Source organism: Liolophura sinensis, chromosome 1 (assembly GCF_032854445.1).
Source record: "Liolophura sinensis isolate JHLJ2023 chromosome 1, CUHK_Ljap_v2, whole genome shotgun sequence".
NCBI lineage: Eukaryota > Metazoa > Mollusca > Polyplacophora > Chitonida > Chitonidae > Liolophura > Liolophura sinensis.
In genome coordinates this window covers 86,052,134-86,124,222 of record NC_088295.1, presented here as the reverse complement: position 1 = coordinate 86,124,222, position 72,089 = coordinate 86,052,134, and the positions used below count along the sequence as shown (strand labels likewise).

The window sequence follows — 72,089 nt, the reverse complement described above, 5'->3', positions numbered from 1 at the left end:
CAACTAACAGATAGTGGACAGGGGCCAGCCAACAGATAGGGGACGGGAGCCAGTTAACAGACAAGGGACAGGGGCAAGCTAACAGATTAGGGACAGGGATAGCTATCTGATGAGGTACAGGCACCAGCTAACAGATGGGGTGGCAGGGGCAGCTAACAGATGAGAGACATGGGTCTGCTAACAGACGAGGGACAGGCCAGCTAACAGATCAAGGACAGGCCAGCAGATGAGGGACAGGCCAGCTAACAGATGAGGGACAGGGGCCAACTTACAGATGTGGGACAGGCCAGCTCACAGATGAGGGACAGGGGCCAGCTTACAGATGGTGGATAGGGGTTAGCTAACAGATAAGAGACAGGGCCATCTAATAGATAACAAATAGGACCAGCTAAAAGACTAGGCGCAGGAGCAAGCTAATAGCTGAGGGACAGTTAACAGTTAAGGACAGGGGGTCAGTTAACAGACGCCTGCCTTTAAACCTGATATTCCCAAGAAAACTGCCTATTTCTTCTTCTAGAGGCTAATTTATTCGGCTGGGAAAACTGAATCAATGTGATCTGACATCCATTCTGTCATACTGTCTTTATTTTTTGATGCCTAAATACAGAGAGATCGAAGCACGGCTGTGTGCTAAGTCCTGTTTCACCCCACATGTGTGCGGACCTAACACAAGCCAGAGAGCATTACCGCCTAGTTAAAACAAAGCTTGAGTCCTGCTATGTCAGTATAACCTTCACTGAACACTCTGAAAAGCTCAAGTTGTGCCTTCTTCCATTCTACTGGTATTCCATGGTGTTAATTACTTCAACACCTTACCACATCATAGCGTACACTGGAGGAGGTAAGACCAGAATAAAACCAACTGTCTAAGATTCTGGGCCCTGTTCTACAAGGTAACTGGAGGCTTAGTGGACAATACCATGACAACTACCATGACAACACATGTTCTTGTACATGTATGTGTTGCCAAGGTGGTTACCTGGTGGCAATAATTAGGTTTTATCCCAGTTTTCTTGATGCTTATACTAAACATAGGCGAGTTCAAAAAGTCCAAAACTTGTCTGGCTGCAGAAACTGTGCTTATACCATCCTTCACACATTAAACTGGCAGATGTTATAATGGTAAAATAACCTTAAGTTTGACAGAAATAGTTCATCTAGAAATATAGAATGCTTTCTAGAATGGAGCAGAAAGAAATAAATGTGAAAATAAAAGTTCAGAGGAGAAAAATATAAGAGACATCCTTCAAAAAATAGGATTCATTTTCTGAGTGTTTTCCTCAGGGAAATCAACAAGCATGTTTTATCATATAGATTCCATCCCTGAACATTATGCCAAGTTCACAATAATAAATGCATAATATGTTTGATTAAAATTATGAAAATTTAATACCCCATGAAATAAATTTAATCTCACAGGGTATTTAAAGAGAGACTACATAGACCTTAACTCACAGCATGCATTAGAGACTGAGGCGTGGAATTAGGTACACTGCTCACTACGACTACTGGTATATTTAATGTATAAAACAGAAAATAGTACACAAATCACCTGAATAATTTAAACCATATACTCAGGTAAATAATAAGGTATTTAATAATCTGAATATTTGTTTTCTTGTGACTTTCCATACAAAAAAATAAATTTGTGATTAAAGCTGAAGAAAAGTGTAAAACATTCAAATGAGCACCCATGCTGGATAAAAAAATAATTTCTTTTCCATTCAGGCTTTTGCCTTGTTTTTGCATGATTAATAACAGGATGGAAATGTTGGCTTATCTACACTGATTACATAGATCTCACAACTCTATTTGTATGTACTGCTTCTATCAAGGCCTATGGGGAGAGAAAAACACATGTAGTTCAGTTTGATGGAAATGTTATCTTTAAATAAGGACTCAATTCAGTTCAACGAACATATAGCTTTGGACAATGTCCCAAGATAGTATGCAAACAACAGAACAATGTGCACTGTTCAGAACAGAAAATTTGTCGCAAAAAAAGGATTTTATGAGTATAAAATTTTCTGTTCTGAACAGTTGAGCAGATATTTCAGGAAATGCATGAGCAGGCTACCTAAAGAAATGGATTACTGCTCAACTGGAGGCAAAATCAATTAGTTACCAGGGAAGTGTGGCCTACCTAAGTTTTAATGGGAGTTTGGTTTAATAATGGTAATACCGCACAGAGCTCTAATCAGGGATAATGCAGTGAATCTTCACTACATAGAAAATTGCAGTAAAGCAGAAAAAAAAAAATCTTACAAAAGATCCAGAAAAAAATGCACCACTTTAATTATGTTTGAGATAAAATCAAAGAGGATTCCATCAGTTGCTGCTTATGCACATCTGCTACACACCATGTGCTCCTCACAGCATTCATATAAACTGGTGTGTTAGTTAGAAAGGTGCCATGAGGATTGCTAGGCAGGTGCTCTTGTTTGCTTGTTTATCTGACTGGTGTTTTACACCGTACTCAAGAATATTTCACTTATACGACAGCAGCCAGCATTATGGTGGGTGGAACCAGGCAGAGCCCAGGGGACAGGCATTCTTGTAGAGTGATCCTACAGTGTACTGGAAAAATGAAAGTTTCTGCACCAAAAGTTATATTTTTTCCTCTCTGTTTTAACTAGGCGTTAATGCTCTCTGACTTATGTTAGGTCCTCACGCATGTGGGGTGAAACAGTACTTGTGCTTCGATCTCTCTGTATTTAGGTATCAAAAAATAAAGACAGTATGACAGAATGGATGTTGGATCACAATGATTCAGTTTTCGCAGCAGAATAAATTAGCCTCTAGAAGAAGCCTCTAAACTTGCACTTTTGGGGTGAAACATGAGGTCATTTTACTGTAGTCATCACTTATACCAGACCTCACCTTCCAACAAACACTTCTGAAGCGACTGCTGCGCAGGTTCCCCTTCTGTCCATGCTCCTTCAGCATATTCAGGAAGTTTGGCTTTGTGAACAGCTTCTGCCATTCTGTGCTGAAATGTAGCAAACATGGAAACGTGTGAATAAAGCAGTTCATCTGTGGTCTAGGCTGTGCATTTGACTAATGTCAGTGAGCACATTATCAACAAAGCTTCGTCCATCTGTATAAAGGTACTGTTACACCACAGACAAAACACATGTCCGCAGTCTTTATAGCTTACATATACAAGTAGCTTATCCCACTACCACTTAACATTATTACAGCTTCTGAAAGTCTGACTGAGGATAAATACCAGGTATGGCCTTGTAGTGCCATATACACATATACTGTATATGTACATTGTATGTGCTGTTTGTCTGCAGATGCATGGACCAATCAATGCTGACCTTTGAGGAGAAATAAGCTGCAAGGCATAGAGATACTAAAACCAGAGTCAACATAGTGGGAGCAAAGATGGAAAAAAAGGAGAAAATGTTAGGACTGTGATTTTTGCTTAGTATAAATGATAATTTTTATTTAAAGGATACATGAAAAGGAACTATAAAACAATGATTATGCTTGTATGCCAAATGAAGAAAATTATACTCGGAACACACGCCCCGAGTCTGTCTATTCCCCATTCGGCCAGACCCGTTCGGCCCGTCCCCCTCAGAGTTCTTTTTAAATAAGGATCAGTGTTGATGTCACCGCTCCGAGCTCCCTAGAGCCTTAAGAAAACTGTCCTCTGAAGCCATCTTTACCCCCCAAAGTGAAAGTAAAATTTGTTTGTATTCATATTTGTTGTTACACATGATACACATGTACATTAAGAAAATAAAACCAAAACGTTCCATGTATCCTTTAATGTCTTGGGATTTAAATATTGTGATACACAGGAGCAGAAGCAGGGTGAGAACAGGAAAACAACTGAATCTTGCAGGTATAATGTACATATATTCAAAATTTGAACAAATCCATGTAAAGCACTGTCCAGGCCAGAGAGCTGAATTTCAACCTGGAATCCCACAACTTGTCCACTCCCTTCAATACCTGTTATCAGCATCACAAATTAGTTATTAATTCTGATCAATTACCACAAATGAAGAGTGCTACAAATACTTTCTTTACTTATATTGTTGGAGACTTGCTTTACACACATATTTTCACATCCTAGCAGCCCATACATAATATCTTAAGCAGGGCAAGTCCATATGGCTCTTTAAAATAAAAATCAATTCCTATAATTAATGTGGTGATTTGAATTGATTTAATTTAATTTCATTCAATACACGTTCAAGTTTATACTTTCCTGTGTTTACCCAACTAAAAGTTGCATATAGGAATAATACTGATCCCCCAATCAATATCTCATCCCCGTTATACATGTACTTAACATCCATAGCTTTTGTATTAGCCCAATATGTGACAGAGCAAGTCCCCTGGGGTTTTATATCTGGTTTTATAAAATGTATGACAAATACATTGTAAACATTTTAACTGAAATATTATCTATTAAACAGATATGATAAATACATGGTAAACATTTAACTTGCAAAACTGAGTAACTTTAATAAACGGAACAGAAATGTATTAATTTGAAAAGTGTTTACACCATAATCAGCAGTGAAGTTATGGTGCAAAAAGTGAGCAGGACATTGTAAGACAGCAGAGAAGTGAGTAGGGGCAGGGTTCCAGCATGACATCTCAAACCTGTAGTCTGGCAGAGAATCCACATGGTCAGCAAGTGTTCATAAAACTATTAAAATTGGTACATGTATGTTCAAAATAATCCAAAACAATTTGAGGTTCCTGCACCTCCAAAGAGTTAGGCAATGCAAAACACCTGTAAATATTTGATTCAATTTTTATGCCACAATTAAGAATATTTCACTTACATAATGGCAGCCGGCATTATGATGGGAGGAAACCAAGCTTGGGAAAACTTTAAATTTAGACTGATGTTACAAAATGTCCAAGTAGACTTGCTTAAGCCACATTTGATAATAACGTTACCTGTAAGAGTTACTACAGCTGACACTAGATGGCTGATAATCTTCACACCTGTCCCACTGGTCGTCAGCAGAGCTGTTCCTCCTCACACTCCCATTGTTCAGCTTCTGGTATTGGCCATTAGACACTGGAAATATCATACACATTCATATATCGGAGGGGATAAGAAAATGGGCCGTGCTTTGATGCTGCATTCCTCCATTATCCTTTGTCCAAACCCTTTCAAACTTTAGACATTTTAATGGCATGATTTTGTTAATACACTGACCACTTTTCAAGGTCATAGCTTGAGTAGTCTGTACACATGTTAAAATATAGCCTCAAAAACGCATGTTCCGGTGACCCACATTGCATTACCTGTCAGGTGTGATGAGTAGAGCATGCACTGCATCTGTGTGACACACATCAAGGACTGCTGGAAAAAAATTACTCTTAAAGAGACTCAATCAATTCATTGAAGAAACATTTGCGCGCCGACTACTGAGAAGATAGAGGACCAAATGATCACCTTTTCAAGTAAAAGAAGGTAGAAAATCATTCTGAAATGTCCGGAACATGCGTTTTTGACTCTATTTTGATTTTGGTCCCATGAACAGAAATCTTAAAGGATGAAATTGAAATTTGATCTGTATACTTAGGACATAATGGCTTTTGAGTGTGTATATTTTTAGAAACTGACGTCAGAGGGTTTCGGAGCCCATTTTTTTTATTCCCACCCGATATCATGTATAACACATCACACTGTTCAGTTTCTGGTACTGGCTATCAGAGACTGGAAACATAACACGCCTCCACAGTATATACATCACATTGTTCAGCTTCTGGTACTAACCACTGAACAATGGAAATATAATACACCTTCAAGAGACACAACACTTCACAATGTTCAGCTTACAAATATGACACACTTAAAACAAAAAGCAGCATTACAGGTGCAAGTCAACTTACAACCTTACTACATATGTATCTGACATTTAATTAAATAAATGGTACAAGATATTATACCACATCATTTCACACAACATTCAATAGTAAAATAAATACACATCCTTGAATTGTTTCCAAAGTCTAAACCAACCTACTTGAAGTTGACAGACAGAAAACACACATGTGGTAGGGCTGAGCAATGCGCATACATATACATGTACACCTAAAACTGACTTGGATATTAGTACACAGATAATGTATATCTCTACTAACATCTGAAATTCATAGATTCTCTCAGTCTCTGCGGACTATGAAAACTGGCATACTTAAATAAATGAAATTTGTGATCAAACAAATCACCAATACATGTACTCTTGCAAAGCTCACACACTGGGGAGTATTCATCTTATTGATTAAACAAGAGTGAAAATGTGGAAAGGCTTGGAATCATATGTTAACATGATCAAGGTCAAAGCAATGTAGAGCAGTCCACTCTGGTAGATTGACTGAGGGAAGATACATGTGAAACAATGTTTGGTTAGCAATGGTTCAGTTCTGCATGCTTAGATTACAGCAAGGAAACAGATATATTTATCTTACATTCATTTGTCTATATCCTTTTTGTCCTTCCATGCTCAGACAAGTTCTTTTTATTAACGGAGAAAACATACATGTATATGAACACATACTGGTCAGTAAAATTTATTATTTATTTGATTGGTGTTTTACGTACTGTAGTATGCAAGAATATTTCCCTTCAATAATGGCGGGCTTCATCGTGATGGGAGGAAGGTATGATTTACATCTAGTTACGATAATGACGATAATGGAGATTAATTTTGGAACAGATACTGACAGCTTGCAGCTAGTGGACATATGGTCTGACATCTACTCTGACGTATCCAGACACAGACATGTCAGTGATACATATATAATAACATAACGTGTAGAAAGAAGCTCTATTGAAAACAAATCCAGCACACACAAGACAACTCATAAAGTTACTGACTCCCAATGGAACCACCACAATTCCCTATCTAACCAATGTGATGCATGACAATCTTTCCAGGATACTTTTTCAGACCTTCTAAATACAAACTGATCTATAGGTACAATGTGATGTCTGGTGATCTCGTCACATGATCTTGGCAGAGGGTATATATCCAACCTGATCCACATGTATAATGTGACGCCTGGTGACCTTGTCACATGATCTTGGCATCCCACGACACTTTCTCAGAAGGTATAAATACAACCTGATCCACATGTATAATGTGATGCCTGGTGACCTTGTCACATGATCTTGGCATCCCACGACACTTTCTCAGAAGGTATAAATGCAACCTGATCACATGTACAATGTGATGCCTGGTGACCTTGTCACATGATCTTGGCATCCCACGACACTTTCTCAGAAGGTATAAATGCAACCTGATCACATGTACAATGTGATGCCTGGTGACCTTGTCACATGATCTTGGCATCCCACGACACTTTCTCAGAGGGTATAAATGCAACCTGATCACATATACAATGTGATGTCTGGTGACCTCACATGATCTTGGCATCCCAGGACACTTTCTCAGAAGGTATAAATGCAACCTGATCACATGTACAATGTGACGTCTGGTGACCTTGGAACATGATCTTGCCATCCCAGGACACTTTCTCACAGTCTATAAATACAACATGATCTACACATGTAATGTGACGTCTGGTAACCTTGTCACATGATCTTGGCATCCCAGGACACTTTCTCAGAGGGTTTAAATGCAAACTGATCCACATGTATAATGTGATGCCTGGTGACCTTGTCACTAGATCTTGGCATTCAAGGACACTTTCTCACAGTATATGTAGGGGTCTCCGTGGCTCAGTTGGTAAGCGCGCTAGTGCAGCGTAATGCCCCAGGAGTCTCTCACCAATGCAGTCGCTGTGAGTTCAAGTCCAGCTCATGCTGGCTTCCTCTCCGGCCGTATGTGGGAAGGTCTGCCAGCAACCTGCGGATGGTCGTGGGTTTCCCCTGGGCTCTGCCCGGTTTCCTCTCACCATAATGCTGGCCGCCGTCGTATAAGTGAAATATTCTTGAGTACGGCGTAAAACACCAATCAAATAATAATAGATCTCACAGTGTATAAATACAACATGATCTACACATGTAATGAGATGCCTGGTGGCCTTGTCACTAGATCTTGGCAATCAAGGACACTTTCTCGCAGTGTATAAATACAACATGGTGTAATACTTTGTAACTGGTTGTTTTGAGACGTTATTCCAGATGAGCAGCGAGCAAATTATTATTTTTTAAACAATACATTCTTAAAATTCTTCAATGTCTTTTCCTTTCCCCACCAAATATTCCACTGCCACCTCCTTAAGATCTTACAACCAAGCAATCACCGTCATTTCTTCAGCAGTCCATCATGGAAGACAGTTACAATCATAATAATGGCTTTATTTCAAGAGGGTAAAATACAATGCGTATACTTGTCATATGAGTCATTTATCATTTCATTTCATACCACATTACCATTTTTGTTCCTTCAATGAGTTAGTCCTGTATACTTTTATTCCCTGCCAGGTAATTACTTCAACATTGGCCTTTTCTGCTATCATCATCATACCATGAATTGTGAAACAAAGCATTTCATACTTTCCCTTAACAATATGTTTAAGGGAGCTGAAATATTCAACATGTAATCTTTATCACATGTGTGTGTCATGTAACCAGTTATAGGTATGTTTCTATGTAAGTTTTAAGTTGTGTCTCCCATGTATGTATTCTACAGCTATAAGTAACCGTGATACATTTGTTGCCAGGAGTGCCTGCGGCATAATCCGCTGCTCTCAATGAAGAAGAAAACGTTCTTCATTTTCTAACCATTCAAACTTTCAATACATAAAACTACATGTTCACTAGGCACACAGCCATTAACTGCCAATTTAAATTCTGATTTAAAACCTATATGTGTACCTGATACTGTTTAAGCCAGTTTCCTGTCAGCCTCAGGGCTGTGTCCCCAGGGTATACATATAACTAGGGATCAATCATTGGCTATTACATACTGTGTCTGGCGTAAACATATCTCTGCAGGCAATCAGATCATCCATTACCAGGCTAACATGAAACACATACCACGCACATCTTTGCTTCAACAGACCATTTCTAAAGAATGCTTACAATTCCCATCTAGCAGAACAATGGTCTATCAGAACTTAAGGAATAACAATGTGCACTGGATAGATTTTAGAACATAATTAAGATTTTTTTAGAAATTTGTTCTAACATCAAGCATATTTAATAGGAAACTACCCCCATTATTCACCAAAGAAGTATTCCTCTGAGAAACATAAAGAGGGTATGATGCAGAACTCAGTGAATCTGTCAATCTTGTTTGGAATTAATCAGGTGTCAGATCTGCCCTGGTACACCTGACAAAACTAAGAGAAACCATTTGTAATTGACCATCCTCCCTGACAAGGTCAAAGTCCAACCTTCTGGTTCAGCTACTGATCTGCTCAGACAAAGCATGGTGAGAGCATGGAAGGGGGGGGGGAGGATTACCCAAGTCTGAGAAGTCTGTTACAGACTACCCACTAGACAACAATAACCACAGCCTAATAGAATTTCACAAAACACCGAAAGCTGAATTACTCAAGGTAATCTGATCAATTTTAGCCTGTCACAATATGTGTACAGGTCAGTGACTGTTGTCTGGCTGAAAGTCCTTCACACACACGAAAGGTATGAATAGGACAATAACCATCAAAAGTTGTGTTTTGCCGTTTGAATTAAAAGTTAAATTTGTGGAAATGCAAGACCTTTATACTTGCATTTTTATTATATTTATAAATATAATAAAAATGCATAGTGCATACACCCTGAATATGCTGACACCTGTTCATTACAAAAGTATTATATACAGGTGTGATAATTAGCATTAATGAAGTAGTAGGACTTACATCTTCTATGTTTCCTACGTTCCATGATGCAGTTGCCATATGCTCACCATCGGTCTCTGGGTCAGTCTGCCAGACTGCCAACAACGCAGCCAATTGTGAATCAAATGTCCACAATGCACACTCCTAATGCTTAAAGTCCTCTTGATAAGACCTGGGCGGGTAGAGTTCCGCACAGCCCAAGCAGTTCAGGATGACTGAGGCCATCCAGCCAGCACCCACTAAGGCTGGCGCAATCTCCACACATGGCAACCAGTGACACATCTCCCATAAGCCAGGCCCCACAGCCTAAGAGTACACTTGTGCATTATGCAACCAAAAAATCACAATCCATACTTGCATCACTCCAGTGGTTCATGCGCAACAATTATGGCATAAATAGGTGCAGTTTGGTTTTGGGTACCTTATTTTCATATTAAGGAATGAAATGTCCTGTTGCTATGGGAACCCAGGCAGCCGGGAATGTGAGAATTCCATGAGTCATCGCTGACCACTAAGAAGCAGTTAACTCACCTCAAATCATCACCAATACCTATCAGATTCCACTTCATCCCAGCTCTCAGAGGACAACCCACAAGGGCTAACTGCTGTAATAGGCTGTCCTGAGCTATCATTATTTAATAGAGATGTCCTGTCAGGCCAGTCAGACAGGGATCTGCAATGCCATCAGCAATGGGCCAATATATCATGGTTTGGCAGTATTGATATCGCACGCAAAAAAGCTATTCTTGCATGTATGATCTATCTGACCATGATGAATTGGCTTCGTGATTAGCGTGGTATTCAATGAACTGTACGGTGGCTGACAAAAAAGTGCCTTCCAGATCACGTAATGAAAATGACATTTAAACTCACTAAAAACTCCAACTGAAGGGTCAATGAGGCAGTCCATTTTATAAATTATTTTCTGTACGAATGCATCTCTAGACAAGACTATTTATGCAGTCAATATTAATGAAAATCAATCAACTGAAATGATTAAAAATGTATTTGTGCATGCACTTGAAGCATTGAGGTATTTTCTTTAAAAGTCTTAACATTGTGACATTTGCTTCAAATGGCATATAATACTGACAAATGAAAGTGGCAGCAAAATTGAGCCTCTAAATCTGCAGCTGTGCCGAAGAATGACTCAAACATTTACTAGGTAACGCTCAATTCAGCTCACAGGTTCTTAGTCATTCGTGCTTGGATTGTGTGGGCATCAAGGGAGGCTGATTTATGATTCCTGTCCCACACAAGCTCGCACTGGAGCTGATATCACCTTGAAAGATTATGCATAAAGTCCTCTTGCTTCAAGTGCAAAATAAATCCTTGCTATATTTTGTCATAAATTAAAAGAATTCTATTTATTAAGACTGGGATAAAGTGCAGTCTGACCAAGAATGAGAAAAAATATGTGCCTTTTACAGAATATCACAAGTCATTCAACATTCAATGAAATGGAAATCCTATGCTGGCATGAAATCTTAGTCCTGTCCTGGCATAAAATGTTAGTGCTATGCTAGCATGAAATGTTAGTGCTATGCTGGCATGAAATCTTAGTCCTATGCTAGCATGAAATGTTAGTGCTATGCTGGCATGAAATATTAGTCCTATGCTAGCATGAAATGTTAGTGCTATGCTGGCATGAAATGTTAGGCCTATGCTAGCATGAAATGTTAGTGCTATGCTGGCATGAAATGTTAGTCCTATGCTAGCATGAAATGTTAGTCCTATGCTAGCATGAAATGTTAGTCCTATGCTAGCATGAAATGTTAGTCCTATGCTAGCATGAAATGTTAGTGCTATGCTGGCATGAAATGTTAGTGCTATGCTAGCATGAAATGTTAGTGCTATGCTGGCATGAAATGTTAGTCCTATGCTAGCATGAAATGTTAGTGCTATGCTGGCATGAAATGTTAGTCCTATGCTAGCATGAAATGTTAGTGCTATGCTGGCATGAAATGTTAGTCCTATGCTGGCATGAAATGTTAGTGCTAGTATGAAATGTTAGTCCTGTGCTGGCATGTTGCTGCTTGTTGAAATTGCTTGGATAATGAATTCACCAGCGATCAATAAAACTCCCTCAGGAGATTAAACAACAATGACAAAAATTAATTTGTACAATTAGTTGACAGACCAAAAGCTGTAAACTGAAATGATTCATTTATTTATTCACTTATTTTCTAGGTGTTTTGCGCCATAGTCAAGAATATTTCACTTATACCAAGGAGGCAAGCATTATGGTGGGAGGAAACTGAGCAGAGCACTGGGGAAACCCACGACCCAACAGACCTTCCCACGCACGGCCTGAGGAGAAGCATGAGCTGGAGTTGTGCTCACAGCAACAGTATTGGTGAGAGGCTCCTGGATCATCGTGCCGCGCTGGCATGCTAATTACCCTGGCCACAGAGGTCCCCCTAAACATGAAATGAATTACAACCAACAATATTAACATACATGCACATGTACGGAGGGGCAACAAACTTTTGGTTCTCTTTCGTTTCTCCACGTATAGGTCGACATTGCCATAAGACCTGAAGGTAGGAACAAGCATCAGTGCCACAACCATCTACATGTAACTCCCATGACAATGGCAGTGTCAGACACACGGTGAGGAGTCCATCTGTCTAACAGACGATTTCCCTTCCATAAATCAGCTTCTGAACCATTCTGTTGCCCTTTCATGAACTCTCAGTCAAATCACGGCACAGCTGACTTTGCAGCAGTGTGAAGGTACATGTAGACTGCCTAGAGAAAATCTGACAAGATGGCAGACAACATAGATGCATACAAGCAAAAACTCTAGCTACATTCACCAGTCACTGTTTTATGTATGTGAAATATTTAAAACACTTTGTCCTGAACCACACTCACACAACAGTACATTTCACATATCAGTGTTTCAATGATGTAACTGGCAATTACAAAAAACCTGAAATAACATATCAATCTTCATGCAACAGTTTTACATGTATTTCTGAATACTTTGAGTGTTTCAACTGCAGACAAACATCCTGAAATGTTCTTCAAATTACCAACAAAAACCCTGCAAATTTGTATCTGATCAATCAGTGTCACTTTTACACAGAGCGGCCAAGTGTGCTGTACCATCAGTTTCGCTATGTAACACACTCCAGCCTGTACTGACACTGAAGTCTATAATTTTTAGAAAAGTTCAATAAAGGTAGAGGCTGTGATGTCTATGGGCAAAGGGTTTTTTCGCTAAAGCTATGGCCATTTAACACTTTGCATTTACAAAGAGAGAGAGAGAGCTAGAGGGAGATTACTATATACAGACATGCATTCAACATTACCAACTTGCACTCCAGCACAGTATGTTAAAAATTGAGAAAAAACGCCAAAACCGCTGTGCAAACTGTATGAATCGGCACAGTCAACACTCAACTTTTCCTGTTAAGAAATTAATCAAACTCAACTAAAACCTCTTAAGTGGCCCTATAAAGTAGATGAACCATTCAGAATCAAGGAATGTGTGACCTGAAAAGTGCCAAACTTTAAGAAAAATGTGAGAAGTCCAAAAACCTACACCTATAATATACTGGAGGTCTTCATATCAGTGAAAAATTCCTGAGTAGGGCAGCAAGTGCCTGAATCAACAAGAAAGAGAAGTATGTATACACTTCTATTACCTAAATCAGACAGGACACAGAAAGAGGACAATGCAGGTATTTGTCTGATTATCGACTCATTCTTTTATTCCATCCACTGATGGAATAAAACTTCACTGGGATGAAGCCCAACCATCAACGACAAAACAAATCAAAAGATGTACATACTCTCATCTTTGTCAGAACCGAACTGCTCCAGAGTACTGAGAATTTCTTCCTTGGATGGCACAGCCTTGAGTCCATCTTGAGAAGCTCGAGTATCGTGTCGTTGTTGTAATCTGTGTATCACGTTCGACATGATGTTGTCAAACATAGCAGGTCACGGAAATGATCGCTAGAAATAAAGAAAGTGTTCGGAATTAATCAGTCTGATTCACCAAGTGGACATTTTTTTCTTCTTAAATTTAAAGGCAACCTAAAATTCACAGCATGTACATCTGAAAATACCACAGGAGAATTTGTTTGACAGAACAATGTGTGTATTCCCAATGTTTTTAACCCAGCTAAAACAACATGTGACTGACCAATAAGTTTATGTGGTGACATATACATGTAAAAACAAAGCAGGTTAAACAAAGCTATTACCGACAGATATAAAGGTGAGATTCTGTAGTAGACAATTATAAACACAACGACTTCACAGCGAGCCACATGAGGAAAAGGCAGACAGCCTGACCACAAAAACTGAGCCAAACCATTAGCAACATGTGCAACTTAATTCTTCAAATAGACTTTTTACAACAGTTAATATATGACAAGCCCATATTTAACCATGAGTCTCATAAACTATGGGAATAATAATTAAAGCCACTTTATGCATAAAGTGTTAAACTTTTATGACAGGCAATTTTTTGCTTCAAATATTTTTTTTATAAAATACATGAACATGGTAAAATTAGCACATTTAGTGGTTGTGATAGTTATACAATTCACAGTGAACAATTATGCCATTTTCCTTGAGAAAGAAAAAAACATTTGATACAAGCTGCATTAGCCACACTGGAACATAAATTAGACTTTATGTTTATTCAGCATAATAATGTTGTTTTTTTGTTTGTTGTTTTTTTTTTTTTTTTAGTTATCAGAAGAGAATCAGAAAAGAAGAAAAAGCGATGTCAAACTGAGAAAATGACTCACCTCATGACTGATGAAAACAGTCTATTCGTATCAGTGTACTGGCCTGTTGTTCTCTGATCACTGTCCTTTCAAATCTGGTCCATAAAACGTCTATGATTATCTATTGAACAAAGTAAATTTTTTCTTGAAAACAAAACCTATAATATTTTGCAGGGATTTTCACAGTTCTGTTAACTTATTTCTCTTGTCCGTTGTCCGAGAAGTATGGCACAGCAAAAGCATTTCTGTACGCTATATTCAATCGAATAATTAAGGAAAAAAATACAATACACATGAACATGACATAGTGGATTTATATTTTAAATTTAATCCATTCAATACTTTTAAGAACATGACACAGCTGATGTAGTGGGTACCATGTTGCTAGAGTAAAAAAATACTGTATGACACTACATGATTACCCAGAAAGACACATTAATATGTGAATGTTTTGGAGACGACACATATTATAAAGAGACACATTGCCGATGGTGAAAAAACTGAGCTGTTATTTTAGACGTCATCTACATAAGGTTGAGACTTCCAGATGTCTACTGGCATGCATCTGACGTTGAGTTAACAACTGAATGTTCAGTTTTATGCAGGGTTTCCCTTCGAACATCAACTCACTCAAATGACTATAATTAGAAACATGGCTGAGGACCGACTCTTTTGACTGGGTTACCTCCCCTTGTTGTCTAGATGACGGGAGATGTCTGGCGAACTTCAAATGTCAGACACAGTGCTGTGTTGTAATTATGCAGTCTACCATGTAACTTCAGTTTTGCCGTACAGATCATTGGTAATTACAAATACTTTATAATATATTAGCGATAGACAGGAAGATTGTATTTGGTTTACCAAGGTTATAATTCGCTTTCAATCTATTGCATTTTGTACACATACGATGCACGAGCCAATGTGGCATTGTGGGAATTTTTGCACTGCCTTATTTACATGTTATCTTGTCAGGCGAACAGCTTTGACCTGTGACAAATTTCCCCTTATTTATCTCTTAATTGACATATTGTTGAAAATATAGGCTCAAGAGATTTAGTTAAGAGTCAAATGCAACTAATTTTTGTATTTAGCTGAACAAACTCAAAAATTCTGAATTTCTTTCAGCAGTATGTCCCTAGAATATTCCTGCAGTATTTTATGAGAGAATATAAACCTCAGATACACAACAAACTTGCAGAGGAAATTTGAATCATTAAACTTTCACCTTTGATATATAATGCTTACAGAAGTTCACAGGTCATTATAGCCTAATGAATTAGATGTTTTATGTTACGTTGTATCTTTAGAACATGTCTAATTCATTAGGTTAAGAGGTTACCCGTACTCGCGCTATACAGTGTTGAAATCAGGGTTATTGTCACCTAGATCTGATGGTAATCTCACATTATCAGCAGGTCTATAAACTATGTCAGATACTGTAATTATTTCTCACACAATTCATAGCCTATTTACATGTTCCTGCAGAAGTACTTGGAGACAAATCAGTCAATATCCCCAACATAAACAGAATATGGCTATGTTCAGGTGATTTAAGAACAATAATACTATCACCTGTATATATGTATATCAGTATACACATGTAATACAAATGTATCAGCATGGAATCAAATGTAGTAGTTTATATATCACTAACTAACCAGCACCAGGGAGGCAATCACTTCTGTCAATAGTACATTTACGTGGGTCAACCTAGGATAACCACTTAAGCATATGATATGTAGCCATTTGCTATATAAAGCCAATGTGTCTTTTTGAAAGAAAATACCATAATGATCACTAGGAAATATAAACCGACTAGCACATATCTATATCTATGTCATATACAATGCAGCTGAAGTCTGTGGCAGCCATTGTAACACCAAATCTACAGCAAAAAAAGAAACTTATTCTTCCTTCGAACACGAGATAAACTATGACAAATTTCACCTCTGTTGAGTACATGTATGTTCTGCAGAATTCTGACACGAGCATGTATTCTACTACTGCTAGGTCATTTAGATACATTCTCAAATACATGTACGTTAAGTTGACCATCTATGTCAGACAGAGCATACAAGATATCTATATGCAGACAGGTATCTTTCTTCGGTTTATGTGTGTTTGTCTGGATATGGTCTACCACATGTAATACCGTTTATACTGGATCTGCTCTACAGGTAATTATGGATGCCCTACTTCAGAATCATCAAACAGAACTAGAGCATTTATGTATGAACACTCACCACAATACTATCAATTACCAAGAACACTATTCAGTATGCCAACCATCAGGCCAGTCTCAATCGGAATGGTATTTCTACACAGCCCAAATTCTAAAATTGTCGTAATTCTTCATGTTCTAATTTTGTACTAAATTACTTTATATAAACACATGTACATGTACCTCTGCTGATACTGATGCATCAGTAGAAAAACATAACTATGACTAACCTTGGCATCAGTTTGGCCTACATGCGACAGACAAGTACAGCTGCAAACAGTTTGACAGAGCAGGCTGTTGACTAACATTCCTGACTTAACACTAACTGACACACATAACCTATACTACAGTACAATATCCCCGTTCACAAGCTACCAACGGGACATAATGTCAGCCTCGTCCCTGCAAGAAATCAATAATCTGATGTTCATGGAATAGGCCGCATAGCTTCACATGAATACAAAATCTATATATCCTTGTGTAGCCATGCAGCAGGCTGCAGCAGGAATGGACACAGCCAGTTAGTGGGTTTTTTTTATAGGATGAATCTAATGATCATCAACACTCAATTTGACAGATAAATATCCTCCAATGTTTTCAGTCGTATCAAGTTGTACCAAGTAGAACAAATCATTTCTGTGTACCAGGGAAGAAATATTTAGCTGGCTGCCACATATTTAAGCCCCTGTATTACATCTCTGAAATATTCTTTGGCTCATTTGGCCGGTAAGCCTTGTCAGAGCAGATTGGTAGCAGAGCTATGAGGCCGCAGGCTCAAATCCAGCTCTTGCTAGTACAGTAAGCTGACAAGTTTTGTCAAACACATGTACATGTACTACCCGGCAAAAATCAGTGGTTTACTCCAGACACTCTGGTTCCTCCCCCTAGACGTACAAACCAGACCTCCACTGTATATATACGTATGTAAAACATTCTGAAGGACATCGTTACATAGCAAGCACATAGATGTGTACACTTGTCGTTCAACATATTAACAGGGAAAGGAGGTTGAACATACTCTTCACACACACATGTGGTTTAGATCATGTTTTCCATCATCTCTGGACAAGCACTAAGTAGATTCAGATTTATCCTCCTCATTCCTCAACTATTTCCCACAGGAAGAGCAAACTTTCAGTACAATTTATCCATCTTTTTACATGGAATTTAATTTTGTCGACAAAACTACATTGGTGGGATTATCCAAGTTTAGGGCTTCACAAAAAGCATAATTTTGTCAGTCTACACCCAATACTGCCTCCAGAATATGCTTGAATAAACATATTGCAAACATGTCACAGGTTGAAGAATTACAGTATACCAGTACTAACTCCTATCTGTTCTATCACATTGCTCCATTATAAAGTTCAAAAGTTCACTCTAATCATACCCTGTCTGAATACATATAGTGTATGTTTTGCAGTATAGAGTAAACAGACTGCTTAACATCCAGATCAATAATGGTCAACTATTACCAGTATGGATATGCTGCAGATGCACGTTTTCTGTGGTTAAGGGGAGACAACTTTCAATAACTCGAAAATTTTTTAACAATGTAACTGTATTACAGGTAATCCCATTAAAAGTTCAATCTCATTAAAATCAGATCTGTCAATGCAGTTGCAGATTGTATAAAGGGAATTCAGACGCTAAGCCATTTTTTTAGTGGGGTTTCTCACTGGCAACTTTCAGTTACATTTCACTGGCAAGAGCATAAAGAGATTGTTTTCACCCTGGCCTCACCCAACTCTTATAACAAGTTAAATGTCCCATCCAACATATGTTTGAGAGACACATGTTCATGATGAATTCTTGCACTATACAGTTCTATTCTGCTTAATGTGTAGGACACATGTGAGTGACTGAAAACACGTGTTTTAGATTTACTATGGATAACTATGGGGTGGTTGACAGCATTTATATCCCACACAAAGACCTTAGCATTAATCTTGGCATAATTCTGGCTTGATGTAAAGCACCATGTACTGATCTGGTTTGGCTTTAAACTCGTTATGTTTTGCTCAGACAAGTATGTTTATCAACGAATGACAATAAAGTATTAAACATAGATGTAATCATATGGTTGAATAATACATCTTAAATTGAATATAAACAATGCTGAACAGTCATTCGAAGCGTTTGGCAAAAGTGTCCAAAAAATTATTTTGATTTACTTTGTTAGCTGTGCCATAAAAAACAAGCATGATAAATTGTGGTGGCTTTTTCAGACTACATCTAAGAAATGTGACTTCACATCATTTTCTTCATAAGAATTTCCTTATTTGTACACATAACATTTTCTGTGATGTCATCTCTGATGAAATACTTCAGGTTCATTTGAGTAAGTTTTGATGGTTTTCAAAAAACCTACCTTAAAAGGTTGTCTTTGTGGAATTTCTTGCAAAAAATGTAAAAAAAAAAAAAAAAAAAACCTAACCTGAAGTATTTCTAGTCATAGTTCTCTGGTCATTTTCACACCACTTATACTTTCAGGCCACTAATATGTAATGACACTTCATTGTCCCAGGTGACATTGCAGCTATTTAAAGAGAGTAACTTTGTCAACTTGTACAATTTGCTCTTCCCAGAAGCCTTCAATAACAATATATGACCAGTACAAGCAGTTTCCACTGCCAATAATATATCATTATATATGTCAACTGAAATCATAAACAAATAGACATATGTTCCTGTTTACAAGTGGAAATAATTTAAAAAAAAAAAACACTACATAAAAGCAGAAAGTAATGGTGCTGTTTTGATTTGCCTTCTAAACTGTTCCTACGTGACAGCCCACTAGTGTACAAAATTTTTATAACAGTTTACGTCAGTTGTGCTTATCAATATGAAGAAAGTTTACACTTGATCTAAGAAAGTTGTTGTGTACTGCTCTGCTCTTAATACACTGAAACTAAATGGCATGTGATTTAACAAAAAGTCACATACTAACTTCAATAGGTGATTGTTTCATCGAACAACCAGTCACTACGTCCAAGGCACATATGCATTCAAACATGGCAGTTGAAATTTGTCCACTTTCGACTGCATCAGTGTTACCCAACTGTGGACTTACTAGAGACGACACATGGGGACACCTACCAGGAATTGATAACTTACTAGAGACGACACATGGGGAACCCTACCAGGAATTGATAACTTACTAGAGACGACACATGGGGACACCTACCAGGAATTGATAACTTACTAGAGATGACACATGGGGAACCCTACCAGGAACTGATAACTTACTAGAGACGACACATGGGGAACCCTACCAGGAATTGATAACTTACTAGAGACGACACATGGGGAACCCTACCAGGAATTGATAACTTACTAGAGACGACACATGGGGACACCTACCTGGAATTGATAACTTACTAGAGATGACACATGGGGAACCCTACCAGGAACTGATAACTTACTGGTGATGACACATGGGGACACCTACCAGGAATTGATAACTTACTAGAGACGACACATGGGGAACCCTACCAGGAACTGATAACTGAGACGATTATGGGTACGGACAGACACGTTATTTGAGGCCAGGACGGAAAGTACAGCCAAGTTGAAGGTAAGACTATGGAACAAGAAATATAGGCACTTATGTCTCCTGTGAAAGTCCATCCCCTGTACAAATATGTGTGCCACAACTTTGGTGATGTCTCTTTTATTCCTACACAGCCTGCTTGTCTCAAAGATCATCACCCCATGTTAAAATGAAACCAAGCTGTACTGGCGACTGTCTCATATGTAAGCCATAATTAGAGACTTTCGCAGCATTTGGCCCCATTTAAAATTTTGCAGAACAGAATTAGTAGCTATTGACAACACAGGTGGACCAGTTTTTTTTGCTGGTAGTTCTCAACTGTGTCAGGGTTCAAAATGAACGACATCAAGGCGGCTTTTGTGGGAACTCTATAAACACGGGAAGTGATACTGTTTAAACTCACCATGGCCATCATGATGCAAAGATTTCGTTTTCATGGAAGATCAGGGCCGTGATCTTCGAGGCAGGAATGGAGGTGAGACGGGCCAAAATTCTAGCATGCATAGTTGTGTTGGCCTTCACTTTTGCACGAGACACGAGAAAAGTGCCTGAGGTGCGAGTTGGCAAAACTCTGGCACTACTCCATAAAAATTAAACAGAATGTTGTATAGCTTGACTGTAGCATAAGCAAAGGTTTAGAGCAATGTACAGCTAGCCTTCCTATAGGCTTAAATGTTGTATCAGAATCAACAATCCAAATGGTGTTTTACACCCTTTTCAAAAATTTATTTATTTATTTTATTTTATTTGCGTTTTACACTGTACTCAAGAATATTTCTGTTATACTGGGCAGATGTTGTCAGGCATTCCCACATACAACCAGAGAGAAAGCCAGCATGAGCTGAACTTGAACATGCAGCGATTGCATTCGTGAGAGGCTCCTGAGTGATTGTAGTTGTGAGGTGTATGAAAATGTACTTGTTATGTGCAGGTGTCAAGGATCGCTTTTGGTTCGGCGAGACTCGGCACAGGTTATAGTAGCCAAGAAAGTGGCCGTGAACTTTTAATATTAGGTAAGACCTAGTTCACTGAGAAGCTAGCCATAGTAAAATATGTATAGAGGAACAAAAATACAAGAAAACATGTTTGTGTCATCAGCAAAAGTCAAGTGAATTACATTCGCCAACAGCTTTGTGGCCCTTCATACTTCTACTTCACTCAACAATCAGTTTTCAAAACAACATTGACGTCCACCTTTGCGTGCTGAGCTGTTCCAGAAAGTGGAATACTTTAACAACGTTGTGATATATTTATACAGGACGTCAGATTCTCAATAGACGTCAGTGTGATTGACGTTCCAATTTAGGTCAATCGAGTAGGTGGCATCACGGGGTCAGTAGCTTAAAGTAGACCTTGTTGTCGAATTTGACTGAGATTTTCTGAGGAAATATTGAATAAAGGCCAGTGTCAATAGTTGCAAAATGTGCATAAATGTCTTAGCTAGCAGACAGGCCATGTATTAAGTGGATTGGGATATTAAGTACTGCTTATGCAGCAAGCTTTGTCGAAGGGGTGGCTGAATACAGATACAATGTCATGATCGGGTGTACACGTCGTCTGGGCTAAGGATCGCAGCCATCTCCACGTATCAGTAAATAAATGCCATCCTTAGACTGGATTTTCAGGTCAAGGTTATAGTTGATGATGGGGACCACTCGGCTGGCATAGATTTAAGCTATAGGGTAGTTTTAATGTGTTGGTTGAGATATACCCCACTCCACAACGTGGGTCATTCTACTGCGCTGGCACGCGAAACCCTAGGCCACAAAGACACTCTTTCAAAATCAGTTTCCCCTTCTGTTCATCACTCGGTCAGCCAAGAGACTGTCAGACAATGGCGTGATCACAATTATCTGATTTCACCGGATCGAATGTTTCAACGTAAATACCCAAAGGGTCAATACAAACACACAGCTGTCAGTGTCAATCAAGTAAACTATCACTTGTGTCGTCATACATGTACCTGCCGCCTGCCGGCAAAATCAGGCAAGGTTTGAACTCTCATTTTGCTCTCTCTCATGCATAGTGACATGATCTACCAAAAACTGAAACACAAAATAAAGGACAAAATTATTTTCGCGGATACCCTCACTGTACAAACGCAATATGCCATGATACATACCAAATGTCCATCACTTGAATATATTTTTGCTCAAACAAGTTGCAACGGAAGCCATCACATGAACAAGGTCACGTGCTTGTTTCGTCTGCACATCGATAACATATCTTACCAGCACAAAATAAGTCCGGTCTAAAAAGTGTTTTAAATATAGCACACTTATATATGACGTCATGCAAATTTTTTTTTCTGTAAAGGGAGTTAAGCCATGGCTGATTATAAAGCAATAGTGTTACACTTTCTTCTCTCCCTTTAGTGTTCTCAATGTCCAGCATTTTTCAAGTGATAAATTTGTCTTGGTTCTGATTAATTACTCCTGTATTTTTTTCGTAAAGTTAGAATAACTTATTATCGCAGAAACTTCTGTGTTGGCATCAAAAGTATTATTTTACGATTTTTATGTCCTTCTGAAAGTGCATTTTTATACACCAACCTTTATGTGAAATACAGTATGCAAATATTTCAATAAGTAGTTACATTGTGCTATACCAAACACTTCCTGAAATGCTTAGTGACTGATCATAGAATTTACTGAAGGGATGTTTAGTTTAATAAAATGTTCCTATGACTTGGTGTGGGTGATGTGTAAAACTTGCTTGATAATGGCAGGTTTGTGTGTGCTTTCTACAAACCAGGTTTCTTTTGTGGAATAATAACTTGAACTGAAAACCATGGAAAACCATTTTGGTATTTATTATCTAATAATACATAGGTGTAACAGAATTGTAGACCTATACATATGTGAGACCACTTTTGTATAAATGAGAAATAACATTTATTATACACACTTGTATGGTATGTAAATACCATACATGTACAAGTCTTTTGTACATGGGTGGACATTTTTGGTTTATTTCGCAGTTGTACAAAAAGTTTCCATGTGTGTACAAAAATTGTGAACCTTAATACACATCTGTATATATCTTCAATAAAATAAGTTTTATTTGCTTTTTGCACAAATTCCACCTGTTTAAAAACACTTTCACATACAGTGTACGGATAAATAAATTTCCGCATGTACAATTTAGGTTTATTTCACGCATACACATATGTACAGTTTAGGTTTATTTCACGCATACACATATATATAGTTTAGGTTTATTTCACGCATACACATATGTACAGTTTAGGTTTATTTCACGCATACACATATGTACAGTTTAGGTTTATTTCACGCATGCACATATGTACAGTTTAGGTTTATTTCACGCATACACATATGTACAGTTTAGGTTTATTTCACGCATACACATATGTACAGTTTAGGTTTATTTCACGCATGCACATATGTACAATTTAGGTTTATTTCACGCATACACATATGTACAATTTAGGTTGTCTCCCACTACCCTACTTCTCCTGCTGGTTGGGACAGTTGCAGAGTTAGCACTGTTCGTTGTGTTGTTGCTTGTATGTATGAATGTATGTAGCTTCACTTTTCAAACTACACGATGCTTTACCTTGTTTAATATATATTGGTGTATTTTTGAATTACATCTTTCCTATATATTGTTTACTTCTGTGAAGGCCATAGGGAAGAAAAGTTTCATTACAAATTGGCTGAGCTAAATTCATTAAATAAAGATTATTATTATTTCATGCATATACAAAAGAATTACACATATATGCAGTTTTCTTCCACATATGTGTCTTTTAAAATGCAAACTAACATGGAAGTTGTACGAAGGACATTTCAGGCCATACTGAATGAACTGAAGCACATTCTGTTTACTCTTTAAACATGCTTTCTACAAACCATGATTTGGTCTGTTATGTTTTTACACTAAATATTTATTTATTTGATTGTTGCTTTCGCACCATACTCCAGAATTTTCTTCTTTACTACAGGGGGGCAGAAAACCAAGAATCTGGAACAAACCAAAGATCTTAGGTGAGTTACTGACAAACTTTCCCACATGTGACTTACAGAAGTGCACACAATACTGTTGAGGGGTGGGGGTGGGGGGTGGGGAGAGGTGCTGAACTTGTATGTGAGACACTTCAGCTGAATTTGTATGTGAGACACTTCAGCTGAATTTGCATGTGAGACACTTCAGCAAAACTTGTGAGACACCTCCTGAATTTGTGAGACACTTCAGCAGAACTTGAGACACTTCAGCTGAATTTGTGTGTGAGACACTTCAGCTGAATTTGCATGTGAGACATTTCAGCTGAATTTGTATGTGAGACACTTCAGCTGAATTTGCATGCGAGACACTTTGGCTGAATTTGCATGCTAGACACTTCAGCAGAACTTGCATGTGAGTCACTTCAGCTGAATTTGTATGCGAGACACTTCAGCTGAATTTGTATGTGAGACACCTCAACAGAACTTGTGTGTGAGACACTTCAGCTGAATTTGCATGCTAGACACTTCGGCTGAATTTGCATGCAAGACACCTAAGCAGAACTTGCATGTGAGTCACTTCAGCTGAATTTGCATGTGAGACACCTTAACAAAACTTGTAGGTGAGACGCTTCTGCTGAATTTGCATGTGAGACACTTCAGCAGAACTTGTATGTGAGACACTTCAGCTGAATTTGCATGTGAGACACTTCAGCAGAAGTTGTATGTGAGACACTTCAGCTGAATTTGCATGTGAGACACTTCAGCTGAATTTGCATGTGAGACACTTCAGCAGAAGTTGTATGTGAGACACCTCAGCTGAATTTGCATGTGAGACACTTCAGCTGAATTTGCATGTGAGACCCTTCAGCAGGACTATTATGGGATACTTCTACAGAACTTTTTAGAGACACTTCAGCACACTGAAGTTGCATACAGAGAACTTGTATGCGGGATGCTTCAGCACAGCTCAGTAGTGAGGGCAATTTGTAACCACCAACCTCTACTGAAATGGCACTAAACATGGGACTCGCTTACAAGATGGCCATCAGGTTTACGAGTGGAAGAATTTTCCCAGCCTCACCAGGTAGCTGACAGGCCTCATGAACCTCCTGACTGAAAGCTGCAGCAAATGACAGTACAACCAAGCCATTAAATGACATTTCACTGAGTAATAAGTTAATACATAATGGAACAAGACAGATGTTATGTTCTCAATAACATATTTATTAAGGCTTGTTCTGTTTGGGGGAGAAGTAATAAACAACAACAACAACAAATTCCATGTCATGGACATCAGTCTCATGGACACAGCACTGTTCATGTTTTCACCTATGTACAAAGTTACACCATTCTTGATAATTAACACATGTATATACAAAACGAAATTTGCTCAAATGATTTTGTACTTCGTGAGACAAGGTATGTCATGGCATACATAAAAGTATGTCATGGTATATACAAAGTATGTCATGGCATAGAGAAAATAGGTCATGGCAGATACAAAAGTATGTCATGGCATACCATGTACAACGTATGTCATGGCATAGACAAAAGTATGTCATTGCATACCATGTACAACGTATGTCATGGCATAGACAAAAGTATGTCATTGCATACCATGTACAACGTATGTCATGGCATAGACAAAAGTATGTCATTGCATACCATGTACAAAGTTTGTCATGGCATAGACAAAAGTATGTTATTGCATACCATGTACAAAGTTTGTCATGGCATATAAAAAAGTATGTCACTGCATACCATGTACAAAGTTTGTCATGGCATATACAAAGTGTAATCCAAAATTGATATTTTAAGAAATATATATTGTAAACAATGGCTGGATTTCTAAAGCAAAGCAAGCATGATTGTGGTTAAGAAGTGCCTGTCACCTTATCCTGGTATATGTAATCACAGTATCAAATGAACCATCTCAGTACAGTTAGTATACTTATTCCTTACCAAAACATCGATATTGTTTCTATATTAACTTGTGAAAACATTTAGAATGAGTTTTGACAGCTCAGTGTTGCTAGTGACTCCAGCATGGGGGATTTGGTAGTATGTCTTATAGTAATTTCTTTAACATGTTCATTCAGCAATGAGTTAATTTACCATTTTATTGTTAGCTTTCTGACCGTTACTTTAAAAAGTGGCTTTTCCCCTTGTGTAATAATTAAACTGTATCTATAATTATCATCACAGCCTAGGCAGGGCATCATTTTAATGAAGAACTGCTTACACCAGAGACCTGAGACATCTTGCACTTGAGGTACCACTGATGGATACTTCCAATGGGTGTAACAATAGTACACGGAGCCCAGTTTCACAAAACAATATACCACATTATTGTTATTACATTTTGTTATGTCTTTGACAGCATATATGTATTTCAATAGCCTACACCAATTGCCTGTTGACTGATAAACGCTGTCAAGGTAATACCTAATTGCTCTATGAAATACCCTGCAGACCTAAGGGGTGATAAGTGTAATGCTATTTCAAACCAGCAGACTTGCTGGGAGTCCAAAGGATGAGGCGAATGATATGGTTAAAATAAGCTCTTGACTTTTGGCCTTTTATATATGATGAAGCAAATACAATATACCAAAAATTGAATTAAAAAATATATGAACAAAATAAAAACAAAGGAAACTTACATAAACTGATGTAAAAAAAATTCATTAAAAGCAGCATACAGAAAGATAAATAATGTGTCTTTGAGTGCAAAGTCTACCTTGATACAAGATGTGGCCACTGTCAATCATCGGATGGACTAAGGGGAATAACTCTTGTTAACTAAACCACCCTCTTGTTATGATCATGAGAAAAATGTCATGGTTTACAGAAAAATGATAGTGTACTCTTGATAAAACTGGTTCAGCTGTACATAAATCAGGAAAATAACAAACAAAAAAAACACAGTGAAGAACCTTTCATAAAACCTTGGGCAGAGATTTTCCTAAACATATCACATTACCCTTATCAAGCCATACTGTAGAAAACAGAGGACACTTTTGGAAAGACGATGTCTTAAAAAAAGCCCCTCTCTGTATCACAAAAGTACATCATTATACATATAATACACAGCTGTAAATTACTATGAAGAGTTACACAGCCCTATTCACACACTCCACAGTTCCTAGTATTCTGTTTTTTTTGTTTTTTTTCTTGTCAATTCTTCCATTTAACAGCTAAGCTGGTTTCGCCCTCCCCCTCCCGCCTCACCCTGCCCCCCCCCCTAATTTACCCCCCCCCCCCCCCCCCCCCCCAAAGGACAGAGTTAATGAGTTTTCACTGAATTCAGTTGCATATAAAGTACGGGCTCATACTGCCCACCTGAGCAAGGTCCCCTACATCAATGGTCATTGAACCTTGAAGGGTAAATGTTACAGAAAAATATGTGATGGAAATTGGCAATCTTCAGAAAGGTAAGCATAGGCTCAACATACATTTGTGATAGTAGATATGAACAGATTGAAAATTATATCCAGAATAAACTTTAGGACATATGCATAGTTGGCACAAACAATGCTGGAAATTCAATATCATCATTCCGCTTCACCAATATGTCTGAAATTTTGAAAAGTTATGCTACAAGGAAAAGTGGTGTGATATCATGTGGATTTGTGGATAGCACAAATATGGAATCTGTCATGGATTCTGTGAGAGAGCATGGCAAGGGGAGATTCAACATAAAGTATGCCTCATGATGCTGAACATTTAAATCTCAATATGCTGTATGTCTGTCCCTTCTCTTGCTGTAACAATCAACAAGTCGAGTTTTAGCCAACAAAATGTTTGGTTGTTCTTTGAAACAATAAGGCATTTGATGAATGAGTTATATCTACTAGCCCGGTGGGTCAATAATGGAGCAGATAAAATAACAATTTAGATAAATGTTAAAAATCATTCGGGTACCGGTATATGAATTTCCCTGAGCCTATGGTACATGGCCTTACACGTATCTTGGCTGCTGTACAGGCTTTAACCAACCCTTCTGTGTGAAAGCATATCAGGGACACCTCCATACATTGGGGTACAACTATCTCTATGCTTATCACCATGTGATTTCAAAATAATTTTCTTGAATCGTTTGGCTTGTGTACAAAAGTATTAAATAAAAATGTCTATTTCTGAAAACAACTTGTTCTGTAGAAAAGTATAATAATATCAGAAGGAAATGGCAGAGCTGACTGCAGCAGATCTTTTTAACATGCTTGCTATGCATGCAATTAATAAAATACTTCATTTTCAAAAAAAGAACCAGAAGAAAAGATGCTGGATGTTTTACATACAAGTAGACATATACATGACAGTGGTGATATCTCAGATGTGGGTGTATGAGATGAGTGTGACAATGATCTCCGGGAGCAGCCTTAGATACAGAAGCCTGGGTTGGTATGTTCTATTATACATTTACGACAGTACTTTTTGACCGTCCTGTAAGCCTGTGCCGTCAGGTGGCAGTCCTGGATGTTGAGCTGCTGTAGAGCTTGGCAATGATATGCAAGCTGTATCACACCCTCGTCTGTAATCGCGTCGCACGACTTTAGGCTGAGACGCTTCAGCTGGGGGCAGTTCTGCGCCAGCACCTGTAGTCCCTCATCAGTCACATCGCACTTCCCCAAATCCAGCGACTTAAGACGCGTACAGTTCTGAGCAAGGAGTTCTAACGAGTCATCGGAGACAGCTTCACAGCCACGAACGTTCAAGTACCGCAGCCGTGTGCAGTGCTTGGCAATGAACTTGATGCCCACATCTGAGATCTTATCACATTTAGCCACGCTCAAGTAGCGTAGATTAGAGTCTAGTTTTGACAACTCCCTCATACCAAAGTCTGTAACACGGCGACAGTCGCTGACGCTGAGCTCGCGCAAACTGGTGCAGTAGTGCGCCACAAACTGCATTCCACGATCACTGACAAGCACGCATCGTCGCAGGTAGAGAAACTGTAACTGTGTGCAGTGAAGGGAGATAATCTGGAGTCCCTCGTCCTCCAGGGCAGTACAGTCCGTCATGTCCAGGTGTCTCAGGTAGATTTGGCGTAAGTGGTGGGGTGAGGATGGGGAGATCGCCCCCTCCAGCAGACTTATACACGTAATGTTGGGGCAGCCTGGAACAGAACCAAGCATAGCCATATAAACAGAGTCCACATACATACATTGAAGAATGCGTATTATGCAAAACAAATATTAAATTATTTGGAATGAGGTAGTGGTTTCTTCCGCAAGCCTAAATTCAGTAATTTGTGCAAACAATATTTGTCCAATCGATAGCAACTATTTGTTTTCAGATTGCATAATGGAGAGGTCCACCTAATTAGGGCGCTCTTTTTGTGGGCTCAACACACAAACAACCCGGCTGGGTATGGCTGATTTCCAACTTAATACCCAGCCAAATTATAAGACACAATTATTCTTGAAAATGACCTTGACAGCCTACAGTAAAACTTAACTATAATTTGCAGATAAATCTTGTTATTTTCTCCGACAGCAGAAATGTACAAAAATCATATCAATGATCTTTGCACATAACACTTGTTTTACACTTTATAAGTTACTGCTAAAATGTTGATTTTTTTTTTAAATCTGGTAGGCCGCCAACATTTTTTACAATTAAGAAATCAAGCATGAATAATAGGCCAATTTAAGGGATGCAATATACTGAAGGACTGCATCATGAGATACATGTCGTTAATGAAAACAGACAAACATTACATGCAGTAATTTTCTGGTTTTGTGACAAACTGGACAGATGCCATCCTGAAAAAATTCTGTGTCAGATCCTGTGGGAAAAATAGAGTAGGTCTATAGGGAAGAATTATTCTCTTCATCTCTGGATGATAAATAAGACAGGGATTTTAAAGCAATTACCATTAATAACAAAATTTAAAAAGATCTTATATCAATATCTCAATGAACACTTCGGAGGGTCGGGAGGATCGGTTGGGTTACTCCCAACGAACATATTTTAAATGATGGCCTAAATTTCTCTACACTCCTTAGCTAAAGTAAAACATCAGTGATATTTGTTTCATTAGTGTTTTATGCCATATTCAAGAATATTTCACTTATACGACGGCAAGCATTATGGTGGGAGGAAACTAGACAGAACCCGAGAGAAACCCACAATCATCTGCAGATTGCTGTATACCAGTGATAAGTCAACTCACGATCAGAACTAACTAACACCTAAAGGTAAATCTTTTATTACCCTCAGCTAACAAACATTCCAGTGGTTAGAGTGGTACTTGTACTGATTAACATGGCAAGATGACCTTGACTAATTAGGTAACAAGATAGATAAATGGTAATACCTGCATGAAAATTTTTTTTATTCACTTATTTATTTATCCATTTATCCGATTGGTGTTTTATGCTGCACTCAAGAATACAACGGTGGCCAGCATTAAGGTTGGAGGAAATCGGGCAGAGTCTGGGGGAAACCACGACCATCTGCAGTTTGCTGGCAGACCTTCCCACGTACGGCCGGAGAGGAAGGTAGCATGAGCTGGACTTGAACTCACAGAGACCGCATTGGGGACAGACTCCTGGGTCATTACGCTGTGTTAGCGTTCTAACCAGCTGATCCATGGAAGCCCCGACTTTGTTCATGAACACAATAAAATAACCAGAATTAACAGAGGAAAACAGTGTATATTTACAAGGGTAATTAATGATTAACCCTCCTGAATTCCTCATGTAATTATGAACAATTATGAATTATGGGATTTTTGTTTTATCTCCTCATTCATGCAATTTTTCCTCAGTGACTCAGAATGTGTGAGAATATTTTTGTGCATCTAGGATTTTTAGACTTCCTTCTTTATACATATCATCCTTAATCAAGACACAATGAACTTGAGAGACCCATGGCTGCAGATGGGTGATTCTAAATGGTAATTAGTCTAGTAATAAACAGTATAGTAATGGAAATAAACAGTATGGAAAAAAATTTAACTGAAAGCTTATTAAACCATCCTATACAGAAAGTCCTTGATATTTCCAATTATTTTTCAACTTGACTGCATATGGATAATGATACAAACAATATGAATAATACTGTTGTGCTAAATTTTTTTCAGTTTTTTTTTTGGTAATTAACACTATTTAATTGGCATACTTATAAGTACATGTATTCAAAATCCAAACCAAGCTTTACATACATGTTCTCTAATGCACTCTTTTCTATATGCAAGAATAATGACTTCAAAGGCAAACTGTACACTACACCCATCACTGAATCTTGACTTTTCTAACAATTGTGAATTTATTTTACTTAACTGAGAAAAAGCAGAAAAACAAAGTTAATCATTGCTATGTGGTTTCTGGTGTTTTGAGACAATAATGTCAAATGACAACTACAAGGACACGTCAAATTTTATTAACACCTCAGTTTTTCTCGCTTGTTGTGATGCAAGATAACAATGTGAATTTGTCCCTAAGCTGAATTACTGTTTTCATTTGGCATTTATACCCAGGTTTACCCTGTCATTATTAAAGACTAGGTGAGATTGCGATGGCCACTGTGTTCACTACTACCTATAACTTTCTGTCATGATGAGATGATGCACCTGGCAGGTAATTGAAGCGTTAACGACGTAACATACCTGAGTCAGACTTCAGTAATTCTATAGTCTGATGAGCTGATCTCATCAACATCTCTGACAGGTACATTGTACAAGGAATGTCAGATATTATAACAGATTAATGGACTTTTAATTAAGTTGGAAATAGACTGATGGTTGCACATCACTACAATCTCAATGAAGTCAGGTGAGAAAATGTTTATGAGACAAACATGTTTTGTCAAAACAAAATTAACTTTGATGAAATCAACGAGGCGTTAACAAACTGAGATGGCATGTACATGCAGTAACAATGATAGACTCTGATATCTATAATCACCACAATCATTTGTCTACCTTAACCAAGAGAGAAAAAACCTCTCCAAATAAACGTTACTCCAAATTGTCCAGATGACAGCCTTTAAGGTGTTACCCACATGTGATTACATGGAATCAACTGTGTACCACAGACTAACACTGAAATCCTATCTGATTTTATCACATTCTCTGATCCATGAACTGTGACCTGTTAGCTCTAGTCCCTGACCCAGATTTGCTGGCTAATGTACATGTTTAGGGAATTTTAATGCCCATTTATCGCTCTGTACATCGCCATGTTTGCCTCTGCAAATGATACATGTATAAATAAGTCGTAGAGCCTGCATCACCGCACAAATATGCCCAGTGAATCCAACAGACATTGAAGAGTTAAGACATATAACATTTACACTATCCAAGAGGATCAAGTGCACGCAGGCAATGTCAAGAGGTCAGGCAATCCTGTCTGAGTTCTACCCAGAGTTATGCTGGAAATGGAGACATGGGATTGGGGTGATGTTGGTCAGCAGACATGTCAGGCCAACCAAAAAGAGTTTTTGTTTAGCGTTATACAAAAGTTCAAATAAAAAAATGGCCTCACACAAAACTCAAAATGGGCATTACTTCGCTCATACTAAAACTCTAATACTCTATCAACAACTTTAAATCTCTTTATATTTCTCAGAAGCAAAAGTAAATCAATACCACCCTAATATCAAATCCTAATTTATGTTGATTAAGACCGTATTGTGATGATTCCAATGACGGGCCAGATGTGTATTGTGATGATTCAAATGACTGGCCAGACGTGTATTGTGATGATTCCAATGACTGGCCAGATGTGTATTGTGATGATTTCAATGACTGGCCAGATGTGTATTGTGATGATTCCAATGACGGGCCAGATGTGTATTGTGATGATTCCAATGACTGGCCAGATGTGTATTGTGATGATTCCAATGACTGGCCAGATGTGTATTGTGATGATTCAAATGACTGGCCAGACGTGTATTGTGGTGATTCCAATGACTGGCCAGATGTGTATTGTGATGATTTCAATGACTGGCCAGATGTGTATTGTGATGATTCCAATGACGGGCCAGATGTGTATTGTGATGATTCCAATGACTGGCCAGATGTGTATTGTGATGATTCCAATGACTGGCCAGATGTGTATTGTGATGATTCAAATGACGGGCCAGACGTGTATTGTGATGATTCAAATGACTGGCACAATCCAAATGAGACCTGGGTAGGACCCATATGCTGTAATCTGTTTATATTTATTTGATTTATTTATTTGATTGGTGTTTTACGCCGTACTCAAGAACATTTCATTTATACGACAGCGGCCAGCATTATAGTCTTTTTATATAATTAGATACTAATAATATACTTTTATTATGCCATATACTTCTGCCCAACAAACATGTTTTAAAGAGTGGACTCAAAAAGATGCTCAGGTGGGTAAAGGAGAACAATGAAATAGCTGACCTGTAACATTAAGGTACTCCAGATTGACACAGTAAGACACGACCTCAAACAACGCCGTGTTTGTGACGTTTGCGCAGCCATGCAGCTCCAGATGCCTCAGTTCTGGACAGCGTTTGGCGATGATGTGCAGACCTCTATCTGTTAGCTTTTCACATCCATTCAGATTAATTTTCTCTACAATCACGCAGACACTCGGCGTTTCATAGCTGAGGCGTTTGGTGAGCACTCGCAAAGCCTTGTCAATGTTGATGGTATCTGTGTTGATGACCAATGGCAGTCCAGAGGGGTTGGGTCCCAGACAAGCCTGTACAGCGGTGACAAACCCGTGAACATCGACACAACGAGTCCGTAGGAAGACTGGAGAATATTTTGACAATGACATCATCAGACAGCAAGTCAAAAGGAGACAGTCTCGAATGATGACGCTTGCCTTTTGATGATTTCATGATTAACCGATCTGTGTCATGCAAGTCCATGTGGTTAAACTCGTTGGTCATGAAGTCAATACGCGCATCCATGTGCTGCACTTTGTACATGCCGGGAGACAGTGGAGGTCGTGGAGACATCCTGACCCCGGAACGAGGACACTCCTGATTAATGTGGTTTTGACGATGTAGATGATGCTGATGATGATGATGGTGGCCCTTGGTACTTGGGCTCGACCAACTGGAGCCGCCCATGAGAGAAACTGCTGTCTGTTGAACTTGGGTCATCCTGGTCACCTCCCTTGAAAGAGCTCATTTTTGGAGATGGATAATGGCCGCTGTGGCCACTGACCACATCAGAGGCGATGCCTGAGCTGAGTCATGAGCCGACTCCAATGTCTGGACAGGGTCTGCAAGATACAACAACAACAACATTTAGCATGAAAAAAATAATAAACAATATTCGTAGCAGATTTGATTAGAGAACTACATTGGAAAAAGTATAACAGAAGCATTTGCTGATAGGATATATTATCATTGTCAGTTTAGTAAAGTGGAAAGAGTTCCCGATAGATGGGCAGGGCACAGTGGTGTGATAGGCATGTTTAAGGACACTGATATGACCATCATTCTAATTTCACTTGTTCCCTGAGTGATTGTGTTACCTGAGCTCTCCTAGTGTTCCTGAATCACTTTGTACAGAGTATGTCAGCTGTGATTACTTGCACGTATTCTCACTAAATTACCCACTCAGTAAAAAATGTTACAAACATTATGTACTGCCTGAGCAAACACAAACCATGACACATCATGGAATTGATTCTTGATTTTAGCATGTTATATACTTGTATATTACGTATCAAAGCAAACCTTGGGACTATTCCAAAGGAGCAAAAAGGAAACATTTTACAAACAAATGTAATGATATTCAAACTAGGCTGTAAAAATGTAACTGACAATTTAATAAATATCATGATTATACAGCTGCACTAAAATTCCCATTAGAGGGACATTTTACAGAATACAGTATACATGTACAGACATGATATCATTGTGGGTTCTGTGGATGTGTCGGAATACAGCACACATGAACAGACACGATATCATGGTGTGTTCTGTGGATGTGTCGGAATACAGCACACATAAACAGACACGATATCATGGTGTGTTCTGTGGATGTGTCGGAATACAGCACACATGAACAGACATGATATCATGGTGTGTTCTGTGGATGTGTCAGAATACAGTACACATGAACAGACACGATATCATGGTGGGTTCTGTGGATGTGTCAGAATACAGTACACATGAACAGACATGATATCATGGTGGGTTCTGTGGATGTGTCAGAATACAGTACACATGTAGAGACACGATATCATGGTGTGTTCTGTGGATGTGTCAGTATACAGTACACATGCAGAGACACGATATCATGGTGTGTTCTGTGGATGTGTCAGAATACAGTACACATGCAGAGACATGATATCACAGTGTGTTCTGTGGACGTGTCAGAATACAGTACACATGTCAAGACACGATATCACAGAGTGTTCTGTGGACGTAGTAGAATACAGTATGCTTGCACATGCATACACAGTACAGACGAATCCACACCATTAATCCTACATCCATTGTGGCCGGAGGATACGTTAACCATCGGCCTACAGTCAGCCTATACAATACGTGCACAGTGACGAGATCCTCTGGCCATCGTATGTAGACTGATTGCTCATGATCATCAAATGTTTTATATATTCAAACAGATCAATTTCCTGTAAACGGTCTCTTATGAACACCCAGATGGGAGGCAGCATCAATGTATAAATTATAAGAATACACCAAGAAAGCAAAAATCAAAACCAGATTTTTGGTAGAGATAAAATCTATTAGCTCAATTCCAGTTTAATTTTGCCGTAACTTTAGAGTAACCCAAATAAATACCTTTCGCGAAACATCAGCTTTGTCTGTGCACGTGTTACATTCAAAATCGGTAATAAAGTTCCAAAAAATGATTTTAAAAGTTTGAACAGTACATTTACGGCCTGAAACTTGATCACGCGAATAATACCAGATCTACACTGTATGTCCGATATTATTAAATCAAACTCGCAAGTGAATGAATGTCATTAAATGACATTCTGGCCATGGCGCCACCATGGACGGACTATCCCCAGACCGTAGGCCAACCCTATGTCCATGGTGGGCTGAGGATGACGGCGTGTTTGATCAGGGTCCGGCCATGGTGTATAATGGGTGTATGAAACAAGGACCATCCAACCACAATGGGCGTAGAATTGATGGTTAAAAGGATCCGGCGGTACTGCACATGTACACATAGCCCTAAAACAGTAATTATAAGATACCTGTACATCTAGTGCACCTTGTTTGATTTTTGTCTTCTAATTTAACTAACTGGCCAAAATACATACATATACAGTGTATGTAAGAAAGGTGGCGAGAAATCCATTTCTATCATTATTTCAATTGTGTTTCTGAGCAAAGATGTGGTACTTCCCATGATTATTACTGGGTCACCAGTCTTTCCCACTGACACGGTTGAATGACCATATTAAATTGAAACATACATTTACACCAGTATCAGATTTCTCCACTAGCTCGCCACATGTATACAGTTATACATACATTAAGATTATGGAGATTTCTCATACATTTTCATGGGAATTATCAATTTTACAAACTTTTTATCATCACTGTTCTCCATGATCAGCTATACACTCAAGTTTTTGATATAACCTGAAATCTCTGACAGGACTGTGGTGTTAACAAACATGACCCCCACATGCATATGGCTGATGTGAATGTGGGAATACGACATATAGGTACATGTCATGATCTAGACCCATCTACTGAGCCATTCGTCTAACCCCAGGCAAACACACTCCCCAATACAAAAATTTCCTTTTTGACTTGAATATCCTAACAAACTTTAAAGGCCAAGAAATAATTTATTTATTGACTTACTGATTTACTTAATCAGACTGGGTTTTTTTACCTTATTATTATGGTTTACTTATACAATGGCAGTCAATTTTATGGGTGCAGGTAGCCAGTGTGCCCGGAGCACATAATGAACATGCCCATATGGGACTTACAGCTATTTCTTTGTTATATTGGTGTAAGGTAAAATTAAGTCCCCTTATATGAACTTCATATAAGACAACCTGAATGACCACTGGAGCTCTGTGAACACTATATTGCCATCAAGCCAAAACAGAAAAAAGTAGAGGGAAGGAATCTTAATCTGTGAAATTTATAAACATGTGTGTAAACAATCACTAAGTAGGCAACTACAAGAAGACAGAGTACATGTACACACATCTAATGGCTCCTTTCAGTCATATGACTGAAAAATTGTTAAGTATGACGTCATTAAAACCCCAAGAATACAAACATACAAACATAATTATACTACGTAGGGACCATTTGTCCATGCTACATATACATACTGTTTGGGGTTCTGATCATGTAAGGGTCCTGTAGGGCTATATTTAGAAGAGTAATGACCACACGTTTCACCTGTGATTTGATGAAACACTAACACAGCACTCCTGTATCTACACCTGACAATTACCTCAGGCTAACATGACACCTCTGTCCGGGTACAGATAACCCATGTCTTAAAAACGACCAGCATTTCTGTGGAATGTTAACCTTGTAGGAAGTACCTGTCACATGCAGGAAACAGCCCGCTAAACACAGGGCACGTCACACAAATAACCAGCAGTGTTGTAATAGTTTTTCTCACTGGATATCTGAGCAATCGCTAAAGGGAATGTTCTATATGTTGCGCAGAAATCAACTGCTAGTTCTGTCACAGGCTGGTCACTAACCAACGCTGAATACCCACTCTATAGCCCTACAAATCCTTCAGCAAACACCCAGAGCCTGTTTCTTGTTGACCTGCTGCAAGAACCACAAATGGAAAAGCAACATATAAAGACCGCTTCACAGATGTTGTCTGGGGGCTTTTTTCCCCCTCTGGACTGGCAGCTTGTTTCTGTCCAACGATCCCCACGTGAAATTCTTTCATGCCTCTTCTAAACCCCACTAATGTAGATTATGTAGACACAGGAATTTTGTCATTTTCAAATTGGCCACAATGTGTGGGTTGAGTCTATTCACCACCAATACACACTGCACTGAATGGACAATGTTGGTCTGTATGTAGCTGTATAACGACGTCCTGCCAGGTAAACCAGGCTTGTCTGTGCCTAGTGTCAGGACAACCTTACCTGGCTACAGCTCTTAACACTACCTACGTTTACCTGTCACTCAAAAGCTTTTCATTTCTAAACACAGCCAAATCAAGTTCAGAAATTGGGTGGGAGAGAGGGCATCTAGGACTGAACATTACCAAAACTAGGAGAAAATCAACACACACCAATGCATCCACTGAGAAAACAGCGACTTTCACTGGAAAAATTTATACTACCATAACAAAACAACAAGTGAAATCAGCAAAAATAAGCAGAGAAAGAAAATGGCACAAGTGTTTAAGCTTTACAATTTACACCAGACTGATGCATCCACACCACTGGCTTAACAACAAAACAGGGTATCATTGCTGTAGCAGATCATAGTCCACAAATCTTCCCACAACTCTGAAGCAGCATATGGGACCAGAAGCTCTAACACACACCTAACGACCCTAAAACCACTAATTACTGTTACTGTATTATCACCTGAAAAGATTATAACTAGGAAAGCTCTGGTAAAGGCATTAGCAATTTATTGTAAAACCCCCAGGCCAGAGAAAACCTGAAACAACCACAGTTGTGTAAATCTAGTAACTCTCTGTACACAGTCAATAAGTATGACCAGATGCCTGTGATCTGAGAATAAACCACAACATAGATTGTCTAGAATTCTCCTTCAAGGTGTTTTTCAATCCTGAGTTCAGAAAATAAGCAGAGGTTGTGAGTTCAACTGATTAGGATCCTAATAAACCTGCTTAGCAATGATTCCCTAACAATGGAAATCAGTAAACAGTTGTGGCATTGAAGTCTAAACACTTCAGAGGGATGCATACAAGGTGGGAACTCCCTGAGGATTTCTATAGACAAGCGGATTGCACTCATTGTTATTTAAGGCTCAATACGGCAACCATAGCAAAGGAAGCTAAACTCCACAGTCAGCCCTCAGTGGTTTGAATCCATTATCCAGAGGATTATCCAGATTAGAAATGATAACAAGGGAAACCAGGTGTTGGATTTGACATCTTGCCAACTACTCACAGTAATCTATTCAGTACTTGGTGGACAGAAATCTACCCTGACAGATCTATCTGTAGGGCAGATTATACCGTGAATCTTGCTCATACTTAATTTACACATTTTAGATATTTGTGTAATCTTTGCAATACTGCTATTGCTGTACATATAACTGTGAAATCCGTTGGGGTAAAATATATAAATACATTTTGACATATTTCATGCTGGACATCCAGTGAGACAGTATTTTTAACTGATTTCGCACATGCAGCTGTACTGAACAAATGCACCTCAGTCAGCACTTAGTCCACAGAGAACTTATAGAAACATCTGCTTTTTGTTTATCATAAAATAGTAATGATTCTGAACAGGGATGCACTTATCATACCATTTAGTCACCATCACCGGGCCTGTTTGAATCCATTAATCCGTCCCTCCAGCTGGCCACTGGTTAGTCTCTCTGTTGCAGCAGTTAACATGTTTTATAGGCTGTAATAAATGGGTTTTCAGGGCAGAAGTGGTCATCAGACTGATCATCTAAATATGTGACCAGCTGCTTTAAGCCTAAGACTACCAGACATATAGGTTACTATAAAGACCCTTCGAATTTATCAGCATAAATTACCATGTCTGCATATACCTGTGGTATGTTCTTTTTAAATTTTTCACCTGAGATAAAATAAAAGCAGTCTCACTACCTTGTATAAACTTTTCTGCAACAATCATTATAACATTTTTTATTTGCTACTTGATTTACAAGACTGAGTATTTTTATCACACGATGTTCAGATTACTGTTGGACACTTTATGTTACAAAGTCACAGTTTGTTGTGTTGTTCTCCAATTTCATATTACTTCGTCCTTTTCATTTCTACTAATCAAACACTGAAATATACTGACCTCGTAAAACCAACATTATATTTACTCAACAATGAACAACAATGATGAGCACGAGTTTGGTAGGCATATAAGTGAAATTTATACTGCTATAACTAGTACTGAAAAAATATCATATTGTGACCCTATGATAGAATTTGCATGTCTTAACCTTTACAATCAGCTCTCTCATGCAAATTCTGGCTAACTATAATTTGTTCCATACATACTGCTCAGTAGTCAAATCCCGCATTGTCCATGTCTTTCCCTACTTAACTGGTCAGCTCAGAACAGATATTTATCCCCGTGCATAGTGCAAGGCCATATTTGTCTTTACTTAGGGTCTAATGATTAATACCAGCAATCCAAGCCAGTTTCAAAGAGGGTCTGCTATTTACCTGGCCAGTGTAAGAATTCTTAACGAGCACAGGTAAACACTTTACTGCACGGGTCTAAGCTGGCCATATGAAAGCATATTTGATTAATCAAGGAGAAAAGAACGTCAGACGTTCAGTCTCAGCAGAACTGGGCTAAGGAACATAACTGGTCATTCAGACAACTGGTCTGTTGATAATTATGGTCAAGAATTCGTGACATTGTGAGAACTTAGTGGGAAGAGTCACACATTAGATGAATACAGCATAAGGTCTCAGGCTGTGGCAGGCCAATCATTGGCTTCACCTTGTGTAAAAACTGTCCACACAACAAAAGTCCTCTAAAAGCACCCCCTCCCCTTTCCATTAAAATCAGATTAAACCCCCATGCTACCTGCCATCACTGTTAAGATAAGCTGATAAAATCCAACACTGACATTCCACCTGGTTAGCAGGTCTCTCACTTGGCCATTTGCCAGTCATCTCTCTGTTCTGTGAGATCATGTCTAACTTGCAATCCACACATTCCTATTCATGGATTGAATGACTGTTTCAATGACATTTGGCGTTAGTGCAAAATCAAATTGTCAAAAACTGACATGCCTTAATGAGTTTACCAACTATGATCATGACAAGAACCAGTAATTGTTGATCGTGTGAGATTTAATATCACTTTCAACATGTTTTCCAACCCTTCACAATGGTGACCTTCTTCCAAAAGAGTAATGTGGACAGTTACATATTTATGATGCTGCCTCACTGGAATGCCATGCTGAAGACCCTACATCATAACACTATCACCAGAATGACCAGTACACATATGTATGTGCTCTATCTCCTTAGGCTATCTTAAACGTCCATAAATAAAATCAGTAAACTCACTGTAGACCTGTATGCCGTCTGAACAGGTAAATGGCACATGTAATCAACATCATGCATTTCTTAATTACAAGTCAAAATATATTCTTACCTATACATGCTGATACTGACAGGCTGAAATCTGTCCTCATCTGTCCTCACCTGCCCTCATCTGTGCATCAGGTACATAAACAGGTAAGACAAAGAGGGATTTACGACAGGCAGAACCCTATCAGCCTTCAGGCTATGCCCAATATAACCCTCAGTCTGTCAGGCTTGTCTGGGGAAACTTGATAATCACAGTAGTAGTCAGAACATCAAAACCCTAAGCAACTCAGATGTTACATGTACATTGTACAAGTATGGTTTCTACTGAGTGAGACATGTAAACCTGATGAATGATGATCACACTTATCCAGCCAAGAGCTTGTTTATCAGCTCCACTGATTCAATTAATCAAGGGTTTACATGCTCAATTAATAAATAACCCACTTGTAACACATTTGTGCAGGTGTATTCTATAGGCTATACACAGTAATGAGGCCAATTAAGGTATATCATAACAAACCTGTATAGATAGCACCTGGTTTAATAATCATTATTACACCCGAAGAGGTATTCTGATATGTGACTTCTATTGTCTGAAGTCACACATTTATCTGACCTTGTTGACAGAAACTTAAAGTCTTACACCTGACTGACATGTACGTACACATATTCTATCAATGATCACCTGACTACAACCAAAATCAAGTGTCCCTTTTTGTGTGGGTTAGCTTACCCTCTGATCAATTTTATAACTTAATTAATAACACAAGGTTTCAACAAAAATACTGAAGTTACCTGTGTATCTATCACTGATAACTGAACCAGTTTATGGCATCATAAAATTAAGCCCAACTCAAGGTGGCTCATTTACACTTTTTCTCCATATCTTCCATGATAATTTGATTGGAACAGACGTGTACATGTCCCCAAGACACTGTACCACCTGGCTAGCCCTAAGTCTTTTTGTCATTTCATGTTGAACTGCTACAGTCAACTAACACAAGTTCCCTGCAGGTGCCCTAAGATATTCTACAGTGTCGATATTTTTCTTTAACGTGATCCACATTCTGTTTTTCTTCATTATGTCCTCAAAATTCAATTCATCTTATCGTCTTCAGATGACAATTTCATATCTCTAAATCTATCATAAATTTACATGTAAGCGTAGAGATGGAAGTTAAGATTAGGCAGAGATCACGCACATGTAATCAATGCTCAATGAACAGCTGACATGAAGTACATACATTTGTATATATAAGTCTGCAAGATGAGTGAAGATTCAACATATACAGTACCTGTACATATACACAGGTAATAGCTTAGAGAATACATATACAGGTATTCATACATTATCAATGTCAAATTATTTACCAGTAATCAGTTAGCTGCATCATGTAATTTTGTACCAGGTATTTGAAGCATTACCGCTGAATTATTCTGTGTTCAAACACAAGCAATCAATTAAATATCCCTATCGGACAAACATAATTATAGTATGAACTGATACAACCATGAATTAAGATAAGGTATCTATGGTATCAGCTATTAGCTTACTTTATGAAGGTGTTCCTACTTCTATAGTCAATCAGAATGTACAATCCACCTTAATGGTACTCAGTTTGGACACTCTGCTTTTGATTAGGAGTGATTGAGGAAGTCTGGCTATGAACACTAAAGATATAAACAGCTTCCTTGTTTACACCTTAAACATCAATTCATCATCTTCTTTAATCTAATAGGCTCTCAGCATTGTTACTATTTGTGGTTGACACACGGACAGCAGCATGTCTGCTCAGATGCTGTAATATGCACGTGGAGCAAACTGCTGGGGGGAAAACTAGGGGGGGGGGGGGTGGAAAGGGGGTGGAGAGGAGCAACTGATGGAATCCCCTTACACATTAGTTCAACAGTGCCTAAATGAATCGTGATTAAAACCGCTGAGGTTCCCGTTTTTTCTGTGGGAATGTTCTCCGTGTGCTGACATAGGGTTAACCTGATTACCAGTGGTCAGGTCTACAGCTGGCTCAGGTAACACCGCAATAAGCCCCTGCCACGATTTGTCCTCACCAAACAGGTATACAGTCGGGTCGGCAGTTTTGACCCGGCTGAAGCAGGCGCCCGGTGACCCTCGTCTGCTGAACAGGTTATCTGAGAGGCAAGGTGAGGGGGCAGGTGTAGACACAGAGTGACAACATCACAAACCGAATGTTGATTTGATACACAAAACAGCGTGCACCACTTCTCACAAAACACGGCCTGACAGAAATGCAACACAACAGATCTCATCCACAATTACTTTTTCATTATTCTTCAGTAAACCAGAAATGCTGCATAAGACATGCCCTTAGTCCTGAGACAGTTTTATGCTATGATATAAACACATAAACATCTAAACAGTAAATACAAGTGAAAACTTTGAAGTTATACACCTATCAAAATAGAATGGTTCATGACTTTTATTATTGACCCAGAGGACTGATCATTGTTTTTTTGACAGCATGGATTTGATATTGGTTACCAGTGTGTTAAACACGAAGTTAGCAAACATTTTACATGCTAAGACTGTCAGAGTTAACAGGCACATACAATGCTGCAATCAACATTGCTCTATGCTTCTGAAGATACAGGACTGTAACCCACAAAAGTACACAATTAAATGAAACAATTTGGGGTTTTACAGCCTCTTTTCATTCATCTAATAAAGGAGTAAGCCTAGTTACAGAAAACTAAGTAACATATTTTTCTATAAGAGGACCATCCTTTCCTCTAATATGTAACTCCTTGTCCTCTTGATTCACTCCTGAATGTCACTCGTAACCAGTTTAAGGCTACAAGGACAGTAGTGCCCTTGGTACAAAGTACATGAGATGAAGTCATTTGCCCTTCTATTATGCAACCATGTCACAGTCCTTTCCTATACGTAGTATTTTTCAACAGATGATGGAGGTAAGACTTTACCTTTTACTTATATATTTATTTGATTGGTGTTTTACGCCATACTCAAGAATATTTCACTTTTCACAAACATTCCAGTGGTTAGAATGGCACTTGAACTGATTAACATGGCAAGATGACCATGACTAATAAGATAACGAAACAGGTAAATGGCAATACCTGCATGAAAAATTTATTTATTCATTTATTTGTTTATTTCATTGGTATTTTATGCCGTACTCCGGAAACCGGGCAGAGCCCAGTGAAAACCCACAACCATCCCCAGGTTGCTGGCAGACCTTCCCACGAGAGGAAGCCAGCCTGAGCTGGACTTGAACTCACAGAGACCACATTGGTGAGAAGCTCCTGGGTCATTACGCTGCTAACCAGCAGAGCCACAGAAGCCCCTGTGAGACTTAACACTAATTTAATGACAGTAAAAATGTGTTACGAGGACCCTTTTCCTCATAACAGATGTCAATTGTAGGGTCCAGCATTCCTTTAAATAAAGACATCTGTTAAGTGGTCAGTGGTACGTTAATTCTAACCTGGTTCTCATGGCTTAGTCATTGGCTTATTGCATGGCCATTAATTGCTTTCATGATCATCTGAGAATATCAGTAATCTTATCTGCTGGTAGAGATCGAATTACATCTATGAACTGCACTGTCCATAGTCATGATAAAACAAAAAAATGAAAGAAGAAAATATCCAACCCATAAAATGCATGCAATAAATAATACTGCATTAGTTTGATAGAGCAGAGAAGCATGACACAACACTGTACTCTCCATTTTCTACACACATGTACGTGCTCTTGTATCTAAAGGGATGCCTGGGATAATTATGAGGTATTTTCTGAAAGCTTTCAGTTCCAAGTGGATAGTATCTATTTCTGGTCATGGATGGATATCTCCAAGCTAATCATGCTGGTGTTAATTGGTGTAAATTGCATATAATTCATAACGTGTTCTATTTACGTTTGGCTGCATACAATGCTGTGGAGCCAACGTTTAAAACCTTAGTTGAAAAATATCCTGTAAACTGTGTCAGACTTCATAACATATTGCACAAGAGTAAAAAGTGTACAAATACAAGTGGGCTCAGTATTTCATTACAGGTGAGTGATTTACCTGCTGGAGGAGTAACACAATCAGAGAGATCCTTAAGCCACCAGTGAAAACCATGTTCCTCCAACACCTGGTGAATCTCCAACTCTTCTAGTCTCATCTCCAAAGGTGCACCTGTGTTCTGCAGCCCTCAGTAATTATCTGCCACAGCTTTCACAAATACAGGTATCACAAAACGGAGCTCTTACAGCTGTACCTGTATCTGTAGGTCTATCGTGTGTTCTGGCCAGATCAAAAGCTGTCACAAGATCCTTGTACAACAGGTCCAGGTGTCTTCAATGAAACTTTGATAACAAAACTAGCAGGTCTGAAAGGTTCGTTTAAGTTTCCAGAAATGAAGTACAGGAATGAAGGGTTCTGTAGAACTCAACTATGACATCTCTCGAAATATCAAAGACACGTGATGCTGTTTGTATGTCAATGTCAGTCAAGACAGGTGCTTCTGGAGTTACACTGTCAGGTGTTAGCATCAGTTAAAACCACATCCAATTTAAGTAAGGCTGCAGAGCATCCAAAAAATCCACCTCTACAATAATGCCACAGAAACAAAACCTGAATGTACTCCTTCCGTGGTTGGACAGATTGTCTTCTGTATCTCTGTGGGTCATCAGCGTGCAGGTGGCCGTGTAGTTAGACTGCCAAGTTCATACCGTCCTGCCAAAAACTGACCGCTCGGATGACTGGACAAAGCTCCACTCTGCTTACTCAGATCTTAATCAGCAAGATAAATACCACTGAGCTTTCCATCCATCAAACCCCTATTAGCAGCACATTTCCTTATTGTTTGTGCAGCCCAGTCCTAATAAAATATATTGGATAAGCAAATACTGCAATGTTGACAGCAAAGACGTGTTTTTCCACAACAGTTAATACACGCTCACCACCTTTACACAGAAATGGCGTCTGACCAATGACCAGAGCAAAGTTTACCTGAAATTAAGCCTACAAACCTGCACATGTTGCTGTACAACAAACTTCAAAACCACATAGCAGTATCTGCAATAGGGCAACTTTGTCCACAAGACACAGTGTTATTTCTAGTCTTCACCTGTTGTCTTCAAACTGACTGTAACTACAGAAATTCCCAAGCTGTACTTTCTTCTGATAGATGTTTAGAAAGTTCTCTTCAGGAATCAAGGTAAGTGTTTGACAGGTAAGACAGTTCTGCAGTGACTGGTAAGTATGAAGGCACAGAGACAACATGAAAGCACATCCAGCAGGAATCTGTCAATGCATTCAAAAGTTTAGCATCTTGGCCGGCCTCCATCAACGTCAGAAAGAAGAGACTGTGACGAATCTACACGGCCGACTTCAGAAATCTTCCTCAACTGAGGGGCCCTTAGAAAGGTGCTCAGATGCTGGATTTTAGAGAAGGCGAGGCGATATGGCAAGGTTTTCACAGATAATCTCTGTCAGGTCAGTGATAATCCACTGGCCTGCCATCAGAAATTTAAGAGCCTTCAGACCCAATTGATTCCTCCAATCAGTGTGCCAGCTAGCCAGGATTAAGACGAATGCTTCGGTGAAAAAAAAGACACTGAGTCCGTTTTCTGAGGCAAACATCCTCTGTGTGTACAATGTCAACAAGGAAACGATTGCCGACTGGAAGTTGACATAACCAGACAAGAACTCAGAATTAAACATGAGAATCTTATTTTTTAAAGCTGGCCAGTGATGGATACTGTATATTATATATATCCAGCACTTGTTCTTGTCATGCAACCACAAAACATGAAATGTGACTACTTTTTACAGGTGACATTCATTATAACCCAATGTCATGGAGCACCTTGCTAAAATAACTAATCTACCTGCACACATGTCGGTGATTACAGGTGGGCCTCCTATAAAGTTTGAGGCAGATGTCATCTTAATAGCACTTGTCTATTTAGATCTCAACTTCATAATTCATTTCAAATTTAGAAAACTTCTCAACAGCGCTGACATTTGCCCACATAGCTGTGGGTGGTGCCTGAAACTGATAGCTTCTCACAGGATGTCCAGGTAAGGGATAGTCCACAATGGCTCCTGTGAACCAGGAAAATGTTAGAGATTATCACCTACTTGTCATTTTAACAGTCATATCATATTTCCTCCATTGAGCAAACAAAGAATTCCGGTTTAACCATAAATGTGTAACAGAACAAAGATAAAACAGAACCAGGTCGCAGAGGGAGGCTCAGGCACACAGGTAAAATGGAGATAATGGCAGTTTCCCGATTTCTCTTACACCAGGGCCTGGTGAGATCATTGCACAGAACAGTGTCATCACTATAGCTGAACAGAACCTATTTGAGCTATATCCAAGTTTCGTGTCCTGGCTGTAAAAGTTTGTGACATGGTATGTGTGACATAACAGATTCAACCTATTTCTGCAAATCAACAGACAGTAATTAAACAGCTTTTTATCATGTAACCATGCATATTTTACCTTGGGAGTTGAGCCTGGCAAATTAGATACTTAAAGGGATACAGAATCAATCCTGATTAGCTCATGTGAGAGTTAGTCATGTCCAGCCTATGCCTAGCCCAAGCTCAATTTTAGGTATATGGCAGATTCAATCAAGCGTAACACAGGGTGCAGGGTTTAACCCAGGAAATCTATGTCCACTGTCAGCCAATCAGCGACTAGTCCGTATCCAGTCAATTACTCACCTTACCATAGTTTCTACCTTAACTTACCATATACATAACAACAAGTGCCAAATAAGAATACATAACAGTCACAGCAATAATGATGTGGAATATAAAAAAGACAACAATATATTTGTACCTAAAAATACCAAACACACTGGAGGTACCATGCCTTATCATTACCCTATTTCCTCAAGATTGAAAAGAACAAATGAAAGAACAACTTTCAGCACCATTTATGCACATTTTTGATTTGATTTTAGAGACAAAACTACACTGGTCAAGTTGGCCAATTTCAGAGCTTCACAAAAGGTAAAATTTGATTACTTTACAGAGAAAAGTGCCTTCAGAATATTCTTACATAAACATCTTGCAAACATGTGAAAAGGTTAAACAATGACAGTAACTAAATATGGTAGCCATTTGCTACAGGATCACCAATAATGTTGTTTTCCTTAAACTACCTGTATAACATCTTCATAGCTTGATTCATATTAACAGATTCCAAAGAATTAAATATAAAAAACACAGGCCTTCACAGTTTTGTTTTATTGAGCAACCAAACAAATGCACTCATAGCAGACACATCATGGACACTGTGGGGGGAAATATCTAGAGTCTAAACTGAATCAAATAAATACGAAAAAATCCAAGGATATTAAACAAAAACTTCCGAGGAAGCATCATGCCATGGTTTACATTCTTCAGGATTTCAATCGAGGACATCTCCTTCTGCTGCACATGGGGAACAAATGTTTGGGGAGATGGAGAAGAACAAAAAATAACTACATAAATAAGTAAATAAAATTGTTGCTTTTGGCTATTGATCTCCATTACATAATGCAATCTCTTTGATGATATTAACATGAAAGGACTTTCTTCCCTTATGGTGCAGAAGTAGCCAGTGATTACATCTTTCTCTTTTATCACTGAGAACTGGGATACTCATCATTCCTCATGTCTTCACCTTACAGGGACAGCTGTCTTTGGTCCATCTTAAGACAGATGTACATGTATGTGGCAAATGCACAGATGATGAGATTGAAATGCAAAAGGGTGGGGGTGGGAGTGGAGGTGTTGGGGGGGGGGGGGGGGGGAGGGGGGATGCAGGGTCGTAAATCTGGCCTATACAGATCTCCAATTTACATCATGTTTACACAAGTAAAATATTTCTGACGTACATCACTTGGTTTTCCTCACCACTGCACATATTTGTGATTCATGAAATAGTGGAAAGAATGGAGAGCATTAAAAACCAGTCACCCTGGCAAAGGCAATATTTCTTTGGCTCTTTAATACATAATAAACAAGAAAGGTTTAATATTTTACTTTTTATGTGCTTTTTTATGTCTCGATGAGAAATCTAACTTTTTAAATGTTTTTCAGCCATAAAAACAGAGGCCAAGTTCTCCTTTGTTGGGTTTCTTTATGTTACAAAAAGACACAGAATATACATACCACTGCTTTTTTACTTTGCAGCTGCATTTTATCATAAGACTATAAAACATGCAGAGCAGTGAATCCTTGATACATAACAAGAATGTCTCCCTCCAGTGGTTATATCTTGTGAAAAAAATTCAACACTTTATTTAATCTAGACATATTCTCACCAATGTAAGTATGAGCAAAATGTTCAATTCACATACCAGTATAACCAAGTGTCAGCAAGTTCACTTATGCTCCGTATTCAAGAACCAATTTTTTAAAGTTCAGCAAATAGTAATTTGTTTTTGTTTTTTACATCATCTGAATAAATGATTTATATTATGACGGGCTTCATGTCATATTGACAGCATTGTAGCCACACCTGATGTTAAACACCTAAGCTAATAGGTACATAGTCAAAATTCAGAATTCAATATAAGCTGCGCCATACAAACTGACCACTTTATGTTTACAGCAAACCAGTGAGAACTGAATTAGCCTGAATGTAGGTCTATATGTTTGCCCCCTTCCACTGTTTTTTTCCAGAAGTTAAGTCACACAACTAGGTTTAAAGTTAACATAGGTACATGTACTTGGGTTTATGTATAAAAAGGATACCAATAAAGATGGCTGTTTATGTGGACCTGTACTGGGGACAGGGATGTCAGGGGTCAGTTATGTAAGTATGTCTTCAGCCGGCATTGTTCAGTATATGAATGTAAACATTAAATGCCTGTGTATATACCGTCCACGCAGAACTGTCAATATCACAGGAAATGCTGGTCAGGTTTTGGTTGGGGACGTGCTAGAAATACGAACGCACAACTTGTGATTTCTCTGATTTTCTTTTGTATAAATAGTTTACAATCTACAGGCTGCAAGAACTCAGTTTTACAACGCAAGTGGCACATTCATGTAAAAAAAAAAAGCTGTTTTGATAATTTCAGGTTATCTATGCATGTAATAGAACTGGGTTTGGCATGGGCATCTTGTTAAGAAAACATGCTTATTAGAGTTACATTCCATTTCAACTGAAAACCAGTTTGATTCTATATATGCACTGGATGTTTACAATGTCAGATTGGGGAAGTTATAAAAAATGTGACTTGCTCTGAAAGTTGAACAAGGATTAGATGACACAATGGCGAGATCAGGCTAGTTTCCTCCATCTTCAAGGGGCGACTGTCTCAGGGCTTAGGTGCACACCAAAGTAAACATCGATATCCTCTAGCATTAATCTGCCCACTTCTATCTTACCTAACACAACTCAGACCCTGCCAAACAGTCCGATCAATTTTCACATCAACCTCAGGTAACCGCCATCTGCAATACCTACCTAGTTTTTCTCACCCCCAGAATATAATGTTACAGAGTGTAAACTGGAATTATCTTATCCAATATTACACAATTTAACCCATACAGGAAGCAAAACAAATGAATTTGAGCTAATCTATGCCAGGTGCATGATGACTGACCTTTTTTGACAACAGGGTCTGAATACCATTTCGTGTGTGTATGTGTCTGCAGTGGGCTTTGAGGGGCAAGTAACCAAACAGGTATGCTTAGATACGAGGGGTGGGGAAAAAAAAACACACTGGTCAACCATGGAACATCCTGGGAGTAAGTTTTGTCTCTTGAGAGTTTTCCTCAGGCAGGGTAAGTGAGAAGGTGTCCTGATCCGGTGAGAAAAGTGTGTGTGTGTGTGTGGGGGGGGGGGGGGGGAGAAAGGGCTAAGGTGTCTTATATTGAGTCTCCCTTTTAACACACACTAACACTGACACAGAATCTGTTTCCTATACCTACTGTCCTCTCACAAGGTGTCAGGACCAAATAAAGTTCCACTGACTGACCATGGGCTGACCAGTGCACGTCACACCTGTGTACCTGGTTCGTTACAGGTAAACATGGCTTAAATTGATAGACAGCCCTCTTTATAGATCAGCAGGATTCAGTGCTGTTGTCACAAGTCATTGAGTCAAGCCCAAAACACACCATCTCTGCTGCACAGGGAGGTCAAAACTAGGGATTTCACAGATTAATTTTGTTACTCTCAAATGACCCTGAAAAACCACTTCTAAATGTTTGAGGATGGGAAATCTATGCTAATTATCTATAAAGGTAAGAGTGCTAGAAGAAGCCATTCACAGGCAAAGGTGAAGTAAGTGTGTATACTTTTAACAGAGGGTCACATATGTGCAAAAAACCTTCTCAATATCAACAGAGCAAATCACAAGTTTGCTAACATACATCACACCTGTTGTTATTCATGGGCAATTAATTACACTGGTTAATTACACATACCAGGCATACTGTGAACTTAAAAAAGATACAATTTATATTTCATGTAATAAAACTAGGGTGTATTCTAGCAGCTCAGAAATGTCTGCAAATGAGTGCATGATGCCACAAAGACGTCGGCACAACCTGTGTCAGCCTGATTTACTCACTTGATTCTTTATACTTCACCACTTGACGTTGATGAATCTATGTTCACGCCTTCGTTCGTGTTTTAATTCTCAGAGACATGTGCTGTCATTTGGCAGCTGAATTGTCAGACATTCAGTATACTTTGTTGTAAACTAAACTGATAATTTACTCAACTCATCCATCATCTTGACAAAATGCTTGGAGGTCAAAGTTCAATTCAATTTGGCTACAAGAATGAAGATCCAGAAGTAACACTGTTTTGGTGTTTCTTTTTTCTTCTTCAGTCTATGTAAACGAATTTTTCTAATGAAACGTTAGCTAGAAATCCTTAACTAGGGATAGGAAAAGTACAGCTGTATTACACCCTTTCATGTCTTGATTCTAAACTGTAAAGTTAGGCAAATCTTGTCCCATCAATATGGTAAATACACCTATGGCAAACATTCCCCAATAAATCTGCAACAAAAATACACAAAAGCACCTTTCACATCAAATTATTTTCAACTGCTGGAAGGCCAGTCTACCATGTCCAACATTTTAATTAATTATGAGACTTAACATTACATTGTTTCCTAACAGCATCCAAAATACACAGACAACATATATATATTCAACATTTTAATGGGCTGTGACAAAAAAAAAATTAAAGTGTTTCACAGATGAAATCAGCCTGAGTGTAGATATGATGAAGAGCCTAAATGAATAATTCAGTACAGTTGCTGATGTTAAGATTATTCACAGAGAATCACAAACAAACAATTTTGTAATTCCTCACCAGCTACACCAATTTAACTTTTTGTTTTACTGGCAGAATGAATCTTTTCAACGTTACAGGCGGTTAAAAGAAGAAAAAAAATGAAAATTCATCTAATTTGTGGAATATGTTCTACTCTTCCAGCAACTGTTTGTCTTACAAATGCATTTATGTGACCTTTGAAAAGCAGGAACATAATTAAAGAGAAACATTAAGATCGGAAAAGGTGGATTTTCAATTTTATTTTCATTCCATGCTTTATTATTTAATGTCAGCTCGCCAGTAAAACACGAAATAAAGGTTGTGTTGCCTTACCTGCACAGACAGAATTCTGTAATGAAATCTACGTGGCAAATATCCAGCAGCAATCTTGATTTGTGCCAGAGACACTGATCAGTCAGATTTATCATGCATCTATGTCAACTGTAGAGATAAGGCTACAGCCATATCATAATGATGTAGGGATGTATTATATGGATTTATAAATCTACAAATAGGCCAGGCATATCAAAGGGCAAGTAATGATTTGAATTCATAACCATAAATAAATTAATCACTTCGGCTAGTATATGGATACATGCATAATTATATATAGTAAACCAAAAAAAGCAATGGTCGTTTACAGACATGATGTGTTGTAATGGAAAATATAGTCTATAATCTTGCCTTAGCTGTAAGAACAGGCTAAATGCACATCCGCTGAAACTGTTACATATGGGTTAAAGTATGAATGCGAGACAGCCTATAGTGTACAGGTCAAAGTGTGCCAACAAGAAACTTTGAATCTATTGACAGGGGACTTAAAAATACCATGTCATATATGGTTACAGAAGAACTTTATATGGCTGGTCTATGGGAGACCGTTTCAAATGCTACTGTTTATTACTTGTTCCTTTCAGAAGCAAGACATCAATCACCTGAAGTCTGACAGCCAGCCATAAAATCACTACTGCTACCTGTGAGACACTATGTACAACCAGGTGACTTTTTACATGTTTATGGAATAAAACCTTGTCTACATCACGTAGGTGTATTTTTACAGTCATCAACACTTTAAAACAATTCTGTGGTATGTTACATGCTAAGTTACGAACACTTGTATGAATGCTGATGATTTAGGCCAATTTTTGTCTATAGGGTCACTCAAGCCTGAGGAGATGCAGGTAACTTGGATGCAGCAGGTAAGCTGGGCTAACATCATTGCCTAAACAGGATGATCTCTGCTTTGAGGGATACATCAGCAAGATAACGCCTCATCAGTGTTCTGACAAAAGTGGATGGCTGAAAACCTAAACATATTATCAGGAGTTATTTATTATTGTCTCTTGTTCAGGTGTGCTGGATTCACCTGCTGTAGCTTTAGTTTACCTGTGCCAACCCAGCACGCTTCAATGGCTTCACGCCAAGGACACTTTTTTTGATGTTCATCTACATGTGTATCTGTATATCTCCTTACACCTCAGAATAGATGTATTTTCATGACAGCTACAACTCTCACATACAAAATGTCTACTGCTCTTTGTCAGACATTGATTAGCTCCTTCATCAACACAATGTCGCATATGCATAGTAAAGTGCAAACCTAGCTAATCTTAATTATACATGGTTTTAGAAAAAAGAAAATAGATAGCTTGTACCATGTTTCAAATCACACAATCACAAAAGATAATGTGTATGGATATGATACCAGTATGTTCTTTTCACAAAAATAATTTCTCCCTGAGAATATTTTATTTATGTTGTCCAAAATAATTGTTTTTGTAAGCGAATCAGAACATTTTACTTTTTGGGAGGTAACACAATAATTAAGTAACTGTCCCTATTGTTGACTATAATTGAATTTGTCTCTTTTTACATTTATCAAGGTGAAAATCGTCTTTCCAAAACATGCTTTTTACAAGGCATCCAAAAAATCCCAACCAAAGTTAGCAATAGAGTGTGAAGTAATCTAACCTATTTCTCACCTGTACACCCATATAATTACCTACCTGACCATATAATGTCTTATCCCCCCATTATCCTCATTGCTTACAGGGACTAGTGTTGACACTACTATGCCCATTTACCCTGTCTATACAACCCCCAGTGGTTTAATAGCTCTAGCTGCATAGCCCCTGTGTGCTAATGCAGCCTGGGGGACAATTGCCCAATCATTTCACCCTTTATCAGGGCAGCTACTGACAACTCTCCATTCTAGCACCCTAATGGCTTGACCATTTCTCATTATTCAGTGGTCATTTTCCCAGACGGTCAGCCAGGTGAAGCTACAATACATCAGCCAGGTATGCTGTTACCTGTACAAAAGCAATCCCCCAATGTACCTGTGCAGTGTTTACAGTACGTCTGTATAGGAACTGTCAGGCTAAGTAGATTCTGTTGACTGAATTGTATGATAGGGTGGAATAAATATTAAAATCCAATTTGAAATAGATAGCATGCCATCTTGGAGCACTATAGCATGCCTTAATATCACCATGATAACTGATCAAAGGCAAGAAAGAATGATAGGAGCTAAATTAATACCCAATATACTAGTAAATACCGCAACCAGGTCAAATTCTGTCGTAAGTCAGGGCTATTCAGAAGGTCACATAGGCCCATAAATACTTTGCATGAAAATAAAGACTGTGTTAAAAGCCTTCTAACCCAACAGCCCTTCTGGATCAGACACTGTACAGATATGACTGACATTCTACCGTTGCTCAGAACTTTCGGCAATACTCAACATATCAATCATTTCATAAAGCACATATTTTCTCCCTACCCCTGATCAGCAGTTTGGTTACACAAAAAAATACACCACCACAAATAACTTCAGTGATGAGAAGTTCCTTCGTAAATGTATACATTCTTTGAACTAATTCATACAAATCTGCATATATTATTCACATGAATGTAGTCCTAAAAGGTAACTTAAATATAACCATTAACAAATGTTTTCTAATTCTTCAAAGTTTGACGATATGTAAATCATCAAGGATACTTACTTTAAAACTGGTGAAGAGGGTTTTACTCTGAAGAACTTAAGAAAGTATGGTGTCCTTATTCAGAAAAAGATACATATAGAAGTGCAGTAAGTCAGTTTCTCACACTCGGCAAAACAAGTGTCTTCTTGATAAATGGAGAACGGTACAGATATATTTGTTGATAAACACTGTTACAAGAAACAACAATTCAGAACAAAGAATTTGCCTGAAACTTACAAATTTAATCTGTCAAATGAACTTAAAAATAGATTTTAAAAAAACGTTCTTTTCTTGTTTTACTTTTCTACAAGTGCCAGTTTTAACATGCAGGGAATCTTGTAAGACTGAATTAGTGCTGAGGTGTAAAAGGTGAATGGGTGTAAGATCGTGCAAGATTTGTTTTGGCAGAGTTGTCTCCAAGTTGCCATGTCTTAGAGCGTGGGATTAGTTGACTCAAAGGTAAGAATGACAGTAAGTAAAACAAGGCTGCCCTTCCAGCCTAGGGCTACAGGTACGCCAGGACCCGCTGATTACCTGCGGCTCAGAGCAAGACATACCTGGTCCATCTGACACCTGTATTCTATATCACACAGATCTACTACAACAACTCAACCTGGAACATTCCAAATAGCACAGATTGCATTTAAATCCCTTCGTGAAGTGGTCTATAAGTGAGCCCCATACCTTCTGTCATTACAACCACAGGTGATCTTATAGTTCAGATCAGATCATTCCAGTGTATCATGAATTCTCAGCATTTTTCAGAAAAAAACAACATGCACAAAAACTTCAATGCATTTTGAAATAAAATCTCCAACAATTTAATAAAATTTACATGTACGTGGAACATTAGTGCTATATTCATATAAAAATATTTTATTTATTTGATTTGCTGTTTTATGCAGTACTCAAGAACATTTCACTTACATGACGATGGTTAACATTATGGTGGAAGGAAACTAGGCAGAAGTCCATGGCTATCTGTCCGTTGCTGGCAGGCCTCATGTATAACCGGAGAGGAAGCAAGCCAGAGGTAAACTTAAGCTCATAGCAACCAAATTGATTAGAGGTTCCAGTGCAACTGTGCTGCACTAACACCCTAACAACTTGGCCACAGATGCTCCCCAAATAAACATAATGGGGGAAATACGGTTATCCTGCTGTGAAAGTCTACATTGTTTTTTTTTCTCATTAAGGTATCAAACTAACTCATGCAGAGCACAAAACCTTTATACAGCGAAACGAAAGATTATACTTTTATTTTAAGACCCCAATTACATCAGGAATTTTCATCTCCGCTTTAACAGAGCAAATTAGATCTTCAGGTTCAGTGAATTGTAATCAGTTTAAACCTGAGGGCAAGGAGCCCTGCAGATCAAAGCATAATGGGTACAAATTTTCACTAGTCACCATACCCTACGCTTTGTACAGAAGCCCTATGTTGCGGATGGCCCATGCTAACAGACAGATGTCAAAACTTGGACCCATTGAGTAATAGATGAAGTGACTTATACAGAACTGTTTCTCACAACTGTCCATAACAAGATGAGTAAACTCTACCAAACAAAAGAGTGTTTTGCTGATTATTATATGACACAACGAACCCCTTTTAGATATGTACTCATGGTAATGGATTTTCTGGACAGTTTCTCAGGTAACATCTCTGAGTGTGACAAACTGCATCCCTTAGGTGGGCTTTGTCCGCTCCGGTAGGTAATGCAATCACCTAACTTTCAGCTATTATCATACAACCTGCTATTCACTCGCACAATGCTATTGTATACACAAAACTGAGACCCCAGGCTATTCAATCTAGACCAAGCCTTCTTTTGTTTGATTATTTTAACTTTGCCTTTTTCACAGGTGAACTAAACTGACATATACATGTAGATTGCATTCTGTGTTATAACTTAGAGGCAAATTTTTTTACATGAGTGAGAAACTTGAAATATCTCAGCATAGAATACCTTCATGATTTGTTTTTCACAATTAGGATGTTTGACATGCTTGATTTGTGCTTAATATAATGAAATGAAAGTACATGTGAATCATATAGCACCATGTTGACATACATGTACTTGTAAATCAGTTAGGCAATGTACAACGCTATCTGCTAACGACAACCATTCAAATGCATTCAAATAGTCGACCTGTATGACCTAACCATATGTGTACACTGTTTGTCTCGACGAAAGCAATAACTTTTTCATATTTCATTTTGGTGAATGCCTCCTTTGTGAGTAAGAAAGTCTTTTAGAAATCATTCTTAGATAACCAAATACAACATACCAGGTAACCTCTTCTTCAAACAGAATGTGCCATTGAGCACTAATTGATTTTCATTACCAGGTATACATAACACAAGTCTATATATCGACACCCTCCACTTCACACATATATGCATCAATATTTCATTGCACATCCTTGATATCATAAATGATTATGTCACTTGTTGTCAACATTACATTTCTTATTATATTATTATTTTAAGAGTAATTTTAAGTAGCATCTCAAAAAATCACTTTTATATAAAAGGAAATATTCCTGACAGAAAAATATTCATATATTTAAACTCACATACTCATGTGTTTGCAGTTTGCACTAATGACAGCAAGATGGTATTTTATCTAACACTGTATTCTGAAAGAACACAGCAATAAAATGTGAACAGGTAACAAAATTCTTCATCAACCGTACAGTTAACTTAATAGCATGTGTCACCATTTGGGATACACACATTACCATTGGGCTTAGCTTCATTTCATTTTGATCATGTCTTTCTTGCACATCTACCTGGTTCCCAACAGGTGATAATATAGGTAATTTAATCACATGTACAACACCTTAAGACCACCCCCTGACAGCCTTATCAGCGAAGAATCAGGCAGGTTTTTTACCGGTTGTACCCACAGAACCATGTCACCCCATCAACAAGTACACATTAGCACTTGAACCACAAAACTGTTGCTGGCTGTTTGGAATAGACTTTACAAGCCTAATATCTTGGCACAGAAAGTCAGTTTCTTTTGATGATCAGGATATCTGAAGTTAGGTTTTTACCTAGTCAACAAAGGTATGGGACGTCTTTTTCTGAGAGTAGACAGAGCGTGATAATGTACAGCGATTTATCTGGCAGCCAAGTTTGAATTCAGGTGTCGACATGGAGCTAACCAAATAATGACAGGATATCTGCAGAATCTAAATCTGCCAGCTACGTGCAATGTTTCACCCCAAACTAAAGTGTACCTGGGAGAGACAGCATGTTATACCTGAAAGGTGATCAAAGTACATCAACAGTCATATAATTGTATATTCGTGCCCACACAGGATACATGTAGTAAGGATGGTGACGTAATTTTATTTCTAAGGCTAATGATAAAATGCAATACACTGTAATAATCTTATGTACATCTTCAAAAAAAATCCAACAAAAAGTTCAATATTATATCATTAATATATACTAAATCCAAATCCATAAGGGAGATAATTTGCCAATGTACTAGTTTTCAGGTCCATTTCAAGACCTGATAAAATGCCTAGCACAAATTACAGTTACATAATAGAGTCTAAATTTATTACAAGTGGTCTAGTTAAATCACTTTTTTGCCTCTTAAAATTCGAATCGATGAGAAAGTGGCAGAACAAAACTTTGTTATCTGTTATCCTGTACTTTAAAATTATACTATGTTTAGCTCAAACTTTCTTTTGTCTAGGATTTTTTGGTACGCTGGGTCATGGTATTATAAGGACATTATAAGGACAAGGGCAAAACTTCACAAGGGCAAAAACCGATGCAATCAGTTCCGATACCTGTTACATACATAATAATCTACATAATTATCAACTAAAGCAAAGTCAGCTGATCTTCCATTTCAATTCACCAAGCTCAGAATTAACAATCCACAGGTGTCCTTGTCTAAGGCAGGATTGTGGTCCACACCTATAATAATTAATATGTGGCTTAAAATTTTGGATCCTTTAATCGGGGTCATGTGTATATTGCTGTACAGGAATATTATCATTTACAACTAAACAAATATGTTCATACCTGTGCACATGTTGATCCTATGTGTCTACATATTGAATGGATATGCTCTTTGATTTGAGATTTTAAAAAATCACATCAGCCATAGGCCTAAATACACAATTATTTCTAAACAAAAGCATGTGTTTATTTACTTGAATTGGAAAATAAATTTAACGTAAAGCCGTTTATGATTGCCATGTGGAAGCAAATAAATGACATTGGCTAAGAATTTTGTATTCAGAGTTGTGTAGTACCTATAGACTAACCTCCAGCTCCAAACAGTTCCCCAAATACTCCATCCCAGTCTGTAAAGAGTTGGGGGGAGGCAGACATCATGGCTAGGTGGTAGGCTGGGGGTGGGGATTGAGCTACCCCTGTACAGCCGTCACCACGCCCGGATCAGGAGACACGGTCGTAATATCACAGGCAGAACACATCACATATCTGAATGATGAAGAGGACAGGTAAGAGAATCACAGGTAAGCCAGGTGAGCTGAAGGTAAATCCAGTCTAGACAACAGATCGAGACACAGCTGACGCTGTCGCCCGTTCACATCGGCCGACACGGGCCCCACACTCGAATAACGAACATTTCAATGACACTCGACGATTTTACGACTGATTTTCTGAACACTGCGACTGCACATAACTCCCGACTTGTACCTGTCCTCGCTTCTCTTTCATGTGGGCGCTGTGCCGGTAGAACGTTAACTGTGAATCAAGGTTGAGTAGGTTTTAAGCCCCTGCGCTCTGTGCAGTCAGCCTACATACACGTCATAAAGCAGACGGAGCAGTGACATAAATACAGGCGCAAGTAAACTGAGGGGAGAGCACGCCACAACAGCGCACAGCGGGCGCGTGCCACACACCCGGTCACGTGATCTCGTATCGATCCAAGCCGATCTGAGTTATTGTTTAGTGGCAGAGATGAAGATACGAAGAAATGATAAAAACGGCGAAAGAATTACACGGTTTTGTTTATAAATACATCACGGCTGGTTTCCGGTTATTACGTACATGTACATGAGATAAAACGGCAAAAGAATTACACGATTTTGTTTATAAATACATCACGCCTGGTTTCCGGTTATTACGTACATGTGCATACATTTTACATTTATAACCTTAGAAATCATTCTTGACCTGGGCGGGTCTGATAAGTGTCATGAAACAAACAATGTTCGTAAACATCCTCTGCTTTTTTTCGTTTAATTTATCCATTTATCAATTAACCATCATCTGAACACATAATAACCATCACCATATTAGTAACAAAAAGGATGCTTGTAAAGCTCAATTTTAACATACCGGTAGATATTTTAAAAGTCTTAAAACAGTTTTGCCGTGCTTAGTTTTTTATATATTCCATCTAACTTCATTTATTTATAGAATTAGGCTATGTTGCATAGGTCATAAAATTAGTCATAATCTTCTGCATTTTTATCGCACAATTATGTTATTTATTTATTTATTTGATTGGTGTTTTACGCCGTACTCAAGAATATTTCACTTATACGACGGCGGCCAGCATTATGGTGGGTGGAAACCGGGCAGAGCCCGGGGGAAACCCACGACCATCCGCAGGTTGCTGGCAGACCTTCCCGCGTACGGCCGGAGAGGAAGCCAGCATGAGCTGGACTTGAACTCACAGCGACCGCATTGGTGAGAGGCTCCTGGGTCATTACGCTGCGCTAGCGCGCTAACCGACTGAGCCACGGAGGCCCCTCGCACAATTATGAGTGTAAATTTACAGCATGCGTACTGCGTATGTAGACTACAGAGATGTCAGGAGATGACTATATGATCAGCAGATGCCAAAATCTGGTGACAATAATCATTAATAAGGTTATTGTAGGCATGCACGTAACTGCAACTTTACTGTCAGTATAACGTCATCCCACGCTGACCACTGACAGGTATCACTAAGCGTGCACAAACGCTACAAGTTTCAAACGACTGGTCATGTAAAACAAAGCTGCTCCTATCTGTTTCAATGTTGCGTTTGCTTATCGACTGTATGCATGTGTATGTTTCCGCGTTCCTTTTTCTCCACCAAAAATAACCTCCCAGTTTTCACACGGCAGTTTTTGACTGTCCGTTTATAATGAAGCGCAGTAAAAGCCCAAACCGTTGTTTGCGCACATTGGTCCCCCTTCTTTGTATACATCCGTAGCCTGTTCCCTCACTCTACGTGACCAAGTCTGGAATTTCCCCAGCGTGTCTGTCGCTGACAAATATCCAGACTTTCTCGATTCGCGCTGAATTAAACAGAGTTAAGGTGTTCTATTGGATTGTTCACATGCCGATGTTGGAAAAAGCAGGCTATACACTCTGATCAACAGCTTGCGATTTAATAGGCCAATGCAGAGGTCGCAGAATTGGGTTTTGGTTCACGTAGTTCTCATCTGATGTAGTGGATTTGTGGGGAAATGGCAAAATGATAACGGGAAGCAGAATGTCGTCTTGTATGCTTTATCTGTAAATAATGTGCAAATATACATCTTTGTGTTTACAAATTTTAACGTGGGCTGAGAGGGTGGCCCTTAACATAAACAACATATATTTTATTGATTTCTAGATATCATCTGCATTTATATACAACGTAATCACTATAGATTAGTATACGTGTAAATATTTCTATAAAACACCTACAAAACTCCTATATGTGGTTAAAAAGACCAACATAACTATATGTATAATGACATTTAGTGTTCTCGATCATATTACCCGGTATACGCGGAATTTAGCACTCTTGTCCTCACTTTTCTTGTGATATATGCAAACATTCAACATGCCTGATCGAATTACTCTCGCTTCGAAAACATAATCCTCGGGGTAAACCACAACATATATAGGAATGATGCTTTCATGGGCCCATATCACGTCCGCATATGAGTAATACCTTAACCTTAACTATGCCCTCCTGGAAATCGAATATTGATATTCGACAATAACAATGTATAAGTTACTAAATATTAACAGTGGATTGCACATGTGTGCACATCTGGTCTGGACGAAGGTGGGTTTTGGTACGCACATATCAGTGATTATCTATATCTAAATAAATAGCTAAATAATCTAATTATCTAGCAGTATATATACCGCCATAATCAATGTGTAAATCCATTGACTTATCCACCTCATACTTACAACACTGATTTTACTCATCTGGCGCCTGGCTAATATACCAGAACCACTTAGGCTCAAGTTTACGTGGGTATAGTGGCCTACCTATACAAAACGAACAACAAAGATACGAATTAAGGTTTTTTTTACCGATATATTAATTTTGGAGATACCCCTTCCTTGGGTGTATTTTGTTTTCTATAAAGATTTGCACTGCCTCAGGCTGTCATCACGTTCAAACCCATGAGTGTAACCGACACCTTAAGCATAATACACAGTTAAAGCTTCTTAACTGAAGTTGGAAGAGGCTACAACAATATTGACATCAGAAAAGTTTCTTTACTTATTATATTCTCATACCATCCGGGTCACCGGATCACAGTAGCCATTTTGCGTATACATGTAGATCTCTTTGCATGTAAAGATATGGTAAGTGCTCTAAAGTGTATGTCCACGTGTTGTATAAGGCTAATGCAGTACTGAAGCTCATCAGGCCGGAGACCTGGTTCTCACTTTGTCTATATACCATGCACCTGGCAATCGTTACGTTAACTATTATAGAGAATCAAACAGTTCTGATGAATGGTAGACTGATTTATCAAGATACCGGATAAAGGTTTCCATATGAATGTCCTTTTAACAATCCAAGACATATGTTTTTGATATAAATTCCGAAGGGTTTATAAATAGTGGTGTCCCCCAGGCAAATGGCATACACTATATCATGCTCATGGGGAGTGTATGAGTCTAAGCATACATGTATAACCATCAGGCCTATGGGCTATTTTCTTCGGATAACATGTCCATATGCATGGTCTTTAGAAATCTTGTGTACACAAGCACCAACCATGTGACTACTGTAATCGAACATTGACAGTTATACACGCCGCTCACCATCAAGGCCCGGGGGGTAGAGTATGGGAAAACAGGGTGAAGGAGTCTCTTAATCCGTGATCCCCATTCACACCTCGCCTCAGCATTGTTGTCATGGCATCCCTTTACTCGGCACAACCCTACGACGCGCACTTATTGTGCTGTGGACGATAGTGACATGTCCAGGTGAAAACAGATCTACACATATCACCCAATTCATTACACCATATTAAGCGATTGTGTAAAAGGAAAATGGAACCAAGGGTTATTACGTGTGATATTGGCGAATATGTGCCAGTCCACAGTGTAAATACTGCAGGAGATTGTGTCTGACTTAGATTAAGGAACTTTGCAGTTCCCATACCGCCAGTGACTGAGCTAACAGTCGATTGGTAAAAGCAATGTTCCTATATAGACACGACGTTAAACCCCAAGCACTCACTCACTCACTCACCCTATATAGACATGTGCCTTCTCAACACGTATACATGCTCATATGTATTCCCATTTCCTTAGATATTAACCCAATATCGATTATTTATTAATTTCCGTCATGCCATGCTATACAACTCCGTCACCCTATTATAGCCGTTTAATACATATGATAGCCTGGAGGTGTATATATACTGTAAGGCAGACAAACGACAATTGGGGTTAACCGATTACACGAAAACGTGCACATATAAGTATATGTAACCTTAGACGACAGACATATTCAAAACCTACTTACACTTTGGGCATTTCATTGAGCTACTGAACATATATCTTCATGTACGGCGACGCTTATTTCAAGTATGCTGGGTTTGTTTTTTCTTTTTTTTTCTTTTTTTTTGGGGGGGGGGGGGAGGAGGGTGGTGGTGGTTATTGCAGATAGTTGTCTACAGATATCACCTAATTAAGAGTATAAATCAAATGCTTCATGTCGGCATAACCCTTTGGAGAGGCGAGGGCAGGTGCTGACAAGAGCCTATATATGGAGGCCTGAAGCATTAAGTATTGGAATGTATAGAGGCACAAATAAACCATGAATAAACGCTCAGCTATTTTAAGAATTTAACCACTTCATTTCTGAGTCTCGTGTTGGTTTTAGGGAATTTACCGTGCAGATACAAAAAATATTAAGCGGAGATATAGATGTAGTATCCTCAGAATGCACCAATGCTTGATCTTGTAATAGGATGACATATCGGTTGTATAAATACATGCATGTAAGAACATGTTATGTATAGACCTATCTTCATTGCATTCCCCATATATACACCACGCGTATGTGCGTGGTATATCCATATAAGAATATATAGCAAAAATCATAGCAAATATAAAAGAACTGTATGGGTGTGAATCAAATGCTCATTATTGGCTTCATCTGTAGATGCCTGTTGAAAATACATCATACATGCCACACGACGTAAATGACATGCTCCTTATTCAGTTACCAATCATTTCGCAGCGCAGGCAAGATGGGTACAAGTTGTGCCCCTCTTTCGGCTGATCTCTACCGGTTGTCGTATATGAATACGACTATACGCAGAAACTATGAAAGACTAATCCTCGCCAGGCTCATGTGTCTCATTGATTAAACGGTATGATCTGCTGGCTTTGGACAACCCATGTATGGCAAATTGTGGCTGTGAAAGACATGTGTCCTCCTTCGCTAGATTTAAATGAAACAAAATACTCTCCAGATAGTAAATCTTATGTGGACCTATATTTGTCCAAAGACCAAAACAGCCTCCTCTCTCACGGACTTGACGACAAGAGGGATAGTTCAATCTTGACATTCTAAATTATCCTTACTTGGACAGGAATATATATACCAAAATATCCTCTATGTGGGAAGTACATATCTTTCCTTGTAATATTTGTCAGGTCTTGGGTGTTCTGTGATGATTTCCATCAAGGTCACAAGTTATTAATGCAAAAACTGGTGTATCAAGGTTATCCAATCAATCGCCTTTCACAATGAGCATAACTCTCTTGTAAGTAAATATGGACAGAGCGTCCAGAATCTCTGGCACTCTGCTTCATTATTGTGTCTAATTCCGCTCAATCCGAGGCTATAAGGGCTATATATTTATGGTGTTGAATCGGATCACTACTTTGGATATGTGAGAGTTGCAATCAAAGCGCAACTAAATTTAATTGTCGACAACTTATATACTAGCATGGTACACGATTTAAATACTGATTGACTCATTTGCCTAGAATATACCTTGCGCCTTTCCAACATCATTAATAACTGTTGACTGCTTCTCTTTACATGATTCCGCCCTATTTTTGTCCATTTTATATTTTCTTAGTTTTTGGTGGTTTTTGTTAAACGTCGTTTTGGGATCTGGTCTTGAGATTATACTGACATGGAACGTCCATACTGGTTGGTGGCTCATATACGAAAATCTGTCGCACATCGACGCATAGATTCTACAAATTTCTTTAAGCAAATTTCTGCAGAGCAATCCACATACACCTGGAAGTGTGTTGCTGATGCATGTAACGATGTTTCTTCACATGTTTGTGAGCATTTAAGCATAATATCTTCGATATTTAAGCCTTGTGCAATTCGGCTTTGACTTAAATAAAACCAGGTAAACAAGCAGTTTCATTGGCGATAAGTGTTATATGATACACACATGCAGTTTACAGGTAAACCCGGGGTATGACTGAACAGACCGGTTGCATGCATCGATGTCTTAGAAGAAAAATGTTGAATGTTCTGATGTGGAGAATAAGTATAAGAAAAAACAAGGGAAACCTTCTCAGATTTCTACATCGTTGTATTCCAATTGCAGTTTCGAACTTCGTTCTCATCAGGGATATATATATTTCAGGGAAGCAAACGTCCAGTGACATGACCAGGTAACGGTTTCCATTCGTTGAATTGTGAACTTTCATATGTGTGACCAAATATAAAGTGCAACTCTTGTAAACTTATCCAAATATAAAAAGAACGCACACCACATGTACAACAAAATATATATATCAGACTTTTTAAATGACCTCATACAACGCTAATTCAATTCATCACACTCTACAACTTCCTGTCGACATGTATATGTACATGCATCGCCAGTTCTTCATGCACCAGAATTCATGCCTATACACACCTGGATAAACGTGACCTTATCCAATACACCTGCGCGGAATACTTTTGCAAGCTCATAAAATATATATCAATCAAACCCATTATTGCCGTTTCAACGCCTTGCGGAACTTTGCCTGTGGCCTTATAGAATGCATGGTGTTCGCATGACGGTTTATAAAGACGCTGTTACTTAAATAATACAGGCAGTATGCCGCTCTATACCAGCTTGTGACTGGTGATTATAAGGTAATGAATGAAATCATGGGAAACCACACCCGCCTTAAATAATTCGGATCTGTAAATTGTGTACATTCTCTTGCTCATTCCTGCCTTTGTGGTGATGTTTTGGAGAAAACTGCAAGTCTGTTATGAATTAGGCCTATTATAGTGCATTGTAAGAGAATAATTGTTTATTTGACCCAAGTCACCATTGCACGATTTAAGTTTAATGTCACGCTGTGATGCAGTATATACAAAATTCAATGAAATATTATGGCTTGTTATTCATATGTTTCCTAGCTGACTTTAAAATGCTACCTATTTTGTATCAGTAGCCTTGCGCCAAGTGGTGATATTTACTTTCATAAAACTGATAGGCCGTTTGTAATTTTACGGGTTAAATCCAACAAAAAAGCTATTAAAAATGTATGGGTTAAGACATTCTGGTAAAACATATATACAAAATGACTAGATGTTGTAATTTGACACTGTCTTATGTCAAATAAACACTTTTAGACGTTGTGTTCCGCATTATAGCTATAAATGTTGTAATCTAACATTATGTAACAACCTGGAAACAGTCATTACGCGGCCTAACATTTTATGATGTCGTGACTCATATTTTACAGCATTTAACATGGATAATTGTAACACTTGGCAAATGATAACATGTTAACATTTGTGTTTTAAGAGAGAGTACACGCATGTACATTCTAAACTTTAAACCTAAGTTTAGGAAAATGACAAACACTAACTTCCAGTATAATGGTAAACCCTATAGAAACATCCTACACCTTTCAGAGATAAGCACATCACAGTGTGCTTTAAAACGTACAATTATAAGACTTATATACGACTTGTATAGTGCCTATACATGTCAAATGATACTCGTGGAAGTAAAAGTAGGCACTTCTATATATGTGTCAAAGCGTATAAAATAAGACGTAAAGACACGTGAAACGACACTACCACGTAATTATGAGTGACATTTTGAGTGGGTTCCCGATGTTCACCATCAACTCTTTAAACTACATGTATTTTAAAACCATTAGTCAAGTACACGTATATAAGGTAGCTAGAGCATATAAGACTGTATTATGGCAGGGCAAAAATACCACAGTAATTAACTGCATGCGACAATCGCTGAAACAACATAAAGTAATTAACATTCACCCGATTTCTTATATTAATGTCCAGGTGAAAAGAAACATATCGAAATGAAGTTTCTAGGGAAAATATTGTGAGATTCATCAAATCGGGCTACAAAAGTATACTGTTATTCACCAACTAAGTCTGCTCCATCATGTCGATGTTCACGGACATGTGAACCCATTCGCTTCATGCACACTCTTCCAGTCCATATAAGTGTATCATGTCCTATACGCTCATGAAAATGTTCTCCACCTACGTCTACAGTTCTCTAAATTGTTTGATAACGTGCGTATAAATCTCTAAGACTAATTATACACGGGCACGAAAATTTTTCTCTATAGCTTTGTGTTTGGACATTTTTTGAAAGCTTGAACATTTTGGAGGATCTTTCGATTTTAAGTGTAAATATCAAAACCTTGAAACTCCAGATGCAGGTCAGTGGGTGACAATGAATTTAGGCAGAAAATACATGCCAGGAATGTTCGCCTCAAATGTCGATTTAAACCAAATTTTGCTGTCAACTGCCCAATCTTTTCTTCCAATAGAAGAATTTCTCAGTACCGACGTCCGTCCTCGCTTATATGCATGCATACATAAACCATGCACGTGGTTGCTGCCAGCAGTGGAAATACATATACAAAATATGAATTCCGTGTTAAGTGTATATATACCCCTGCGTGCCAAATGGCGCTTGGTACCAGACAGGATACACGTATAACTCAGACGTGTGCATCCACGCTGTGTAAGCGGGCTTTTATGGAAGTTCTCCAGTCATGTACCCTCAAAAATTTGTCTCGGCCTACATTGTCTGCCAATATCATGTCCCTGCTTGGTTCACAAAATAAATACATTTTCGATTCCTTTCCATGTTTGAATTATTTTTTTTTAAACATGATATTAAAATGGCTCTAAGGAAGGAAAGTGTTGTGTGACGTTAAATACAAATACGTGATGGCATACGTGATTACGTTTGTTGAGTATGATTTTCTGTCAACAACATATATACACCCCATGTTTGAATGTAGCGACCAGATCACGAATACTTAATTTACATCAGATAACAAATATTTATATTAAAGCGGTGAATAACATCGCGTACCTTTTTAGGTGTAAAGCTGACTTGAAAACAAATGTGAGCATCTTATGCATTTGGCTGGCCACCCATTTCTATTTGGCAACACTTGGCAAAGTGTACTTTTTGACACACGGTACTATATTCTACACAAGCGAACGTGACTGTAAACCTGCTTTGTTACTGTCTGTGTCTGAGTCCACTGTGCGAGCTAAAGAAACATGTTATTTCGTCTTCTTCTTAAGATTTTATCTTTGAATAAATCAGTGTGGGCATTGAATAGACAACAGTATACCAATGGTCCATCATAATGGACATTCCAAATCAATAATCGCAAGATTAATTTCCAATCACTGTTCGACACAAACCAAAAAAGAAGAAAGAAAGTATTTAAACCAAGAAATTATTACCAAGTCCTGCATAATAAAAAGTATAGCCGGATAGACCCAGAAAAATGTTGTACACATTTCATAAAGGCATGTAAATTTCATAAGAGTCCAGTGCATCGTGCTATTATTGTATAAGTACCTGGGAAATCTCCATGTCAGTTGCGTTTTCATTGCAACCGTTCACAGATACAGTGCGGCTATTTCACTGAACAGCAGTCGCTTGCCTTACCTGCTGAGGATGCCGAACTACCCCTTTATTTTAGATATTACAAGAATTCAAGATGCTGTGTCATCGCATAAATATGGATGTATAGTCTATGCCCTGGTCCAAACTGTTCTCACACCCTTTGTTCTTGTACATACTTGTTTCCACCATGCAATACCTGTTTGTAATCACTGTTCACTTCCTGACAGACCTGTCTTGCTAGCCTGTACTATATATATATACTGTACCATAATGAATGTTCCTTGCAGTTGCCACTTACTCACCCTGATGATGACTATAGTTATAGTTCGAAAGCTTGGTAGATAAAGTGTACATAATGTACAAAATTATACTAGTCGCGTTATTCATTTGCAAGATTATCTCCCCTAACTCTAGACCTCCCACCCCCCAAACCCCCCACCTACTCCCGGTCCTTAATCCCCATACTTCCGAAACACCGGTCTACCACGTTTTTGCACCACAGATCTCGTATCATTGTCCGATGTAACAAACAGGTTGTTTGGTAGACGCTATATCTGGAACAGCCATGGAAACCAGTCACTGTCACACATACATCTTTAAAGGTTGTTCATCGTACGACAAGGCAAGCTGGCCGTGAAACATTGCTGCCTATAATTTTTGGGATGCCAAACAATGGATGTATAGCCTATGTAGCCTACATATATGTAAGATGTGTAGGGTAGAGCAGGTTATTCTGACGCTAACTCGCATCGACACAAATATAGCTTCAGTTTGAACTTTTTGGACTTTTGGACCCATGTAGCCAGTTATCTGAAACTTAATCACCGTCACCTATAACTAACCATTATGGAATCATAGGCTGTCTTAACGACGTTATGGTCATAACTTACCTTCACGGAATCCCAGGAGAGGAACCCTTCGGTGACACAAACAAAATGTCTGTCTGCTAAATGGACCTTTGTCAAAATTGTTATTAAACATCGTTACGTTTTAATCCATTGCTTACACTCTACATTAAATGGTGGTCCGCATTTACAAACCGAGTCTGCTCGTGCTCTGGCTTCACATCTTCAAACGAACTGCACAAGAGTCATGGTCCACGACACACAGTCTACAGCATACATCTGCAACGATCTCCACATGTTTGTCTGGTGAGATCTTGACTGCGTGACTACTACATCAGTATCGCTGACACTCGCTGGTGGGGCCGATGGCGAGATGGTGCCACAACGCCACGCAAGGGGTCAAATCACTTGACTGTTGACGTATTATACCATACACACGCCACTGTTGCTTGCAGGGTTGAGTCTCCCGAATGTCAGTACTCAGAATGGAATCTTCAGGTTTGCAGGCCAGCCTCTGGGGCTCGGGGCATGTACACCAAAGGGGGTTGAGTATGCACTGCTCAGAAGATCACCCTCAGCCTGCTCACTGATGAGTGGCAGGGTTGACAATCTCACTGCAACTCGATCCCTCTGTAATAGGAGGTAATAAAGTCAACCGATGCCGCCGGGGCTGGCCCACGAGGGTCAGTTGGCTCCACAAGAACCATACACCCCTCGCCCCCCCCCCCCCCCCCCCCCGATGAATCGTAATCCACTTCGTGCAATTCGCTTATCTGTTCGCTGTGAGAATGCTTGATCGTTTAAAATTTCCCTTCTTTGGTGTGGTTTGATCTTCACGGACAGAAGTACAACGATATTCCGCGCATATACCACCCATACAACATGGGATAATAAAACCCCCTTGTACAGTTCGACGAAACAAAGCCTTAGGGTTAAGGTGTCGTGATGTACACACCACCGTGTTTACAAACCCTTGACAATCTACACAGAACATTTATGTGTTTATACAAGGCTTAAAATATGCGAGTCGAGTCTGGTTATCATGTATATATGATCATATATATACAGATGGCACGACGCCTTGTCCCTCTGGTATCCATCGGTACCATACCCAAAAGCTATCAAGATGATTTAAGGGAAGCCTACGCGAATAATAATAAAGATTTCCTTCCATGTCCGTAGTAAATTATGAAACAAAAATGTCTCTGTCAGTTCCAATTGACGTAAGATTAAGAATGTAAACATAATCCTTCGAGCGCCAAGCGCGGTGACCCATATATATGAAGATAAGCCTGCGAGTCGTTGTGTTACAGACGTCAATTTGAAGGTAGTCAGAGGACATCCGCCAGCAGCTGTGACCTCTGA

General features: G+C 38.6%; 2 protein-coding genes across 5 annotated transcripts in view; both read right to left on the bottom strand.

The window, feature by feature from the left end:
• Window positions 1-22,539, bottom strand: part of LOC135461935 (TBC1 domain family member 5-like) — a 51,900-nt gene extending 29,361 nt beyond the window's left edge. For all 4 annotated transcript variants that reach the window (XM_064739220.1, XM_064739222.1, XM_064739221.1 and 1 more), the window contains exons 1-5: window positions 22,440-22,539; window positions 14,565-14,664; window positions 13,596-13,761; window positions 4,930-5,053; window positions 2,881-2,989 (exon numbers count right to left, since the gene is read on the bottom strand). In XM_064739220.1, coding sequence (XP_064595290.1) covers window positions 2,881-2,989; window positions 4,930-5,053; window positions 13,596-13,740 — 378 coding nt within the window. In that variant the 5' untranslated portion in view covers window positions 13,741-13,761; window positions 14,565-14,664; window positions 22,440-22,539. The remainder of the gene's footprint in view (window positions 1-2,880; window positions 2,990-4,929; window positions 5,054-13,595; window positions 13,762-14,564; window positions 14,665-22,439) is intronic.
• Window positions 22,540-28,529: 5,990 nt separating this feature from the next.
• Window positions 28,530-60,451, bottom strand: LOC135482406 (F-box/LRR-repeat protein 7-like). The gene is given in 5 exon segments (XM_064762373.1): window positions 28,530-29,401; window positions 33,668-33,950; window positions 33,953-33,978; window positions 33,981-34,502; window positions 60,046-60,451. Coding segments are annotated over 4 exon segments (1,446 nt in total). The 5' UTR covers window positions 34,381-34,502; window positions 60,046-60,451; the 3' UTR covers window positions 28,530-28,664.
• Window positions 60,452-72,089: the final 11,638 nt, after the last annotated feature.